General features: G+C 36.2%; 1 protein-coding gene and 3 long non-coding RNA genes across 5 annotated transcripts; 1 reads left to right on the top strand and 3 right to left on the bottom strand.

Annotated features, from left to right (window-relative positions):
• Window positions 1-35975: 35975 nt before the first annotated feature.
• Window positions 35976-38050, bottom strand: LOC136234953 (uncharacterized). Of its 2 annotated transcripts, XR_010691569.1 has the most exons (4): window positions 37804-38050; window positions 36684-36773; window positions 36398-36517; window positions 35976-36294 (listed from the first exon to the last, which is right to left on the bottom strand). It is a non-coding gene; the product is annotated as an uncharacterized lncRNA (long non-coding RNA). The 2 variants fall into 2 exon arrangements; XR_010691568.1 differs by lacking the exon at window positions 36398-36517.
• Window positions 38051-42828: 4778 nt separating this feature from the next.
• On the bottom strand, window positions 42829-50054 carry LOC136234906 (uncharacterized). Its single transcript, XR_010691525.1, has 4 exons — window positions 50011-50054; window positions 43637-43730; window positions 43299-43449; window positions 42829-43199 (listed from the first exon to the last, which is right to left on the bottom strand). It is a non-coding gene; the product is annotated as an uncharacterized lncRNA (long non-coding RNA).
• A 3882-nt stretch (window positions 50055-53936) lies between these two features.
• On the bottom strand, window positions 53937-54872 carry LOC136236027 (uncharacterized mitochondrial protein AtMg00810-like). The gene has a single exon (XM_066026146.1). It carries the CDS (start codon window positions 54870-54872, stop codon window positions 53937-53939), a length of 936 nt encoding a protein of 311 aa, XP_065882218.1.
• Window positions 54873-54934: 62 nt separating this feature from the next.
• On the top strand, window positions 54935-57032 carry LOC136201513 (uncharacterized). The gene is made up of 5 exons (XR_010673879.1): window positions 54935-55012; window positions 55956-56026; window positions 56116-56305; window positions 56392-56647; window positions 56801-57032. It is a non-coding gene; the product is annotated as an uncharacterized lncRNA (long non-coding RNA).
• Window positions 57033-72089: the final 15057 nt, after the last annotated feature.

Here is a 72089-nt window from a genome sequence, read left to right as displayed (position 1 = left end):
CAACAAGCAACAACTCACTCAGACCACTCTTGGAAAAGGAAAAACTTTCAGGGACTGATTTCCTTGACTGTCCTATAAACTCACAAAAGGTTTGTAGACACGAGTGGAAGGAATCTGTACTGACTGCTACCTTACCAGCCAATAAAGGGAACATACCTAAGGGAAAGGCCAAGTCCAAGTCCAAGGCGAACGCCCAAAAGGCCGAGTCAAAGACAAGGAAGGTGGCAGCTCCTAAAGGTAGGTTGGCCTCGACATATGATATCTGTCACGAGTGTAATGAGAAGGGACACTGGAAGAACGTGTGTCCAAAGCTAAGGGAGAAACAGAAGGCTAAAGCTTCTGGTTCTAGCGTTTATGTTGTTGAGATAAATCTGGCTATTTCTACATCTTGGGTTTTAGACACTGGATGTGGTACTCACATTTGTTCAAATGTGCAAGGACTGAGAAATAGGAGGTTGTTAGGATCTAGTGAAGTGGATCTTCGAGTCGGCAATGGTGCTCGTGTAGAGGCCTTGGAGATCGGAGATTACACTTTAGAGATGCCTACTAGTTTAGTTTTAGAACTTAGAGATTGTTGTTTTGTACCTGCAATGCGCAGGAACATTATCTCAGTTTCTATGTTGGATATTTCCGGTTTTAATTTTAATATTGGACGTGGTAGGATTTCTATACATCGTGGCAATATTGTTTATGGAACCGCATTTCTAGAAAATGGTTTGTATATCCTTGATCTAAAACGTAGTGAATCAATCTATAACATAAACGCTAAAAGGATTAAGACTAATGAACTGAATCCTACATATATCTGGCACTGTCGTCTTGGCCACATAAATGAGAAACGCATAACTAGGCTTCACTCTAGTGGAGCGCTAGGGTCATTTGACATGCAGTCTTATGACACGTGTGAATCCTGTTTAAGAGGGAAGATGACAAAGGCGCCTTTCACCAAAACTAGTGTAAGGGCCACAGAGCTATTGGAGCTGATACACTCAGATGTATGCGGTCCAATGAGCACCGGTGCTAGATCTGGTTTTCTGTACTTTGTTACCTTCACATATGACTATAGCCGATACGGGTATGTGTATCTGATGAAACATAAATCTGAAACTCTTCTGAGATTCAAAGATTTTAAAAATGAAGTAGAAAATCAACTTGGCAAGAAAGTAAAAGCGCTTCGGTCTGATAGAGGGGGCGAATACTTGAGCCAAGAGTTTGTCTCATTCTTGAGAGAGTGTGGGATTGTATCCCAACTCACTCCTCCTGGTACACCCCAATGGAATGGAGTGTCAGAAAGGAGGAACAGGACCCTGCTTGACATGGTCCGCTCAATGATGAGTCAAGCTTCTCTCCCTATCTCCTTTTGGGGATTTTCTTTGGAAACTACTGCTCATATAATTAATAATACACCGAGCAAGGCAGTTGAAGGAACACCATATGAATTATGGACGGGCCGAAAGCCCAACGTTTCCTTCATGAAGATTTGGGGCTGTGATGCACATGTCAAGAAATTGATGAGTGGCAAACTAGAGTCCAAATCTGTCAAATGCCAGTTCGTATTGCATTTGATGTGGTTTCCATTTTGTTGTTGAATGCAGAATAAATAAACCATAATAGAAGCCACATTTTTTAACTCTCGACATGTCTCGTCTAGTCTGACAATTGTTTGTACAATCATTCCTTGAAAGTAGAGGTGGAAAAATTACACGCGACACGAAATCGACAAGCAATTGTGTTTGATTTTAGCTTAGTTAGTAATGTGTCATTTTTTGTTGATACGAAACTGATAAGCAAATTTTTGGGTTAGGTTAGGGTTGATATGCTAATCAAAAAATGACACGAAATAACACGGATATCTAAAATTATTGTTATATTCTCTTGTGTTTTTATATGTCACTTTATTAATAAAGATAATAAAATTATAGTTATTACTTGCAAATATGATTCGAACCTCCTAAATTATTATAAACACAATACATGGCCGTCTATTATGATATTAGTGGATTTTTTGATGGTTAATATTAACATACTAATCTAAGACATAAAGGATATAAAATATTATCATATCTTCTTATATTTTTAAAAGTTATCATTAATATATGCATAATAAAATCACATGTAACCAAACAGATTTACACGATTGTGACACAAAAGTTTTTGGATTGGATTTAAGTTTACTCTTTTTAACACAAATCCAAAAATGACACGATACGAACACAACCGGAATACGAAATTGCAAGGTCTACTTGAAAGGACATCAGTAAGCTCACAGATACAATGAGTTCCCTAGAACACCAGAAGGTGAAAGAAAACTCTTTTTCTTTTGTTTCACACATTTAGTATGCTTTATTCCCAAAATACAGTTGCTTAAATTTCAGCATGGGACACAGCCATTAAGGTTTAAACCTTGGAATAGTAAATAATACTTGGAGAGGTTCAGAATTCATTTCCGAGAACTCTATCGATAAATTCAAAAATACTCTCGGAACAATCCAATTTATTATAATGATAAAATAGAGAGAAATCTCTTTAAAATTGTATTCATTCTCAACAACAGTAAAACATCCTCTACTATATTGAGAGCAGTGATTCTATAAACGAGGATTGAGAACAGCTCCAATAAAAAGAACAGTGCCGGAAGCCTCTTCTCTAATCATAAACAAAAACGGATGATTTGCTATAAAACTTCGTTGAGACGGCTCCGTAAAAGGCACTGTGATTCCATAACTCATTTCAAATACATTGACAACAGTTGCAATTGTGCCTTCCTCGTTTACTTCGATAGAACATTTCTGAACTCCGTTCGACACATAAAGTACTCCTAAAGTTTCAACCATCTCATCAATCTCAGCTTTCTCACTATCAAAAGGCAAATCCAATCCCAGTTTCATCATGCTCGCACAAGCATCCAATCCATATTCATACTTCAATTTCGGTAACAGCAGTTTATCAAGTTTGACTCCTCGAAGCTCGCGTTTCTCCAGTAAAAATCTTGGATCGGAGTGGAACTTCTCTACCAGTTCTCGTAGTCCATCATTCTTATCAGGAAAAAACATATGCATGGCGTAATTTTTTGCACCTAATTGGTCATTTTTGTATTGCATTTTGAGTAGCTTAAAACCGTCAAACGATCCATATAAGTGGTAACTATTCGAGCTCTCCATGAACGGAACTCTAACAGTTTGTCCATTAAGGAGATGAAAATCTTCCTCTCTAGTATCTGAGGGATTAAACTTTTGAAGCCATGTTCCTTTAAAGTAGAGTGCACTTACATGTACAAGTATTGCTAATTCAGTGAATAAATCTTCCCGAACAAGTTCATCGATGTGTCCTTTCGATACTTCTAATGCCCAAGAATTGATTTTATCCCTGATTTTCTCCTTCTGTGAAACCAAAACAATATTTAGTTTGTGAATCCTTTATCAACCTTACTGAATTGTAAGAAGAAAAAGAAAATTTAAACAAATTAGGGGAACAGCAATATAACATGACATGTTCGACACTATTATCAATATTATATATCATAAAATATATTTTAATTACATAACACACAAAAACCCAATTTAATACCCTAATTGAGAAATATATAAGTTCATGCCATAATATCAATATGATAATAGAAATATACAAATGCAGATTTAAAAACATTGGTTTTACTATTATTTTTTATTTTTTTTGTAGAATGGAGGGAATTAGGCCCGAAACCAGAAAACGAAAACGAAAAGCTAAGAACGGATCCGAGGATGGCCTATTCCACATAAATCTGAAAACAGAAATTCTTGGATGTCTGCAGGAGGCGTATCACACTCGTGAATACCCAAAGACAGATGTCCTGCGTAGTTTCTCATCCAATCCGCACCTTGGTTTCCTTCTCGGAGAATGTGCACAATTTTGACCTCCCAATGATACTCATTAACTAGCCAGGTTTTACTATTATTTAATAATCACTTTCAGATACAATTACAGCAAAACCTTTTAAAATAACTAAGCCTAAGTTAATCACAATTTTTTTTTTTTTTGTAAAACTGTCTAATTACTGTATTATTAATATAGTTAGGGATAAAGTGTAAAAATGCTCATAACGTTTACATTCAAGAGCAATTTTATTTCTAACATCTAAAATGGTGCAATTTTACCACTAATGTTGGCAGCCAAAAGAAATTTTAATAAAATTGCACCATTTTAAAAGTTATGAGTAAAATTGTTCCCGGTCCTAAATTTTAGGAGCATGTTTGCACCTTATCTTATATAGTTACAAATAAACAAATTGAAACAATGTGACATTTATATAACATAGTATGTAAGCACTTTCCATTAGGGCTAAATTTGATCTTTATAATATATTTTCTTAATATCATATGGAATTTGAATATTGTTTATACATACCTGGGGAGAACCAACAGAATCAGCTTTGGCTTTGTAAACATGTTGAGCCAACTGTTCGAAACGATGCTTTATAGAGAAATTGTGACCCACCCAAATGCCATTAACCAAAGAGATGATCGGTCCGTCGTAGCCACTGCTTGGATTTTGGTAAGAGGAAGAAGAAGATTCCCCGCGGCTGCTTGGATTTGGAAATGACGAAATAGGTACCGCAGCGATTACACGTCCCCCGGGGACGTTTGGATTTGGATATGACAGAAAAGGTACCCCGGGGATGGAAGGTCCGCCGAGGCTGTTGGGATGTAATGGAAAATGTAGCCAAGGGCTGAAAGGTCCCCTGGAGCTACTTGGATTTTGATAGGGCGGGGAAGATCCCCCAGTGCGGGTGCTAGGGTTTTCATGTAAGGAACAATTAGGAGACGGAAGAGGATGAGTACCGGCGGTGGAAAATTCCATAAAAAAGGAAGACAGAGCATGGAGATGAGTAGTAGAATCGGATTGAAGAAAGTGTAGCAACTGATATAAAGTCCGACGGGTTGAACCGGAAGCCAACATATTCAAAGCCATATGAAAAGATAAAGGAGATAATACCGGATTATTTTTGCTGCCATTGTTGATTTCTTTGAGAATGGAATCCGTAGCAATTCGTGTCCCAAAATCCATAGCAATCGATGAAGAAGAAGAAGAAGAAGATAATCAATCGATAAATGATTTTGAGAAAAACTTAATGAATTCAATCGTCAAATAAGTAGTGAATTCTCATCATCAGGAATATTTATAGTCAAGTAACCACTAATTGAATCGTAGTCAACTCATCATCAGGAATGTATATGCATTTATAGTAAGTAACCACTAATATTCCTAAATAACAAATATTAATGCATTTAATTTAAATATATTCTTTTTTGGGTTACAATTTAATTTAAATATATTCTAAATAGGCATAAAAAAATGGGTCAATTACATGAATATCATAATATAGTAGAAAATTACAACTAAGTCATACCACCAAACTTAATTTTTAATATGTCATTATTCTCTATATATTATGATTTTACACTATAATTTAAAAAATCTAGACTCCAATTCATAAATAGTAAACTTTAGAAAATATATTTTAGACTTCTAATTTGTAAATTCTAATCCTTAAAATATATTAAAAATACTAAGTTTACTAGTTTGACATAATCCAAAATTATGAATTTAAAAAAAAATGTAATGTCTTTTAAAAAAAATGTTACGTTTTTGTAACCAAAATTAATGTAAGGTATTTTTTTACAAATCATAAATATTTAAAATAAAGGCTTCAAAGCATTCAATCCAAATAAAATCTGTACAATCATTTAAAATCTCAAAATTTTAAATTAAGTTAGTCTAATTAAAAAGCAAAAAGAACAAAGTTATATGAATGACAACAATGTTAGAGATTATACTAAAAAATTTAGACCCGTTTTTATTCATATTAATGTTTAAAATTAAAAGATAAAAAACAAACCAATCACTTAGAATCCTAAGGTGTCGTGTGATAAAAAGTTTTTTTTTAACTATTTTAAAGGTTTTGACTATTCAAACTTCTAACAATAGTGTTTGGTGAAGAGATGTTTGAAAGTGGTTATTAAGTTTTAAAAACTAATTTTGAAAAAACTGGTTTCGTAAGATTTTTCAATTAGTTTTTTATTACATCTCTTTTGAATAATATTTTTACCCCTAATTGCTATCATTTAACCTCAAATAAATGTTTTACCATGTATTTATTTATCATTTTTTTTTGAAAGAATATGAAAACAACTATTAGTAATCAGCTAGCTTTTACCAAACAAGTTTACACAATCAACTAGTCAAATCGATAACAAAAAAAGGTAATCAACTAACAGCTAATAGCTAATTACCAAACAGGACCTGGACCCTCTTTGTTAAAGAGTTTTTGGGCTAAAATTAGAGGTTTGAGCCACTTTATAGGGTTTGACTAGTTAAACCTTTAATAGTGGTTTTTGGTGAAGAAATGTTTGAAAGAGCTTATTGAGTCCAAAAAACTAATTTTGAAAAAGTTCATTTTTGGAGTTTTTTCAATTAGCTTATTGCTTCATTTTTTAAGGGTATTGCTAAATACCGCCCCTAAATTCCGGTTCACCGCACTTTTTTGACCATTTTACCCTTGTCATTTTTTTCCCCAAAACCTTCAAAACTCTCTCTATTTTTCTCTCCCGAGCACAAATCCCGAATTTGACAAAAATGGATCAAAGCATTCCCAAAGACAATGAGTTCGAACACGAGGTAAGATTACGGTTATTAAAAACGTTATTTAGGTTTTTTTTTTTATTATTTTGGTTTTGACCTGGGCGGGTTGCGATTACCACCCGTTCCTTAGGCCGAACGGATGAACTACCCGTTCCATTGGAACGGGCAGTACGCGCTGCCCGTTCAGGCCAAAATGGGCAGAAATTGCCCCGAATTAATTTCGAACGGGAGAAATAGCCCTGAAGTATTTTTTTGTAATTTTAATGTCAATTTTTCGTATATTCAGGTACCGATAGAAGATTGGAACCCCGATAACATTGATTATAGTTCGCGTTTCATAACGGATACCGTTTTCCCCTCCGGTCAGGATGCTATTGATTGGGCAAAAAAGATAGCTATTCAGAATGGGTTTGAGATTGTAATATCTTCGCATAAAAATGGGGAAAAACAGAAGTTGTTGCGCTGTTCACGGGGTGAACGATATAGAGGTGTTGTGAAAAATGATGAAGATCCTGCAATTAGGAAAAGTAAAACTAAAGCGTGCCGCTGCAAATTTCAGATTAAAGCCTATCAACATGCAGACCTTTCGGGATGGGGGATAAAAGCTAAGGCTGGGTTAACTGGAATGCATAACCATACAATGCGTATGTATCCAGAGGGAAGTCGGCAAATGAGCGGACTCAGTATCGCATCTAAACAAATTGTGCGTGATATGACTTCAGCTCAAGCAAAGCCTTGTGCTATTTTAGCATCAGTTAAAGAAAAACACCCAGAGGACAACTCAGTAATTAAACACATATATAATTACAGGGACAAAATGAGGAGGGACGCGTTTGAAGGTAGAGACCTGGCTAGTCAATTCTACCATATTGCTGTGGAGAACAAATATGTCAATTACACACAGGCTGATTCAGGTGTGATAACGCATGTGTTCATGGCACATCCAGAGTCAGTTGATATGTTCAGGACTTACCACTGGTACATCGGCATTGATTCAACGTACAAAACAAACAAGTACAAAATGCCGTTTGTTGAGATTATTGGGATGACGCCATGCAATAATAACTTCAAGATAGCGTATGCTATTGTTAAAGACGAGACTGAAGGGAGCTACCGTTGGATTTTGCAAAGGCTGAAGATTTTGCTTGGGGATGATCTGAACCCGACCGTTGTTGTTAGTGACAGGGAGCTTGGGTTATTTAAGCCGATACAAGAAGTTTTTCCACAAGCAGCGCACTTGCTATGCACTTGGCATATAAATAAGGATGTGGAAGATCGTGTGTATAGAATCATTGGAGATAAAGGCCTTGCCTCTAAATTCAAGAATGGCAAATGGAGAACAATATTAGAATCATTAACCATTGAGGAGTACGAGACCAATCTTATGATGATGAAGGAAAAGATGAGCAGGTTCAAAGGAGTTATCTCGTATGTTGAGGAGACGTGGTTGGTGCATAAGGAGAAGTTTGTTGTTGCTTGGACAAAGGAGTTCCTACATTTTGGCAACACAACTACTTGTCGAGTGGAGAGCGAACATGCTAGTCTAAAGCAATGGCTCAATACGGCAACTGGGTCCCTTGACACGGTATGGCAGAAGGTTCACAAGCAGATTGAATCACAAGCAACCAATATAAGGTATTTCCAATTTCTTCTACTGCGATTTTGGAATTTGCATTTATGGTTGTATCATTTCACTAACTAATAATAATTTTGTCTTCGTATCAGGTACATGCTTGAACAGTCCCGGCTTCGTCAAGCAGTCACTTTCGCCGGACGCCCATTAAGCCAACTTGTATTCAAAGTCTCTCATTATTGTCTGCAGTTGTTGAATCAAGAGTTAGAGCGTATGAGAGGGTTGAGCCATGAAGTGTACGTGCGTTGCGGTTGTGTATTGAGAACATCGCATCAGATACCATGTGCATGTGAGCTGAAACGAGCTTGTGATCTGGAACAAATGATCAGTTCTGAGAGTGTTCACGTGTTTTGGAGAACACTTTTAATCAATCATGGTGACACTGATGAAAATGACGGGCGTAATGATTTGAACGAGGAGCAGCGATATTTTAAGTCCTTAGTGGACCAAGTCTCTAAAGCCAACCCATCCGTAATGCGTAATATTTCAATGTTTATCCACGATCAACTACACCCTGATCAAGCTCAGTACACCGAACCCGATGTCAAAATTAACGTGCGGGGATGACCTAAGGTGAGCAAATCCACAAAACGTATGCCGAGTTCTTGGGAATACAATGAAACTCGTCGTGGATGGGCTCGTTCTACTAGTTCATCTAGGAGTCGTGGTAGAAGTGGCAGAATTAGCTCGTCATCCTCGGTACATAATGCTGCCTCATCAGGTAATGTTTATCTGATAAACCTAACTTTTTTTATAACTGTTTTGCAATATAGAGTTGTTTTACACCAATATACATGAATGCAGATGGAAAAACGTATTATGGTTCTGAATTCGTACATTCCGATAAAATAGTTGGCATAATTAAACCATACGTCGAATCATACTACGACGTTGTAGGTGATGGAAATTGTGGTTTTCGTACGGTAGCAACTTACATTTTTGGTGACGAAGAAGCATGGCAGACAGTTAGGCATCACATTCGAAATGAAGTAATTGCTAACCGTTGTCTGTATCAAAGAGTGTTTGTTGATACTGTTGATGCAGCTCTTCGTAGAGTAAGTTGGGACGGTGCAGGTTGTACGCCAGATTATTGGATGATCGTTTGGGATGACTTGTGGCCGGTTGCTACAATGTACAATTCTGCTATCATGTTATTTGGCTTCTCAGGTGGGGACACATTAGCATTGTGTGGTACTATCTTACCATTGTATGCCGCATCCACTTCTACAAGACCATCACGTGAGATTTGTATAGCTCATTTAGGGAATCACTGCCAGCACTACATACGTTTAAATTTATCGCCTAACTTTCCGGTGCCCCCTATAGTACACTGGTGGTTTGTGCACCGAGGCCAAAGCGTTGTAGGATGGGAGCGCTTCTATCAGGATAGGGTGACACAGTGGACCAGATTGGCCCAACTTAGGGGATATTAGTATTTGATATTGTGTGTGGTTCTGTAATGTTATAGGTTGAATTCTGATTAATTATGTGTGGTTCTGTAATGTTACAGGTGAATTCTGATGAATTATGTATGGTTCTGTAATGTTACAGGTGAATTCTGATGAATTCTGTATGGTTCTATAATGTTACAGGTGAATTCTGTATGGTTCTGTAATGTTACAGGTGAATTCTGATGAATTCTGTATGGTTCTGTAATGTTACAGGTGAATTCTGTATGGTTCTGTAATGTTACAGGTGAATTCTGATGAATTCTGTATGGTTCTATAATGTTACAAGTGAATTCTGTATGGTTCTGTAATGTTACAGGTGAATTCTGATCAATTCTGATCAATTCTGATCAATTTTGATTAATATATTCGAACATGTGGTATTCCAACAGCTATATTCCAACGGCTATATTCTCCATCTATAAAATTAAACAATCTTTCTACTTCAGTTATCCACATTTACTCTTTAAATTCATTTCAACGAAAACTCTCAAACATAAATGGCTTCATCTGATTTTACCAATGAGTTCCCTAATTTTCCTCCCGAGAAAAGCATAGTATCAACTTTGAATAAGTCTGATTGCACGACGAAGATGCTTGATTACCAATACTACGCAATCCGTGTATATGGAGAGACATTTGTGAGTCCAACAATGTTCCATCCTGAAACTCCATTTATGTTTTGCTTCAAGCTTCCGTCTGCTGGTGAGTTTCCAATATACTCACTACACATGCTATGGTTCTTATGTTATATGTATTACATGCCTTTTGAATTTGCTCTAGAGGAATGGTTGAACACTTTGAATGAAGGAAATATTCCTAGTCATATTCAAACATTTCTGAAGTGGTTTATGCCTATTGATGACTGGAAAGCTATGTTCGCCAGACTACTGCGTGATAATCAGAGGGGAATTATCCCTAAAAAAAAATTCAACTCCATCATCTTTTTAAGATGGACAGAGTCTGAAATTTCTCATGAGCTTCATCGAACTTATCCTTACTCGATCGTGAAAAATTGGGATCGCTATAAATTAGAGGTTCGAGTACTACAGAGTATCAGCGCTTCAAAGAACGATTACCTGCCAGGACGAGCTTGGCCAAGAAATAGAGGAAATGCTCCATGGAACATTTTTCCTGTGGAATATGAGACGAATATTGCAGAGGAGAAAGAGATATACCTTGCAATACAGTCAGGTGTACCAGCGACATCTTCACCAAACATTGACGAGTACGAAGAAGATAGTGACTAATGTCTTTTTTTTCTGTTTATGTCGTTGTAATGTATTTTTTCAGTTTATGTCGTTGTAATGTATTTTTTCAGTTTATGCCGTTTATGTCGTTCTAATGTATTCTTAAATTTGCAATAATAACAAAACGTACCACAAAAAAAACCAAATTCTGTCATAATAGTACTAAAATATCAATCCACCAAATTCAGTCAAAACAGTACTAAAATACTTCAAAATACAGTCATAACTCACTTGGCCAAATGCCAAGCACCCATAATCTGCTCTAACGACTGCCTATATACAATCGCAGCATCCTCGTCCAGCTGACTCATGTGATCCAACATAGTTTCACCCCAGCCAGATAATCGACTAACCCACTGTAAAAAGTAAGGAACAAAAAACAAGGTTAATATCACTTCACATTTCAGTAAATATCATTTCACATTACTAGACCAGTAAAGAAAAACAAAAAATAACTTACAATCTCACTGTTCGAGCGAGTATAAACAGTCGGTCCGGGTGCAACAATCTCCGGAAGTAGACGAGGGTGTGAGTGACGGGTGTACCAATGCATGTACTGATCCTCACAATCTGATGGAGTATGTGTTGGAGTGAATACAGACAGTATAAGGACGGACGACTGGGGAAAAGAGTCCCAAATACCCTGCACCATCACAGCTGGCACCTCTACACGATACTTCAAACTGGTCCACGGGCGAACAACCTTAGAAGGCTGCAATATCGGTCTAGGAATGGTCTGCACATGTCCAAGCTCTCGAAGGCATCGCCCCGGCATGTACGGCTCGATCATATCCCGATAACGTATCCATCCAGAATATAGAGTCCTCGGGGTCTCAGTAATGGCATCAGGGCCATACGGCATCCACATGACCTACAGATGTATAAAATTACATTAACACATACAAGTATTTATAATTATATAGCAAGTATACCTCATCTGCTGTCAACACATCAAGCCGTGCACGAAATGCTCTCAGCCGCTCATCGCTTTTCTCCATCGATATAGATGGCCACAATGAAGCCCTAGGAAGATCCGGGTCAACTGTAACTGCCTCTCGATGTGGCCTGAAGCAAGGAAAATACTCGTAAATCCAGGACTGGAGCAATGTCATACAACCCATCATCTGCCCGCAATCTCCTCTGGTAGCAATACCAAGATGACGGTATAGATATGCTAGTGCAGCTGATCCCCAAGAAAGTCCAACGGCTCCAGCCGCCGAGTCCTGCACCTCTAACAGACAAGAAGGTCGGATGCGGTCACCACTCTTGTCTACGAACAAGGTGGAACCGAGCATCAGCCACGTCCAAGCTATAGCCTGGGTCTCAGGAATCCGATCACCTTCATAGTGCTCCATGACGGAAGCGGCTCGTATACCACCAGAAGCATAATGACGAGCATCTAACTGAACCCGAGTCATCCCAAACAAATCCATCACGCACTCCTTAAGCTCATCAACAGTCGCATCAGCAGTCACCATGGCACCATCTACGGGGATGCGCAATATCTCCCACACATCATGCATCAAAATGGTCATCTCGCCAAATGGCATGTGAAATGATGACGTGTCTGGCTGCCACCGCTCTACAAATGCCGTGATCAGAGCAGCATCTATGTGACTGTGCATAATACCAGGTAAATGGAACATGCCAGATGACTCGATACGCGACTGAATCGTCCTTGAAGAACCACTGTACCACAATCTCAACTTCGAGCAATACCCTGATCTGGTATGACACCTAAGGACGCCCCTATCCTGACCGGCCCAGATAGCACATGCAATATGTCCCAAAAAGCTCGGGATCACAGCACCATCAAATGGACCCCCGGGGACGGGGTCCTTCACAACCCAGTCATCCTCTACACCCCTCGATCGCTTGCTGCTACCTGAAATTACAGCAAACGGTTTACATTATATTTTTGGTATATTTTTCAATAATCACGATTAACACAAATACAAATAAACACATTTTTAAATTTCTCTTACCAGAAGAAGATGCTGCGGTAGAAGAAAATCGTCCGTCTCGACCCCTCGTCACGATCTATGGGGATAGTATTAGCACTAGGACGATGCATAGAAGCATCCCCGTCCATGTCTATATCAGCCGCCTCATCCTGTCCCTCAGCACGCTCCGCCTGTGCAGCATGTGCCCTCCGGACGTCCGCCATGAACCGCTGCTGCTCCGCCCGGTCCCGCCGAACAGATGCAGTAACAGGACGTGAAGACGTGCGTCTAGGGTCAGATCCCTCCTGATCCTGTAATATTATTTATTTAGTATATTCAATTTAACATAATTTTTTTTATATATGTTCGGGTCTACCTACGCCCGGTCCGTACAATTTTTTAAAAAAAAATCAAAATTTGCCCCTTTTTGGCCTGGGCGGGTGGCTTACACCACTTGCCCTATGGTCCAAACGGGTGCGGCGCACCAGTCGGCCTTAGGGTCGACCAGTGCGCCGCAAACGTTTGGCCCTTAGGCCAAACGGGTGGCGCATGCGCTCCACCATAAGGTGGAGCGCACGTCTTGTACGCGTTCCACCTTAGGTGGAACGCGTACGACGAGCGATCCACCGCATGGTGGAGCGCATGCGCCGCGCGTTCCACCTTACAGTGGAGCGCGTGCGCCGTGCGATCCACCATATGGTGGATCGCTCGTCCCGCACCATCTCCACCTACGGTGGAACGCATAGTTCATGCGTTCCACCGTAGGTGGAGATGGTGCGGGTCGCCCGCCTAGCTGAAATTCTGGGATTTTAATCCCGATTTTCAGCCCGATTTCTCACGAATTCGTTACATTTTTTTATGGAAATACTTACCGTAATACCCATGTATCCTTTGCCGATGCCTCCTCTTCGTGCCATCTCGTTTTAGGTCGGTTTTTTTGAGAATGGAAAATAAGTTGAGAGGATTTGGAATTTTCAAAACTTATGTTTGAAATAATGAGAAGGGCAAAAGGGTCAATACAGGGCGGTGAACCGGAATTTAAGGGCGGTATATAGTCGCCCACTTTTTTAAGGACATTTTTACCCTTAATTATTACTCTTTAACCCCAAATAAATGATTTATTATATCCTTATTTGTCATTTACCTAAACAGCTATTAACAATCAGCTAAGTTTTAGCAAACAAGTTTCGACTGATTCTTTAGTCAATTTGCGAGTTCGACTATATTGACTCAATGTTCAAATTTTTATGAAAGATTCAAGTGATTATTTTATCAAGAAACAATCAATTTCAATAATTTTTGTGCTATTGTGCAAATTATAGGCTTCTTGTTTTAACAATTATTAGATTTCTTTATTAATTTTGAAATTATACTTACATATTTATTTTTTAATTAATTTAAAGTATGTTATATTAATAATTTTACATATTAACAAAACAGCTAATCATAATTTTGTCCAAAAAAAATTAATAGTTGTTCGTCATCGTATTAAGATAGTCTGTGGCAGGGCTTGCCCTGGACACTGTTTTGTGGGGTGTCTCCCCAGTGTCCAAGAATTTAAGAAATACCAAATAAAATCACAGCAGCAGGTTTTATTAATATTATTTCTTTAACCCCACTAAATTTTAAAGTAACAACTCATCCTAATGGTATGTCATATTAGTTTCTTACTAATCCTACATGACACATAATTTGTTACAAACTTTATAATCTACCACTAAAGATGCTCTTACAAATTTACCATTTTTTTAGGCTTCTTTTACTTTTACGGGCTGTGCAATTTTCTCACTCTCTCTATTTTATTCCTCCTTCTCCGACTCCGAGTTGTTTTCTCTAGCTTTTCTCTCCGTTTTTCTTCCTCCTTCTCTGCTTGTTTGTGTTCTTTTGTCCTGCTGGTGTGATTTGGGTTTTTCTTCGATTTGGTAAGAAATCTCTTAACCTATTTATTTATGGATAGTTACACAATAATCACTTTTTAATAAATAAATACAAGTTTCAACAATTTGTAAAACTAATTTTTAGTTTGTCAGATCTCTCAAAAGTATACATTTCCTGTATTTTAATCTCAACTGTTTTTTTTTAACAAAAGCAAAATAAAAAGTTGATTATTTGATAAGAGTATGAATTTCTTGTGTTTATTGACAAAAAACCAAAAACACTTTACATAACTGTAAAATAATATTCAAACTTGAATTATCATGTAATTTTCTCATTTATTTATTTTGAATGTTAAATAACGGAATTACTCTATTAGAATTATTGTGTTCTTGTGCTGCTGTGATTTTGTTTTTTTTATTGCTATTTGGTGAGAAATCTTTTAAATATAGCAATTACTAATTTAGGGTTTTTTTAGCAATAACTAATTTGAGGTTTTTTTAATAGGAATCATAATTTATATTAACAGGTTCATAGCAATTACTGATTTGGGGTAATTAATAAAATTTATTTCATTAAGTTTTTCATATTATATAGGTCTAATACATAAATAACTCCTTGGACTTGTCCAAATATTGTAACTGCCTCCCCGAACTTTCAATTGTAATAACTTACCCTTCAAACTTATCCAATTGTAAAACATAACCCCTCAAACTTGTCCAATTGTAAAACATAACCCCAAATTGCTGACACTGACTGCAATTGAAGCAACATGTGAAATACAAAAGCTGCAACACTCGTGGAGTATGATAATCAGATCTTTGGCGTGATACGAATCCGGAAAAACGTTTTTACGGTTGCTTCAAGTACGGGTAAAAAAATTCCAAATTTGGGGTCGTGTTTTACAATTGGACAAGTTTAAGGGGTAAGTTATTACAATTGAAAGTTGGAGGGGGCAGTTGCAACATTTGGACAAGTTCAGGAGGTTATTTGTGTATTAAGTCTATTATATATTGCTAAGTATTTCAATTCAAATATTTATAGTATTTTATTTCATCCTAAGTCATATTTCCTCAAGTATTTCAATTTAATTCAAATCTTTATAAATTATTAGTTTTACTCTTCATTTACAATTACATGTTATAATATAATTGAAAACTGACTAAAGTTGTGTTTGACTCTTTCGTGGGAAATTACTGGCGTGCCAGAGAATTATAGTATTCTCGAACTATGGAGTGAAATTGAGCGCGCTTTCTAACTTCTACGTAACAAATGATTGTAAGAATTAAAAAGACCGAAAATTCATAAAAGATTCGATTATCAATACGATACCGACCTTACAGAAAATGATGAAACAACAATTAAAATAAAATTGTGCTGGAAAAGATAAATGAACTTTGGATTTGAAAATTGAAACTAAGGGAATGACTAAGAAAATTAAATGCTGAAGTCTAGAGATAATTTGCTAGAGTTTTGCTTGGGTGTCTTGGATTGTTGAGTCGGGTTGTTGTCATCGTGATTTCTTCCTTTTATAGACATTGGAGGTAACTTAAAGTTTCTTTCCACTAATCCACGTTCTCCACCACATTGAGTAACCGCTCCATTTTAACTTCCACGATGGATTGATTTTCACGCTTTCTATTTTTCATGTTTTTCAATTGGCTCATAAAAAAACACGTTAAAATTGTTAGAAAATGATTAAACCAAAAACAAATAAACACAAAAAGAAACATGAAGAGTAAATAATAAATTAAAAAGGAAAAAGTTTAGACAAATCTGAGGACTGTATTAGCAGTTTCCTTAAGATAGATGTTGTCGCTATTGACAATCGTCTCCTAGGATACAACAGATTACGCAAGCGAACTCTTACCGAGTGTATAATAGCTATCACCGGAGTAGAACAAAACAACAGGTACAGATAGCAGAAATTTTTCAGAGAATAATATTTCAAAGTATATCAATCTGACAGTTCCATCATGTATATATAGAACTTGAATGGACATGTCTGTTCTCTAATGAACACGACTATTCATGAACGAACAAGACTGTTCATGAACTGACACGACTAATCATGAATGAACACAACTGTTCATGAACACAACTGTTCATGAACAAGGATGACTATTGGAATTTATACTAATTTCATTTATATATAAATTTTCCAACAATCCCCCACATAAATGAAATTGGAAACGAGACGATTAGGATGTGGTGATAACTTTCTACAGCTGATATCTGCATAGGATAGGTAGCTAATGTGCCTTGAACCTTCCCTTGTGAAAGTATATTTATTTTACTGGCTGACTAGTAGACGCGATTCTTTGAACTATTCTGCCGTTTGTGTAAACGATGATATACCCCACACAGATACCAACATAACCCGGTATAGGTTCTCATGGTTATGTTTGTTATGGTCATGAACATCGCCTGGTTCTGCGAGAGTTTAAGATAACTAGGCCCCACTAGTCTCCATCGAAGCGACCCTACTTCACTCTAACATAGGTGATTTTATTTGCTCAGAATTTCTGACGCACAATGTATCATTAAAAGCATATAGCTTAACCTTTTTCCGTTGGTGTCACTATTTACATCTAGGAATGGACTAGGGTTTAACCCCCTACAGTGAACGCGCAAGGTTTATGCAATTAGGTTGTCCCTTTGAACCTAGATCTTGGGATCTCCAGTCAACTAGATAGGGTTTCCTTCACATAATGCCTCTTCTCCATGGGCTTTAGTCCCATTCCTTTCAATGATTTTTCAACTTGATCTCTATTTAACCCTTTGATTAGCGGATCCGCTGTGTTATCCTTTGATCCAATAAAATCAACAGGAAATAACACTTGTTGAGATCAGTTGTCTAACGGACTTATATCGACGATGCATGTGTCGAGGTTTATCGTTATATATCCCATTTTATGCTCTCTTAATCGTTGCTTGATTATCACAATGTATACAAATTGTGGGCACAGGTTTGGGCCACATAGGAACATCCTCCAAGAAGTTTCATAGCCACTCGGCTTCTTCTCCTGCTTTATCTAAAGCTACAAACTCAGACTCCATAGTGGATCTTGTTATAATTGTTTACCTTGAGGATTTCCAGGATACTGCTCCTCCTGCTAGAGTAAACACATATCCACTCGTGCCTTTGGAATCTTTTATATCAGATATCCAACTTGCATCAGAGAATCCTTCTAACACAACAGGTTCTCTCGTATAGTGCAATCCATAATCACGAGTATATCTTAAATACCGAAGTATTCTTACAATGGCTTTCCAGTGGATTTCTCCTGGATTACTCGTGTATCTACTTAAACTGCTGACAGTAAAAGCAATATCAGGCCTTGTACAACTCATAAGATACATTAGATTGCCTATAACTCTTGCGTATTCTACTTGGTCAATGCTTTCACCTTTATTTTTGCATAAATGTTGGCTAGTGTCGATTGGAGTTATGGCGATACCAGAATCATTCTTACTAAACTTGCTAAGAATCTTATCCCCATAGTGTGACTGAGTCAAGATGATACTGTTAGGTGAACATTTGATTTGGATGCCCAAAATCACATCTGTGAGCCCCATATCTTTCATATTAGCAGTTTCCTTAAGACATATGTTGTCTCTATTAACAATCGTCTCCCAGGATACAACAGATTACGCAAGCGAACTCTTACCGAGTGTATAATAGCTATCACCGGAGTAAAACAAAACAACAGGTACAGATAGTAGAAATGTTTCAGAGAATAATATTTCAAAGTATATCAATCTGACAGTTCCATCATGTATATATAGAACTTGAATGGACATGTCTGTTCTCTAATGAACACGACTATTCATGAACGAACAAGACTGTTCATGAACTGACACGACTAATCATGAACGAACACAATTGTTCATGAAAAAGGATGACTATTGGAATTTATAATAATTTCATTTATATATAAATTTTCCAACAAAAATATTAACTGGCTCTTGGTTCCCCTAAGTTTACTTCAAGTCTCCCCTGATGTCCACTTTAGAAAAATATACTTAGACGTAGCCAATTAATATATTAAAAATAATTAAAAGCCAAAAAATTATTTATGGTGCAAACAATTAGCCCCGCAAGCATGGATTTGACAAACGAAAATTTATGCTTGGTTGCTAACAAATTTTTTAGACTCCGTAAAATTGGAAATGCATAAAGTTAAAAATAAAATAAAATAAGACAAAATTAAAATATTTAATTGAAATAAAAGACTAAGTATTTAATCTTACACATGAATTAGAAACCGTAAAAGAAAAGCTAATCCTAATTACAATTTTAAAAAATTTAATTTGATTAGAAATAATAAGAGCTAGTCTTTCATTTTTATTAAACAACAAAAAGATAATACCAAGACCCAAAAATTATTTAGTAAATAAGAGTTTCAATTGTGAATAGGAGTTGAAAATAACTAACTAAATAAATAAATATAAATAGGATGAATTCAAAACTAAACAAACAACTGGTTAATCAGATAAAAACAAAAACTAACATATAAAATATTCTAACCTTTGTATCATCTGTTTATCTGGATCAGATCCCAGAAGCTTGTCGAAGCAACTGAAGTTGCAGACCATTTGATCGAACTAGAGCCGAATGAGGATGATGGCCATTATTTAAAACCTCAAATGTTCAGTTATAACTACCTCGGTATAGAGGTTCTCTTTAATCCAAAGGCCCCTTTTCATAATTCGCAATCGCGTATCCCGCAACCACAGATTGCTTCGATTTCACAGGATCCTTTGAGAAAGCCTAATTTGGCGGTGCAGGGCAGGTCATTTGCGAAGGTCCTTGCTGGGAATCTGGATCCGACTCCTTGCTCGTCTGCTGTGATTTCTGATATTGGCGGTCTTCGGTCGGTTAGAATTTCTCAATCTGCCTATGATAGGCGTGCGACCCTTTGCTCCTCATCTCTGATGGGCAGGTTAATCTTAAACAAAGAAGATGCCCCATGGAAGGTTCTTTCTCTTAAGGAAACTTTAACAAAGGTTTGGGGTTTGAAGGATTCTTGGCGACTGATATCTATCGGGAGAGGCTTTTTTCATGTGGTTTTGGGATCCCAGGAGATCAAGAATCAATTGCTAGCGCGGGGCATTATCAATACTAAGCCAGGTACTTTCTATTTGCAACCATGGGTTCCGGACTTTGACCCCTATGCTGAGAAGTCTACAAATGCTCAGGTTTGGGTTAGATTATATTCTCTTCCATGGGAGTATTGGGATCCTCAAATTCTTTCAGATATTTCAAAGGGTATTGGAGGGCTTATACGATTTGATAATACCACTCTTGAAGGTGAGTTTGGTCATTATGATAGAATGTTAATTGATGTGGATTTGATGAATGAGCTTCCTATTAAAATGGGTATTGAGAGAGAAGGAAAACAAATTTGGATTGATGTGGTGTATGAGAGATTACCAAGCTTCTGTAAAGTTTGTTCAAACATTGGCCACATGGCTTATGACTACAGGAAAAATAAAAAACCATTGGAAAAGGTTCTAGAGGCTCCGGTTATTGAAAAAAAACGTACAATGGTTTCACAGGAGAGGAAGTTTGTGAAAAAGCCTAATGCAATTCAGACCGAGGTGCCTGTTCAACATGCCACTTCATGGATTATTTCTGAGCTTAGGCCTCCAACTGATACTGGTTGTGTGGTGGAGGTTGTTCTACCTGGCAGCCCGCAACTTAGGAAGGAGGATGAATTTAGTTGTGATAAAACTGATAGGCCGGATTCACCTGGAATGGACAATATTCTCACTAGATATGAGGGAGCTGATTCAGCATCTGAATCATCATCCCGTACTAAATCTTGGGCTAATATGGCAGAGGAGGATGACAATAGCTGGAACACAGTTAGCACTAAGAAAGTAAGGCGGAGGGAAAAAAATTATGACAACAATGGAGAATTTGCCAGCTCGAAACAAACGAGCCAGTAAACCTCCGGTCCGTTTTAAATGATCTTTCTTTACTGGAATTGTAGGGGTATTCTAAATAGGGATACTCAGGGTTACTTGCATCATTTGTGTTCTCTTCATAAACCAGATTTTCTTTGTTTAGCTGAGCCTATGGTGGAGTTCTGTTCTGTTAATGAGGCCTTCTGGAGAAGGCTTGGTTTGTCTTTAATTGCTCTAAACAATAAGGAGCTTCCAACTCTATGGGTTTTTGCAAATATTAATTCTTCCATGGTTACTAATATTTGTTTCAGACATGAACAATTTGTTATTCTGAGTTTGTCTAATTTAAATACTTTTGTCTGCTTTGTTTACGGGAGCATTTGGGCAAATAGACGTGTCACTATGTTTGATGATATTTTGGCTCATCAAAATAGGTTGAATGGGCATTGGGTGCTTCTTGGAGATTTTAATTATGTCCTTGGATCTCATGAGAAATCGGGACAGGCTCCTGCTTTGCGTCCTTGTAGGGAGTTTCGTGATTTTATTGATTCTGGTTCTTTTGTTGATGGTCCTACTCATGGGGCCTTCTTACTTGGTCTAATGGTAGGTCTGGCTCTGCGCGGGTTGAATGTCGGCTGGATAGAGTTTTATTATCTGCTTTATTCTCGGACTTCTGGGAATCAATTTGCAGTTTGGCTTTGCCGCGACATCACTCTGACCATTGCCCTTTGATGTTTAGCTGCTCCAAAGGGAATCGCCCTATCTCTAGATTCAGATTTCAGTCTATGTGGATTCTGCATCCGGGGATTAGGGAGGTGATTGCTGATTTTTGGAATGGGCTGCATCCTAGCTTACCTCATATGCAAGCTTTATGTGATAAACTCAGGCGACTTCAGCCGGTGCTCCGTCACTGGAATAAAGTGGTTTTTGGTAACATTGATATGTGTCTCACTGATGCTGAGACGGATCTGGCCCGTGTGCAGGCAGAAATCTCTGAGAATGGGTTTACTCCTGAACTACATCATGAGGAGATGAATGCTCATGCACACTTGGATAATATTTTGCATAGAAAGGAGGTTTTTTTTGCGTGACAAGAGCAGAGTTAGATTGCTTAAGGAGGGAGATCGAAATACCAGCTTCTTCCATCGTATGGCATCTATTCGAGCTGCTGCCTCTGGGATTTCGGTTCTTCAAATTGAGGATGAGCTGGTCTTTAATCTGAATCAAATTGGGACACATATTGCTGAATTTTATTCAAATCTTTTTAAAAATGACGAGGTCTTACCGCAGAATTATGATCTAGTTTATGAGGTTGTTCCACATCTTGTCTCTGACTTGGATAATGATTTGCTTACTCATTGTCCGGATATGAATGAAGTTCGTATGGCAGTCTTTGCAATGGATAGCAGTAGTTCTCCTGGACCTGATGGGTTTTCTAGGGTCTTTTTTCAGTCTTTTTAGGATATTGTTGGTGCTGATGTGTTTGCTGTTGTCAAAAGCTTCTTTATGAGTGGCATGATACATCCTGGCCTGTGCTCCAGTATTATGGTCCTTATCCCGAAGGTGGAGGGTGCGATATCTCTTGATCAGTATAGGCCTATTGCAATGAGCAACTTTAGTTATAAAATAATTGCAAAAATTTTGGCTGATAGACTCGCTTCTATTGCATCTCGCATTGTTTCTCAGAATCAATTTGGATTTATTCCTGGACGAAGTATTCACCAATGCATTTCACTTGCTTCTGAAGGCACTAATATGCTTCGTAAAAAGTTTTTTGGAGGGAACTTAGCCTTGAAGGTTGACATCAGGGAAGCTCTTGACACTTTAATTTGGAATTTTTTACTTGCCGTGATGGACGCTTTTGGTTTCTCTATTCAATTCAGAGACTGGATTCTGAATGTTTTATCTGCATCTCAGATTTCAATTTTGAACAATGGAGCCATTAGTGGATATTTCAGATGTTCAAGAGGGGTTCGACAAGGCGATCCACTGTCTCCTATATTGTTTGGTATTGCCGAGGACTTTCTTAGTCGTTGGTTGCTTCACCTCGTGGATACTGGGCGACTTGCTCCAATGCAATATACTTCTGCAAAGGTGTTTCCGACTTATTTATTTTATGCTGATGACATTCTTCTCTTCTGCAGGGCCTCTTCGGGTAATCTAGCTGTTATTAAAGGTGTATTTGAGTTGTATGGATCTATCTCGGGTCAGTGTGTTAGTTGGAACAAATCTGAATTATTTCTGGGCTCCTTTGTTTCTTCTGGACGTGGTAATCGTCTTGCTGATATTATTGGTATTCGTCAAGGGTCTGTTCCATTTCGCTATCTTGGAGTCCCTTTGTTTTTTGGTTTACCAAAGACACGACATCTGACTAGTTTGATGGATAGGGTGCTTACTCACTTTGCTAAATGGAAAGGGCATTGTTTGTCTATGGCTGGGAGAGTGGCTCTGGTAAATTCTGTAATTACTGGTAGCTTTATTCACTCTTTTAGCATTTATAAGTGGCCCTCTGCGCTGCTTACACGTATGACTAGGCATATGAGGAATTTTATTTGGTCTGGGTCCATTAATTGCAAGAAGCTTGTCACTGTCCCTTGGAAAATTTGTTGTCAAAACTTCAAGGATTGAGGTCTTGGAATCAAGAATCTATCTATTCTAAACAAAGCGTTGAATGGAAAGATGGCTTGGGGTCTTCTTCAAGAAAAGTCTCTCTGCTTTAACTTACTTAGTACTCGTTTTCTCAATAAAGCGGGACAATCACGACATTATATCATGAATTCTTCTATTTGGGGCTTGATAAAATCCATTTATTCTGAAGTTGAGCATCACTGTTTTTAGTGGATTGGTCAGCACTCTGAACTTAATTTTTGGAATGGGGCCTGGATGCGTCCTTCACTGGCTGCACAGGTTGGCTTATCTGCTAGTCAACAGCGTTGTTGTTTTGATTTGGTGGAGGATTATTTGGATGGTAATAATTGGCACAATCTGCCCGTGTTACCTGCGGATGTGGAGAATAGATTGCGGAATATTAGGCGGGGTAGGGACGATGTTGATATTTGTGTTTGGAAGCCTACTACGAGTGGGGTTTTAACTGTTAAGCTCTTATACGCTTGGCTTAGATCTCCTCCTACTCAACAGCCTTGGAGTCGTTTTTTAAGGTGCCAGAGTGTTCCTCCTGCACACTCGCTTATTGGATGGCGGGCTTATCTTGGGTATTTGCCAACACATGATCTGCTTCAGTTGCGCGGCTGTCAAGTTGTTTCTCATTGCAGTTTGTGCTTGTTAGATTCTGAAATGTTGGACCACCTTTTTGTCTCCTGTCGGTTTTCCAAATTTATTTGGCATGGTGTTAGCTCATTGTTTGGAAGACGAATTAACACAGACTCGACTCTTAAGAATCTAGTTGATCATGCTGTTATTCAACGTTTCAGTACTCAAATCGCTGATTTATGGGCGGCTGCAATTGTTAATACAATTTGGGCTCTATGGCTTGCTCGTAATAGGTCCATTTTTGAGGATGAGAGGGTTGATACTTCCATCACGCTGAGACGGATTTGGGGAGCTGTTCGTGAATCTGCTCACACTGGACGGGGCTCCGTTTGGAATTCGAAAGTTGAACTTCAAATCTTAGGTGAGCTCGGGATTGAAAAGCGTCTTGCTAAGGATCCGCATATTACTCCGATTTTTTGGCAACCACCTCCGAGGGATTGGATTAAGATCAATACTGATGCGTCTGTCATGGGTGCTCCTGGTCCTGCGGGTTGCGGAGGTATTTATCGCTCGCATACTGGCATGTGCCTTGGTGCTTTTGCCTTTCCGATTGAAAGTTCCTTTGCTTATCTTGCTGAACTATCTGCTGCTATTTACGCCATTGACATGGCTATCAGCAAAGGTTGGCGGAAAATTTGGCTTGAAAGCGACTCAATGTATGTTGTGCAGATGTTCAAATCTAAATCTTGTTCGGTCCCTTGGTTGCTTAGACAAAAATGGTTCAATTGTTTAAATCAGGTCGATTCTTTGGCTTTTGTGGTGTCTCATATTTTTCGTGAAGGAAATCATGTTGCGGATTCGCTTGCAAATTATGGACGGACGGCAACAGCTTCGACTTGGTGGGATGTTGTCCCAGATTTTTATGGATCGGTCTTTTTTCATGATCGTGTAGGACGTTGCGTTTATCGCTTTTCCTAATTCTTTTGCTTCATTTTATTCTTTTTTCTTTTTGTATTATGACATATATTTACTCTTTTAATAAATTTGGTTCGGGGCTTTTTTGGGTCTATGGTGGGGGTGCCAGCATAGCTGGGATGTCCGCCGCTTACCCTTCCTCGCTAACCAATCTTTAATAAAAAAACCTGCTAGAAAGATTTTTGAGTGATGCTTTTTTCCAGAAATATCCTTTTGGTGTTGAAGGCTATCATATGGAATGACGGGTTCTGAATTAGGATATGCATTGAATGATGTGATGAAAAGAATAGAATCAGCAATGGATAAATGTAAGGAAGAGAAGGAGTCTGATGGAGGAGAAATATTTCGATGCTTTGAAGGTTTGTGAAGAATTGATGAAGGAGGAGCTAAGGAATTTTAGGTCTTATGTATTTCAAGGAATTATTTACACTTTGATGAGAGAGAAAAGGCTTGAGCATTTCAGGAAGCTTGTCCCGAAGAATCATCCACACAAACGGCTGAAATTTCAATCATCAACAATATTGTTTTTTTTTACAAATTGCAGGTTGTTCCCTCTCAATTGCAGACTGCTGATTTTTGATGAAGTCGTCCTTGGGGCTGTTGTATATATTATTACATACAGTCCCTATTATGACGGAAAAGCTTGCTAGTATCCGAAATTAGAGGACGGATCAATCATTGATCGGGTTCCTTTAATCACGGTGCTAACAAGTTGTACATGCATCACCAACTCCTGTTAACCAAGTTTCCATCATTCGGCTTGCTTATACGTTGTATTAGAGCTCTTGAACATAAGTCCATAACCAGTCCCTGTTCTCACGAAGGGTTTGTCGGTGCCAATAAGTAGAGGCCTCTGAACATAAGTACACAACCATTACCTATTCTGACAAAAGGTTTCCCAATGGGAAGGATTAAAGGTCAGATCAATCATTGATCGGTTTCCTTTAATCAAGGTGCCCACAAGTTGCTTTTGAGTGCATCACTAATTCAAGTTGTCAATAAAGTTGTTGTGGACATCGGTGCACTACCAATCCTTATTCTAACAATGGGTTTTCCGGTGCCAAGGAGCAGAAGCCGAATCAATCAATTCAATGGAGAAAATCAACATGATTCCAACAATGGGAAGGTAAATTCTCCTCAAAGAGTTTTATTTGTTAGATAGACTTGATAGACATTGCTTGATGAATAAATTGCGGCCTTGTGGCCTGCTATTATTTTATTGCAAACAGAATAGCGGCTATAAGCCAGCTTTATAATTTTCAAATTAAAATTGCTTTGTGTTACATCAAATACATATTGCTTATATCCTATGGCTGATGCTCCCTCAGTTCCCAAAGGATGGGATAGAATTTCTTGAGGTACTTTCCATTGAGGAACCCTCTTATATGGCTCCCCTTGCAAGTTGGCTAACCAATAAGAGTTTCCTTTTAGAACTTGGAAGACTTTGAATGGTCCTTCCCAATTTGGAGACCATTTTCCATATGCTCTATCTTTACTCCCAGCTGGTAAGATGAGTTTCCAAACCATGTCCCCTTCTACAAAGGTCTTTTTCTTCACTCTCTTATTGTATGCTCTAGTTACTTTCTTTTTCTGGGAGATCATTCGATCAAGTGCTTGCATTCTGGTTTCATCAGACTCTTCAAGTTCCATCATCATATAGCTTCTGTGTATTCTACTAGAGTGAGTTCATTTTGTCTGGCTACTCTGAAGGACGGCACTACTACCTCCAAAGGAAGCATGACATCATGTCCATATGTTAACGAGAAAGGACTGACGCCTGTGGCACTATTTTTTATGTTCTGTGTGCCCATAAAGTTACTGAAAGTAAGACATGCCATTCCCTGGGATTATCTTCGATCATCTTTTCAAGGATGTTGATGAGAACTTTGTTGGAAGCCTTGGCTTGACCATTAGCTTGTGGATAATGAGGGGTAGAGTGCAACAACTTGATTCCATAATCTTCCATGAAGTCCTTCATCTCTTCTCTAGTGAACATGGTTCCTTGGTCTGTAGTAATTGACTGAGGATCCCATACATGTGAATGATGTTCTCCTTGATGAACTTCACAACATCTATCTAGTCCACTTTCTTCATTGGTAAGGCCTCCACCCATTTTGTGAAGTAGTCTATTGTCACGATCATAAAGCTGTGCCCTTTTGATGATGCGGGATAAATTTTCCCTATCAAATCAATTGCCCATCCTCTGAAGGGTCATGGCTTGACGACTGCGTGCATCTCATCTGCATGGACTCTTTGAATCTACCCATATCTTTGATATTGGCGGCATCCTTTTGCATAAGACATATAATCCTTCAACATAAATGGCCAGAAGTATCCATGTCTCCTTATGAGCCACTTCATCTTGATGCCTGCCTGATGAGCTCCACATACTCCTTTATGGACTTGTTTCATAACTTCCATGTTGTCTGGAAATCCTAAGCATTTCAGCAAAAGTCCATCTACATTTTTGCGGTACAAGTCACCTTCCATCAATAAGAAGTTCAATGCTCTAATCTTGAAGGAATAAGGTACTTGTCTTCCTGGGTTCAACAGATACTCCATGATTTTTCCCTTCGCAGACTTCTTGTAATTCGTTTTTGCGAAGTAAAATCGTCACATTACTCCTTGCAGACTTCGCGAAATCCTCTTTTCGCGAAGCAAAATCATCATCTTCCTTGCACATTTCTATTCGCAGACTTCGCAAAATCATCTTTTCGCGAAGCCAAAACGTCTTTTATTTTCCTAACACGATTAAATTTTTCTGAAGGTGGTTGAATACATAACATCCCTTTCAGGAAAGCGGTGTACTAAGATGTAGAGGAGATAACTTTCCTTCTGATACAGGGAGAAATTCCCATCAAAATTCGTCACATTTACTTTGAAATGATTTGTTAGGAGTTTATTGTGGCAATCTTGCTGTAAATTTTGATAATGTTATGATTTTAATGTTGTTATTGTGGCATTGTTGTAAATTTTGATAATGTTACGATTTTAATGTTAGAATCTCTTGTTGTTATGCCTTTTTTTTGTTATTTAGCACTTCGCATATTTTGTAATATGCGAAGATAAAAATGCTTAAAAACACATCTTTTATCTTCGCAGACTTCGCATATTGCGAAATCTGCGAATTAAAATCATCTAGTAAATCAAACATTATCTTCGTAGACATCGCATATTGCGAAATCTGCGAAGTCGGACGAGAGGGAGAAAGACGAAAGCCTAAAAAATTTATAAGTGTTATATATATTAAAGGTATTTTGGGAAGGTCACACAAAATCAGTCTAGATATGTACTAGGTTGAGTAAATATGTTAAATATGTGAAAGTAATCTCATATATGAATTTTGTCACTTAAAGGAATGGTGGTATTTCATACTATTAGAATGTACTCCAAGAGGTATACATTCTTGTGGAAGCATAAGGACATATATGATGTTTGTTTGACTTTTGGCCACCATATGCACACACACGACCAATCTATCCGGCCCAAATTGGTTTGAGCATAAATATTTTTTTAGAATTTTTTTATTTAATTCAATAATTAATTTAATTAATTAATTTTAATTATTTAATTAACTAGGTCCTCCATCTTTCTTTCCTTACCAAAAGACTTCTTATTGAATAATATATTCCTTAGTCAAATTCCCACAATAGTACTGGTCAACAAATTTAAGTAATAGTAATTACATGAATATTCCTGAGACGGATACAAATTCAAGTAATTTCACTCGCTAATACAAATTGTAACTTTTCTTAGAAGTAGTTTTCCTAGCTTATAAGAAACGTAATTTTGTATTTACAAATTCTTTTCCTCTTCTAAAAACTTCTTCCAATTAAATATTTTCGTTTCTCTTTCGTTAATTATATATTTATAAATTCACCATCCTTATTCATCATTGATAAATATCATAGAAGAGAAGAAGGGAGGCGTAAAGAACCTTTCTCGGGCCTTCGAAATGCGTAAAACAACTTGTAACCCTTAGACATGGGATTATCTACTATGTTGCTTTAGGAATGGACTCATTGAACACTATATTACCGTAATGTACAAGCTAGCTGCAAAAACTATATCACGTTTTCCATTTTGTTGTAGAATGTAGAATAAATAACCCATAATAGAAGCCGCATGTTTTAACTCTCGACATGTCTCGTCTAGTTTGACAATGGTTTGTACAATCATTCCTTGAAACTAGAGGTGGTAAAATTACACGTGACATTAAATCGACAAGCAACTTGTGTTTGATTTTAGCTTAGTTAGTAATGTGTCATTTTTTGTTGAACGAAACTGACACGCAAATTTTTGGATTGGGTTAAGGTTGATATGCTAACCAAAAAACGATACGAAATGACACGAATTTCTAAAATTATTGTTATATTCTCTCGTGTTTTTATATATTACTTTATTAATAAATATAATAAAATTGTAATTATTACTTGCAAACATGATTCGAACCTCTTAAATTGTTATAAACACAAGACATTACTCTCTAATATAATATTAGTGGATTTTTCTATGGTTATTTTTAACATATAACATACTAATTTAAAAATGAAATATTATCATATATTCTTATATTTTTAAAAGTTATCATTAATATATATGCATAACAAAATCACATGTAACCCGAACAGATTAACACGAATGTAACATAAAAGTTTTTGGATTGGATTTGGGTTTACTCTTTTTAACATAAACCCGAAATGACACAACACAAACACAACGGCCGGGAATACGAAATTGCAAGGTCTACTTGAAGAGATATCAGTAAGCTCACAGATACAAGCAAATGAAGTTCCCTAGAACACCGGGAGGTGAAAGAAAACTCTTTTTCTTTTGTTTCACACATTTAGTCCTTAATGATGATTCTTTTATTTGTACATCGAGTCCTCAATTTTTATGCAATAAACCCTTTTTCCTCTCAATATGTAAATCTATATAAGTGGTCAAAAGGCTTAATGTATCATAATAAAAGAATAAAAACATCAAATTGGTTTAAACCTTGGAATAGTAAATAATACTCGGAGAGATTTGGAATTCATTTTTGAGAACTCTATCGATAAATTCTAAAATACTCTCGGAACAATAAAATGATAAAATAGAGAGAAATCTCTTTAAAATTGTACTCAATCTCAACAACAGTAAAAAATCCTAAAATTCAGAAAAAATTTATAATCTTAAAATTCAGTGATTCTATAAACGAGGATTTAGAGCAGCTCCAATAAAAAGAACAGTGCCAGAACCCTCTTCTCTGATCATAAACAAAAACGGATGATTTGCAATAAAACTTCATTGAGACGGCTCCGTAAAAGGCACTGTGTCTCCATAACTCATTTCAAATACATTGACGGCAGTTGCAATTGTGCTTTCCTCGTTTACTTCGATAGAACATTTCTGAAATCCGTTCGATAGAACATTTCTGAAATCCGTTCGACACATAAAGTACTCCTAAAGTTTCAATCATCTCATCAATCTCAGCTTTCTCGCTATCAAAAGGCAAATCCAATCCGAGTTTCATCATGCTCGCACGATGCTTGTCTCCAATATGCTGATGTCTCACATAAAATATGCTTGTGCGAGCATCATGAAACTCGGATTGGATTTGCCTTTTGATAGCGAGAAAGCTGAGATTGATGAGATGATTGAAACTTTAGGAGTACTTTATGTGTCGAACGGATTTCAGAAATGTTCTATCGAAGTAAACGAGGAAGGCACAATTGCAATTGCCGTCAATGTATTTGAAATGAGTTATGGAGACACAGTGCCTTTTACGGAGCCGTCTCAACGAAGTTTTATAGCAAATCATCCGTTTATGTTTATGATCAGAGAAGAGGCTTCCAGCACTGTTCTTTTTATTGAAGTTGCTCTAAATCCTCGTTTATAGAATCACTGAATTTTAAGATTATAAATTTTTTCTGAATTTTAGGATTTTTTACTGTTGTTGAGATTGAGTACAATTTTAAAGAGATTTCTCTCAATTTTATCTAGGGGTGTCAATATGGGTTTGCGGGTTGTAAACGTGTCGTGTCGACTTACTCAGGTGACCCATTTATCCCAACCCATTTAATAAATGGGTCGACTCGGCACGATTCGTTTAAAAAGCGGGTTGAACATGTCAACCTAGCTAACCCAATTAATTTTGCAACTTCATACTAAAAAAATATTCAACTAAACAAAATGAAAAAGAAAATAAAAACATGCATAACTGCATATGAAAAAATAAAATCCAATACAAACTAACAAAACAAATTCAACAAGATAACATCAAAAGTCTAAAATCCAAAACTTACAAACAAAATAAAAAAATTCAATTCCAAATAACAAATAAATTAAAACATTCAATTCAACTTAAACAACAATAGAATTAGTATCTTGTTCATTAGTCTTTGATTTAAAATAATTTAAAGACCATAATTAACCTGGTTTAGATTGATAGCCTATTATTTATTATTTTATATACCAAAGGAATAAAGCATATTAAAAGCAACTACATGAGTTCTAGATTAAAGGAAAGCATCACTATCCTAGAAAAAAGAACTACTAACAGTCTACCAGAGTACAAAAGCCGTCGAATCTCATGGTCTCTCAAAATCAATACCTAATTTCCTAGAATTTCTTAGGCTCGCAGTTTCGGATAAATGAGTGTAACCGACTGAAGCTGAATCTCATGGACAGGAAAAAGAGGCAAAAGGACAATTTAAGTGGAAAATTAAATCAACAAAAGACTTGTGGCTGGAGACTGAAGCATTCACCGGATGTCAGTGAAGAGAGGCAGGCATCACAAATTGTTAGGGAAAGAAAGTTGGAAACCTAACGTGTTCTGTAATCTACTAATATGTATATATATATATATATATATATATATATATATATATATATATATATATATATATGAGTGAGATCCAGCGTGACCAGGGTTTAAGTTGTGACAATGAACTTATTGTGTGACATAACAAAACTACGTAGTTTTGATGATAATTAAAAAGGGGAAGGTGACAAATTGGTAAATAAAATGAAAGAGATGGTAGAGAAAATTGTTTTATTTATTTTCTTTAAAATACATTTTTCCGACATCTCTAACATCGTTTTTCAAAAATTTTTATACTATTAGACTCGTCTAAATTAGACGATTATTTTAAGATCCCTGAAGCTCAATTAAAAAAATTTCCGGTGAATGGAATCCCAGTGGGCGTTTTCCGGCGAGAAAAAAATACCCAGAAAATTCTAAAAACATTCCAGAAAATGTAAAACATTATTCTAAGAAACTTTAATTCTTGGGTCGAAACAGGATTTATTACGGTTTAGTCCCAATAAAACTTTTTCCTTAATTTTATCCATTTTACATGCTTCAACAATTTGTTGGGACTATACCGTAAGAAATCCCGCTTCGACCCAAGAATTAAAGTTTCTTAGAATAATGTTTTACATTTTCTGAAAGTTTTTGAGAATTTTCTGAGCACTTTATTTCTCGCCAAAAAACGCCCACCCGGATTCCGTTCACCGGAATTTTTTTTACTTGAACTTCAGGGATCTTAAAATGACCGTCTAATTTAGACGTCTAATAGTATAAAATTTTTCGAAAAACAAAGTTAGAAATGTCAGAAAAATATATTTTAAAGAAAAGAAATAAAACATTTTTCTGTTGGAACAATACAAGTATTATGTTGGAACAAATGGTACACTGATTTGGAACAAATGGTACACTGATTTGGAACAATGTAAGTAGGAAAAAAAACGTACCCAAAAAATTATCAAAAAAGTCGAAAACATGTAAACCATCATTTTAAGAAACTTTAATTCTTGGCTCAAAGCGAAATTCCTTACAGTTTTGACCCAATAAATTGTTGAAGCGTGTAAAATGGATAAAATTAAGGAACAAATTTTATTGGGACTAAACCGTAAGAAATCCCGCTTCGACCCAAGTATTAAAGTTTCTTAGAATAATGTTTTACGTTTTTTGGAATTTTTTTAGAATTTTCAGGGCACTTTTTTCCTTGCCAGAAAACGCCAACTCGGATTTCGTTCACCAGAATTTTTTTTACTTGAGCTTCAGGGATCTTAAAATGACTGTCTAATTTAGACGAGTCTAATAGTATCAAATTTTTCGAAAAACGAGGTTAGAAATGTCAGAAAAATGTGTTTTAAATAAAAGAAATAAAACAATTTTCTGTTGGAACAATATAATTATTATGTTGGAACAAATGGTACATTGATTTGGAACAACGTAAGTAGGACAAAAAACGTGTTAAGAAAATTATCAAAAAATTCCAAAACATGTAAAACATTATTTTAAGAAACTTTAATTCTTGTCTTAAAGCGAGATTACTTACAGTTTTTACCCAATAAATTTTTGAAGCATGTAAAATGGATAAAATTAAGGAAAAAGTTTTATTGGGACTAAACCGTAAGAAATATTGCTTCGACCCAAGAATTAAAGTTTCTTAGAATAATGTTTTACATTTTCTGGAATTTTTTGAGAATTTTCTGGACACTTTTTTGTTTGCCGGAAAACGCCCACCGGGATTTCGTTCACCGGAATTTTTTTTACTTCAGCTTCATGGATCTTAAAATGACCGTTTAGTTAAGACGAGTCCAACAGTATAAATTTTTTTGAAAAAGGAGGTTGGAAAAGTCGGGAAAATGCATTTTAAAGAAAAAAAATAAAACAATTTTCTCTTTCCTTTTATTTACAAATTTGCCACCTTCTTTTGGTTAATTATAAAATTGGTCCTTGTCACACAATAAGGCTCGTCACACTATAAGAAATGTGTCACACATGATCTCTCCTATATATATATATATATATATAGGAGAGATCATGTGTGACACATCTCTTATGGTGTGACGAGCCTTATTGTGTGACAAGGACCAATTTTGTAATTAACTAGGAGAATGTAGCAAATTTGTAAATAAAATGAAAGAGAAAATTGTTTTATTTCTTTTCTTTAAAATTAATTTTCCCGACTTTTCCAACCTCGTTTTTCAAAAACTTTTATACCGTTGGACACGTCTTAATTAGCCGGTCATTTTAAGATCCCAGAAGCTCAAGTAAAAAAATTCTGGTGAATAGAATCTGGCGATTTGTTTTTCTATGAGAAAAAAATGCCCAGAAAATTTTCAAAAAATTCCAAAAAATGTAAAACATTTTTTTGAGAAACTTTAATTCTTCACTCAAAGTGAGATTCCTTACGGTTTAGTCCTAAATCAACGGAATCCGGCGATCAGGTGAGCGTTTTCCGGCGAGAAAACAGAAAGTTCCCAGTAAATTCTCAACAAATTCCAAAAAATGTAAAACATTATTTTAAGAAACTTTAATTCTTGGGTCGAAGTAGGATTTCTTACGGCTTAGTCCCAATAAAACAATTTCCTTAATTTTATCCATTTTACATGTTTCAACAATTTATTGGATCAAAACCGTAAGAAATCTCATTTTGAGCCAAGAATTAAAGTTTCTTAAAATGATGTTTTACATATTTCAGAATTTTTTGATAATTTTCTGGGCACTTTTTGGTCTTACCTTTCAGCACTATGTGTTGCAATATTTTGTTGGAACAATATAAGTATTCTGTTGAAACAATATGACTATTCTGTTGGAATAATATAATTATTCTGTTGGAAGAATATAAAAATTAGAATTATTTTCTAAATAATATAACTAATATAAATTTGAAGATATTATATTAAATACTAAGAAACAAAAATGAAATCGAAGATATAGATAATAAAATTGATTTGGAACAATTGTTAAAGTGATTTATATTATGTTGGAACAATATATGTATTATGCTGGAATAATAGAACTATTTTGTTAGAAAAAATGGTACGCTGATTTATTTTGTTGGAACAATATAAGTATTATGTTGGAACAAATGATACACTGATTTGGAACAATTTCGTACGCTGTCGGAACAACGTAAGTATAACAAAAAAATGTGCCCAGAAAATTATCAAAAAATTTCAAAACATGTAAAACATGATTTTAAGAAACTTTAATTCTTGGCGCAAAATGAGATTCCTTACGGTTTTGACTCTACAAATTGTTGAAGCATGTAAAATGGATAAAATTAAGGAACAAGTTTTATTGGGACTAAACCGTAAGAAATCTCGCATCGTTCCAAGAATTAAAGTTTCTCAGAATAATGTTTTACATTTTCTGGAACTGTTTGCAAATTTTCTGGACACTTTTTTTTCGCAAGAAAACGCCCACCCGGATTCCGTTCACCGGAATTTTTTTTAGTTGAGCTTCATGGATCTTAAAATGACCGTCTAATTTAGACGAGTCTAATAGTATAAAACTTTTCGAAAAACGAGGTTAGAAATGTCGGGAAAATGTATTTTAAAGAAAAGAAATAAAACAATTTTCTCTATCCTCACTTTTCTTTTATTTACAAATTTGCCACATTGCCTTTTTCAATTATCATGAAAACTACGTAGTTTTGTTATGTCACACAATAAGCTCATTGTCACAACCCTAACTCCTTGTCACACTGGATCTCACCCATATATATATATATATATATATATTAAGGTTAAAAATTAAAATTACTTTAATATCCATAAAAAAATTTATATTTACATGATATATGGGTTAGATGGGTTATATGAGTCGGGTTATATGGGTTCGCTGGTTAGATTGACACGACCCATAGACTCGTCTAAATTATACGGGTTACAACGAATTCGCGAGTCAACCCGCGAACCGACCCGCTTATTTTACGGGTTAGGCATGTCGACCCATTTATGACACAAACCCATTTATCTCAACCCTAATTCGTTTAATTTCCGTGTTACGTGAATCGTGTTATCGTGTTGTAATCCATATTGACAGCCCTAATTTTATCATTATAAATTGTATTATTCCGAGAGTATTTTAGAATTTATCCATACAGTTCTCGAAAATGAATTCCGAATCTCTCCGAGTGTTATTTACTATTCCAGGGTTTAAACCAATTTGATGTTTTTACATATTGAGTTTTTATAAGGTCTTTTTTATAAATAGCAATATCCATATTTTATGCATTGAATCCAAATAAAATCTGTAAAATCATTTAAAATCTCAAAATTTAAAAATAAGCTAGTGTGGTGAAGCTCTTAGCCTAGTGGTTGAGAGTTTACCTATGCCTTGGGAGGTCATGGGTTCGAATCACATCCGGGTCTGGTGGGGATTTTTCTTTATTCTTTAATGTAAGCGCATTGCGCGCAAATTTTTTTTTTAAAAAAAAAAAAAATCTAGTCTAATTAAAAAGAAAAAAGTATGAATGACAACAATGTTAGAGATCTCTGTATACACAACCAACTGTTTGCGACGAGACAATTCATAAGCATACCCGTTTTGCAATGAAATGCATAACTTGAGCCTCTGTAAGGTTGCTTCTTACTTTCCTCACTACATACGCCATGGGAATTTGTCCTGCTTCATCATCAGGGCGTACCTGCAACCATATAATGCAAATTAATATATATCCACCTCTTGTTGTTTATTAGAATACAGATACCTTGATGACAAAGTTATGGAAATTGTCTATATTAATTTACCAAAACAGTCGGATCCTATGGATAGCTTTGCTTCATCTCTGGAAAATTTAAGAGATGACAGTACGATCGGTCTATATTGCTCAAGAACAGGTTCTACTGAAGCCTTTATCAACTCAGACACTGCTTACAAACATCAAAATTTCGAGACACACATATAGTCCTATCGAAATAATAACACAAACAGTAACTTCAAAATACCAAACTTAGAAATCATTTAATTTCCTATACCTAGAGCTGCATACATCCAATTAAAAGACCGAAAAATGGGATCCAAAACAGTTCTTACCTCATTGAAATAGGGCCAGATCTTTGTAAGATGTTGATTGAGCCAATTCTTACCTCAATGAGTAAGGTGTATCTTTGCTCTATTCCAAACCTTATCAAAACAGAGGAGACATAATGATAAGTCTCTATTTCAGCGATAAAATATCCACTTGTTATGCTATTTGTTAGCCGCTTTGATTGTTATCACGGGTTTATTACTTGTTTTGTGTATTATGCTCCTACAGGGACTTATTATGAAGAAAGGAGCTGGATTGGGATTATTTGGAGCTAATTTGGTTAAAGATAAAATCTGGAGCTGTTTTAAAGATCTGAAGTCGAAACTGGAAGTTAGTCTTGCGCAAGACTAAGAAGCAGACGGGCAGAAATCCAGATAAATCAAGTGCGAATCTGTTCAATTCCATCGCGTTTTCAGATGTCTATTCAAGAGTTTTAAGCCTATAAATCAGGAAGGAAGAAGCCAAGTAGTATTAGGAAGTTAGAATATTTATTTTTTTATAATTAGTTAGGATTTATCTCCTAATTAGGGTTGGAGAACTCCTATAAATAGGAGAGGATCTATCTCTAATAAAAAAATTCCGTTTTATAATCAAAATTCAATTTTAATTCAATTTTCATTCCGTTTTTAGTTTTTAGGTTTAGCTTTTATTTTTATTTTGTTCTCTCTTTCACAAGAGAGAAAGGTTTTTCTCCATGGCTATTCATAGCTAAACTTGTATTTTCAATTAAGGGTTAATTCAAAGAAGGTTTTCTTCATTATTGTGAGACTGTTGTGCTTTAATTCTTATCTTACCGCTTATTTGTTCATTGCATTTTAGGGATTTATTCTCAATTGATTATTCATTCTTCGAATGATAACTGCAGGTCGTTCTTTGAATTGGATTGTCATACGGCTCAATTGGTAAAGTTAGAGTTTTACCTAAACGAACCAATCATAGTAGCAATCGATAATATAAATTAAGTTAGTTTTGTATTTGAAAGAATAGATTCAGATTTGACAACCTAAGGGCTGTGAAGTTATATTTATCTTTGTAGGTTTCGACGCCAATCACATAAGCACTCACATAAAAGTTCTTAAGTAAGCATATGAGATTAGACCAGACAACAGAGATTTAAAGAAATACCTTAATGATTTGAAGACAACAGAGCTTAGATTAGATTCCAGAGGACGAAATCAGTTGATGGACACCGATGGAATATCAGAGAGAGAGAGAGAGAACTTGGGGTGATCTTCTTCCGCCTCACATAGCAATGGCCTTTGTTGCCGTCACAGAGAGAGAACGAAAGGAAAATTAGGGAGCGACTAGGAAGAAGCTAATTTAGGGATTTAGGGTTTCCTCACACCAGATTAGCAAAACAGAGGAGATCGGCGGAGGCGTTCACGAGAAAGAGAGAAGAGGCAAGGTAGGGTCAGTAAATTAAAAATAAATAAAAAACAAATTAATGTTTGGCAAACAGGTAAAGAATTGTGTTTGTAAGGGTAAAAACAAAATTAAGAGTTAAATTTTCGATAACAATAAATATTTTGATTTTTTGTAGTGACACTTTTTAAAAGTGTATTTAAAAAAGCGTTGATATAGGGGTTATTTTTTGTAGTGAGATTATACTAAAAGAATTAGTACATGTTTTATTCATATCTAAAATTCACTTCGTTCATGTTCATATTCTTTTCTAAAATTAGAACACAACCAATCATGTTTGGCAAATAGTTTTTTTTTTAATTAAAGGTTTGAACTATTTTAGAGATTTTAACTAGTCAAAATTTTAATAGTGATGTTTATCGAGAAAATTGTTGAAAGAGTTTATTAGATTCAAAAAAACTAATTTTAAAAAAGCTTAAGAGTTCTTTCAATTAGTTTATTATTGCATGTCTTTTGAATAATATTTTTACCTCTAACTACTACACTTTAACTTCAAATCAAAATTTTATATGTGTCATTATATAAAGAAAATTATTAGTAATCAGCTAAGTTTTACTAAACAAATAAGCAGTTAATCAAATCAGTTAACTAATAATTAATTGCCAAACAGTGCCTTAAAATCATACTAATCGATTAATAGTGGAAAGTACTGCAATGTACTTCTCAATTCGGCCCAATGATTTTGGGTCAATCCTAAAAATCTACAATATCGTTTTTCTTTCGAATAATCATAATAATTTCCACTGATTCTTTAGTCAATTTTGCGAGGTGGACTATATTGACTCGATGTTCAAATTTTTATGAAAGATTCAAGTGATTATTTTATCAAGAAACAATCAATTTCAATAATTTTTGTGCTATTGTGAAAATTAGGCTTCTTGTTTTAACAATAATTATATTAATTATTAGATTTCTTTATTAATTTTGAAATTGTACTTATATATTTATTTATTAATTAATTTAAAATATATTAGTATAGTTCTTAAAAAAAATATATTAATATATCAATAGTTTTACCTATTAACAAAACAGAATCATAATTTTATCAAAAAATTAATAATGGTTCCTCATCGTATTAAGATGGTTTGTGGTAGGGCCGGTCCTGGACATTGTTTCGTGAGCATCTGTCTAGTGTCCAAGAAATTAAGAAACCAAAAAAATATTTTTTACATAGTATATATATAAATAAAATCACAGCAGGAGGGTTTTATTACTATGATTTGGTTTTTCTTGTCCTGCTGTGATTTGTTTTTTTTTCGATTTGGTAAGAAATCTCTTAAAAGGTCATGGGTTCGAGTTTTAGGAGCAGCCTCTTGCCAAATAAATTGGCAGGAGAAAGCCTGCCCCTAGTACACCCTTGTGGTGGGACCCCTCCTCGGACCCTCGCTCAGCGGGGACGCGTAGTGCGACCGGGCTGCCCCTTTGGTAAGAAATCTCTGAACCTAATTTTTATTTTCAATGTTAAATATTTGAAATCTTGTATTCTTCTACTGCTGTGATTTGGGTTTTTTTATTGCTATTTGGTAAGAAATATTTTAACATATAGCAATTACTAATTTAGGGTTTTTTTTAGCAAATAACTTATTTGAGGTTTTTTTAATAGGAATCATAATTTATATTAACAGGTTTTTTAATAGGAATTATAATTTATATTAACAGGTTCATAGCAATTACTGATTTGGGTAATTAATAAAATTTATTTTATTAAGTTTTTCATATTATACTGTTAGCTGCTTTCAAATTTTTTATATTTCCTCAAGTATTTCAATTCAAATATTTATAGTATTTTATATTAGTGTTAGCAGGTTCTAAGTTTTTAATATTTCCTCAAGTATTTCAATTTAATTCAAATCTTTATAGATTATTAATTTTACTCTTCATTTACAATTAAAGGTTATAATATAATTGAAAACTGACTAAAGTTGGCATAATCCAAGTGCTATAATTCCTTTGATATTTTGATTGATTGAGTGATTATTAACTTTTATTTGTAGTTATTATTGTTATTTATAAATTATGATATGCCCTCTAAAATACATTTGTCTGGAAGTGGAAAAAAGAAATAAGAGAATCTGATTTAGAAAATGAAGAAAGTCAATATAGAAAGAGATCCCGAGTGATTTAGAGTAATTTTGATTTTTTTAGCATCTTTTGACGTTGTATTCTTAACTGTTTTGATTTTTTTCATTGCCTATTAATAAAACCGGGCTTAGAAATCGAGGGTTTGTATAATAATAAAAAAAAACAATGAATTGTCTTGGTTGTGACTGTTGGCTTTGAAATTGCTATATTAAGAATAATGTATATTATTGTCCATTGAAAAAGAAAGAATAATGTGTATATTGTGGTGCCAATGAATGCAATAGAATTTTATATTTGAAGGACAGCTCGGGCGAGCTGGCTCACCCAGCTCGGCGAGCTGACCTGCGGGAATCAGTCAAAAAACTGATTCCCGGCCCCACGATGCCACGATCAAGTCTCATGCTTCCCACCTGCAAAAGGAAACGAATTAGGTCAGATACGGGGTCCGAACTACAACTATAAATAGAACTTTTATCTCGTAAATTAGACATCCTTTCATTCTTGTAAAAACTCTAGCTTTCCCCTTGAAGATGATAAGATATTATTAGTTGTACATATTTTTTAGTTATTGTTTTGAATTAGTCTCAGATATTTTGTATTTCAAAATACCTACAACTGCAACTTCTTATCTCTTTGTAACTATATATACACGATCCATCTAATGAGAATATCATTAAGAGTCAAATACTTTTCGTGGTATCAGAGCCTAAGTGGTTTTACAACTCTGTTTCTCTCGCATCGTTCTTTCCCCTTTTTTTCTCCTTTTCTCTATATTTGACTCTTAATCAGCTTTCATGGCAACCAACGGTACCACTGTTGCCAACTCAAGCTTCGCCTCCACCATTATTTCTGCTGCTCCTTCCGTCAATTTATCTCATCAGCTATCCCTAAAATTGATTCCAACAAATTTTGTGCTATGGAAAACTCAAATTATGCCTATTCTCCATGGCCACAATCTCACTGATCATATCGATTCCACCATTCCTTTACCATCTGCAACACTTGTTGGCGGTGCCCATAATCCCGATTACAAAGATTGGTATCAAAAAGATCAGTTGGTTCTCAGCTCGATAATCTCATCTGTATTTGTGGGTGTATTACCTCAATTAGTTGGTGCTAAAACTGCTTGTGATGCCTATCAAAAACTTGTCAAAGCCTACTCGGTTGGCTCCCGGTCTCAAATACGAGATCTGAAATACCAGCTCGATAATCTCATCTGTATTTGTGGGTGTATTATCTCTTCTTATCTCCAGAATGCTAAGCATATCAGCGATGAACTTGCTGCTCTCTGTCACCCGATCTCTGATGAACACTTGGTTAAAGCTGTGCTCAATGGCCTAGGGCCTGCGTATAGACCTTTTGTTCGTGCATTAGAAGCATGTTTGGAAACTATTTATTATGATGACCTTGTTGGATTACTACTCAACGAAGAGCGACAATTGGCTCGTGAAAATGTTCCTCTCTCTTTTTCACCTACTGTAAACTACTCTGCTAGAGGTTCTATGCGTGGTCATGGACGTGGGTGAGGCAATTATTCTGGCACATCCGCTCGGTCACCTCAGACAGTATCTGCACCCTTGGATATAGCTACCGTGACTTGTCACAATTATAGGGGAGCAGGTCATATATCTCGACAATGTCCCTCTCCTAAATTTAACCGGAACACTCGCAACAATCTTAAGCCTTCTTCCAATCTTGCTGCAACATCAACCCCAACCAAAACGGACTGGCTTGTTGATTCAGGAGCTACTCACCATCTAACTGCTGATCTTGAAAATCTCCATGTTCACAGTGAATATGACAGACCAGAGGAAGTTACTGTAGCTAATGGTTACACAATCCCCATATCTCATGTTGGTACTTCTAAGTTCACTGTTTCTAATTCTCCTCTCAAATTTCAAGATGTCCTTTGTGTTTCGAATACAGTGCACAATCTCTTATCTGTTTCTTCTTTAACTCGTTCAAATCCTATATCTGTTGAGTTTTTTGCTAACTATTTTATTTTGAAGGATTTGAAGACACAGAAGGAAATTCATCGAGGCACAATTAGCAATAGCCGTTACACTTTGTCCCTTCCACCAAGAGCTCTGCATCATGCACAAGCATTTAATATTTCTTTACCATTGTGGCATGCTCGTCTTGGACATGCTAACTTTCCAACTGTTAGAAAAACTTTATCCATAAATAAAATTGCTTACAATAAAAGGTAACATTTTTTCATCAACAAAGCAACACGTTTAATACTAACAATATGTTGCTTTTGTTAACTAATGACAACATTTTGTAGTTGAATGCAACACTTATATTCAAACAAATGCAACACACTTTTAAAGTAAATGCAACACTTTCTAAGCAATAAGCAACACAATACTTTTATACCTTAGCAACGTTTGCTTTCAGTAAAGGCAACATTTAGTGACCTATAGCAACACTCTATTTTTTACAAATGCAATGATTTTAGCAAATGTAACATTTTTTTTACTAAAGCGTTATCTTTTACAAAAGCAACGATATTTTACTGTAAAGGCAACATTTTTTATTAGTAGCAACACTTATCTACTAACAAATGCAATATTTTGTAACATAAAAACAATATTGTTTGATTTCAAAGGAACGATTTCAAATCTGTAAAACAACACTTAATAATCGAAAAGGCAACCGTTTAAATACAAAGCAACATAACATTTGTTTATGTAAAGAGGAAAAAAGTAAATACGTTGCCACATAAATTACTTTAGGCGTAACGTATTCTAAGATGAATGAAGTACAAAAAAAAAATTGTCCGTCAAAAGTACCGAACATTATAATTCAAAAGTATCTAAGCATCACAAACATAAATAAAACATTCTTCATTCATCAACATGTATTTGGAGAAAGAGACTCGATGGTTCAATTTGTAGTTCTCATTGTTGAATACTTGAGCAAGGTATTTACTCCTAGCACTGCAAACCATATCCACAGCTAACATGAGTATTATACGCTCATTTCATCAGGTATACCAAGTCGCTTAAACTTTCCTACAAATCAAATGCAGAAGCAAAATATATTATATATAGGTGAAAAAAAGCAACAAATGTCAGTCATAGATAAATTGGAAAAGAAACTCAAGTGATTACCTGGTAAGTCAGATAGTTCACACTACAAACACAGCGCCATGTCAATGCCATTTATCAGAAATATTATGCCAACATGGCATTACATTTTTGTCGTAAACCATCCTAGTCAGCACCCAGGAATTGAAATAGCGGAAAAAAATCCCTAAAGTGACTTCATTGAAACAAAATAAAACTTCAGTTATTTTATTGGTACAAAGTTTTAGTGCCCATTAAAATATTAGACAAAGCTGAGTGACTGTATAAGCTTTTAACTCTAATTACAAATTATATATATATAAATATATATATAATTTACTTAATTAATATTAAGAAAGTAGCATAGCAGGTAGAGTAAATACCTGATTCGGCAGGTGTTATACGGCCACCAGGAAGCTTAAAGATGGAATTTTTGGATTGCAAAAGCAACAGATGAGGGTGTTTGAACAACTCTACCTGTTTTTTAATTAATTATTATCTTTCAATCTGATATCTGAAGAACATAATAATAATTAATTAAAAAAGTATGATGATAAAAGCAGGAAACAGGCCAGGAGAACAACCTCCACATAAGCTCTCAACCCATGAGCTTGATAACTAATTAATTCCAGAATAATAATTAACATTAACTTAGAATATATAGATCGATTGGGCAATTAATCCAATTAAAAAAAGGGATAAGTAAAAAAAAATGCATGTCGTATACCGGATTTGCGAACTGGGACCTGTGGTTTTTTTTTTACAAACGGAGGTCTGTGATAAACGCCGTTAGCAAAGAACGGATTTTTTCACTCACTCCGTCATTTATGCTTACGTGGCACTTTGACCCAAATGTTAACCAGGGGAAAAACAAGGATTAAATGAAATATTGTATATATAAACCCAAAAAACACAGACCCCAATATCGCACCTCTTCATATTCCAACCTTCGAACTTCAACAGTACCAGGCACCACAAACCACTGAAAAACCTCACCTTTAAGTCGGAATTTGGAGGGGAAAAGTTGAAATTCATCATCTCTTGCATCATACGGTTCGTTTCCAACCTATTTTCCAAGAAAACGGAAAATCATAAGAAAGTATGAAGGAGCAGAAGTAAGGGTGAAGACCACTATTTGAGGGTGTAAAAGCTTGGAAATCAAGGTACACACACTGTTCGCACAGCCCTCTAATCTCGATTTCGTTACGTTCTGTTTCTTTTAGTTAGGGTTTTTGCGATAGGATTTCGTATATACGATTTTTCTTGTACGATGTTGCGAATTTGTGGTCGTTGTTGTTAAGGTTGCATGTTAGTGTTAATGACGTTTGTTGATTTGGGTTGCCTTTAATTTGATGTCTTGTTAGTTCAGAGTTGTTTTTATAATGATCGTGAGATCAGAGTTGTCTTTAAGTTGATGCTATTTCTTGTATGATGTACAATGATAATGGGACAAATGAATGTTTATACTTAGACGTTGTTGGTGTGAATGAATATTATTGATTTGGACTGTCTTTATTTCGATGGCATATGAGTTTAGAGTTGTACTTTAGTTCAATGTCATGTTGATTTGTTCTGTCATTAGTTCGATGTCATGTGAATGAATATTGTTGAATGAATAGTGTGAATGAAAATTGTTGATATGCTATTACTTGTTTGATGTACAGCAATCATGGCTACAATGCATACGTTGATTATTCATTACGGTGGTAAATGGGTAGACATGGACAAACAACTATACGTTGGAGGTAAAACGAGGATGGTGAAAATGGATATTGACTACATGAGCTACTTTGAGCTAGCGGATATTGGGAAGGATGTAGGGTACAAACACTCAGTACAAATGTGGTACAAGATCGCTGGGTTATCTGGATCAGAAGGAATTGAGGAGATTGTTAACGATAAGAGTGTTCGAGACTTCATTGACTTTAATGCAGGGTATCCGCATATAGACATTTACTACATGGAGATAAAGCCATTACAAGTGATTGATGACAATAGGTGTGACATAAACGATATCCCAAGCACAAATGTTTACCCTTCCTCTAATGGTGAGAATGATTGGAGTTTTGATATTGGTGCGAATGATGAGAATGTTGAGGTTGATGCCAGTAATGAGAGTGTTGCGGTTGGTGCCAATGATGGGGTTGGTGCCAATGAGGGGAGTGTGGAGGTTGGTGCCAATGCTTTGAGTTTTGAGATTGGTGCCAATGAGGATAATTTGGAGGATATGGGTGCCAATGAGGATAATTTGGAGGATATGGGTGCCAATGTGGATAATTTGGAGGATATGGGTGCCAATGAGGATAATTTGGAGGATATGGGTGCCAATGTGGATAATTTGGAGGATATGGGTGCCAATGTGGATAATTTGGAGGATATGGGTGCCAATGTGGATAATTTGGAGGATATGGGTGCCAATATGGATAATTTGGAGGAAATGGGTGCCAATGATGATACTGGTATCAATGTTGACACTAATGAGGGAGGGTCTGCTTATGACGACAGTGATGACACTAATGAAGGAGGGCCTGATTCTGATGACAGTGATGTCAGTGATACGGAGGATGAGGATGTTCACACTCCTAACAATGATGACATGGGGTCTGATTCTGAAGACAGTACTTATGTTCCAAATGGTGGTATCAATGAGGAGGATAGTGAGTCAGAATCACTAGAGGAAGAAGTAGAGCCGATTGGAGATATCCCAAGGACATATGCAAGTGGCAATGATTTGGAGGATAATGATATGGACGAATTTAATGAGAGAGGATATGATAGTGATGAGTTGCGTAGTTTTAAGGGCTCTGATGATGAAGGTCCACACTATACGGACTTCAATGAGAATAGTGGTTCTTCCATTCCCGAACTATGTGTAGGTATGAGGTTTACTAATGTGCGTGTGTTTAGGAAGGCTCTGAAGGATTGGTCTATTCATAATGGCTATGACTACATCTTCGTGAATAACAATCAACAGAAGGTGACAGTTAGGTGCAAGCATAAATGTGGATTCAAAGTGCATGCTTCTAAGCTACGTCAGTATGACACATTTCAAGTGAAGACATTTCAGCCAGTCCATCAGTGTCCTAGGGATAACAGAAACAGGCTTATAGGTTCTTCTTACATTGCAGAGAAATATCTAGAGGATTTGAGGGACAATCCCAGTTATGATGTTGATGCGCTAGGTAATAAGGTCCAAAGGGAATTGGGATCTGAGGTGTCTGCAGCAAAGTGTTACAGAGCAAGAAATCTTGCAAAGAAGTTGGTTGATGGAGCTGCAAAGGAGCAATGCAGGAGATTGTTTGATTATGGTGCAACAATAGAGAAACAGATGCCCGGTAGCAGAGTCAGATTTAAAACTGAGCTTGAGTTGGAAAGGGTTGAGGTGCCTAGAGAAGGAGAGCTTACAAGGCTACCCAAAGAGATAGTTACTTTCCAATATATGTATGTGAGGTTCAATGCACAGTTAGAAGGTTTTCAGTCTGGCTTGAGACCAATAATAGGGCTTGATGGGTGCTTTCTAAAAACACCATTAGGTGGCCAGATTTTGTCTGACGTGGCAAGAGATGGAAACGAGCAAATGTATCCATTGGCTATGGCAATGGTAGACAGTGAATGCAAAGCATCATGGGAGTGGTTCTTGGAGAATCTATTCAATGATTTTGGGAATCCCAGGGCAACAAAGTGGATTTTTATGTCTGATAAGCAAAAGGTAACAATACTTTTGTTCCTTATTAAATTTGATCTAATTATTATGGAATTGGATAGATTTTTATAATTGTTTATGTATTTGCACAGGGTTTGGTTGAAGCTATGGAGAAGTTGATTCCTGGGGTAGAGCATAGGTTCTGTGTGAAGCACATGTATGACAACATGAAGCTCATATTCAAAGGACTAGAGTACAAGAAGGTGTTGTGGGATGCTGCTAAGGCTGGGACTGTTAGGCTGCGGGAACACTATATGGACAAGCTTAAGGCATTTGATGGAGCAGCATGGACATGGGTGATGGAGAAAGATCCCAAGACATGAGCTAGGTGCTATTTCTCTATTGAAACAAAATCCGATGCTGTGCAAAACAATATGAGTGAGTGCTTCAATGCTTATATTAAGAAGAGTAGGGATAAACCTGTGGTTAGTTGCTTTGAGTGGATTAGGAAGAAAATGATGAAGAGAATTCATGTGAATACTGAAGGTATGAAGAAATATAGGGGTGATATTTGTCCTTACTATCAAGAGAAGCTGGAGAAGCTCAAATTGAGTGCTAGAGGTTGTATCGCGACTCCCGCTGGGCAAAAGCTTTATTCTGTTGATTGTGGGGATTACACCAGCGTTGTTAATTTGCAAGATAGGACATGTAACTGTAGGATGTGGGATATAAGTGGTATCCCTTGCAAACATGCAATATCCGCTATTTTCAAGAATAGGGAGCTGCCTGAGGCATATGTGCATGAGTACTTCTCCAAAGTTGTTTACTTAAGTGTATACAGTCATATAATGGCACCAATACCAAGCAAGGAGGAATGGGAGAAAACAGATCTTCCAGACATCCACCCATGGGTTGTGAAAAAACCTGCAGGAAGGCCTAAGAAGAAAAGAACTAGGCGGTCCGATGAACCGAGAAATCCATACAAGGTAACAAGAGCAGGAGGAATTCTCGTATGTGGTAATTGCAAGAAAGAAGGGCATAATGTTAGAGGTTGTACCGCGTTTGTTACAGGCGAAACCGGCTGGCAAAGGAGGATGAGGAGAGCCAAAAACAAAGAATTGAATGTCCAGGTAAGGTTATATCTAATGAGAAATGGTCATTTGTTTACATTATCTAATTTTTTGTGCATAATGATTTAGTTTTCATGTTTTTTTATAGTCCTCACCCCCTAGACGGGCTGGAAGACCAAAGAAGAACGCTCGTACATCTGCACCATCATCTGCACCATCATCTCGGCCTTCATCATCTGCATTGCCAAGTAGGCGTGTAAGAACACCATTATCACAGCCACAACCAGCATCAACTCCACTCTCTGCAAGAATACCTGCAGTTTCAAGTTCGCAGCCCCAACCAATGACGAGTTCACAGCGCCAAACTATGGCGAGTTCACAGCCTCCAAGTGCAAGCAAGACGACACTCGAAGATATCTTACGGAGGCTGAAAAAATGAGCTTGGGATTAGATGTTTTTTTGGATGCTTACAGCATATTAGATGTTTTTTTGGATGCTTATAGCATGTTAGATGTTTTTTTGTGGGTCTGAAGTACCCAGAGCAGTACTCTGTTTATGTGGCTATCGGGTCTGAAGTACCCTGTTTTTAGATGCTTTGTAGTAAAATTTCTGTGTCTAGCGGGTGTGAAGTACCCTGTTTTTTGTGTATGTTATTACAGGTTTAGTTAAGACGATTGAACGATGTTGACTTAACTGCTTTTGTAATGCATCTTCGATGTTTTGGGATTAAATTACAGGTCTATACAATGCTTACAATTATGTGTCAATTACAGTTTCAAGAGCTTACAATTAAGTGTCCATTTCTTTTCAATTACAGGTCTCTACAATACAGTTGTGTGTCAAGTAAGTGTCAATTTTTTTGTCAATTACAGGCTTCATTGCAAATACATAATGAATATGCTTGCTAATGTCGCCAATATCAACCTTAATCCATACCTAAATAACCTACTCCAGTTTACCCAATACCTTTACATAATTCTAACCAATTCCCATTTTGTGTCAACAAGAAAAACATGAAACTTAAGCAATTCATATCATAGAATTCCAATACTAATTCATAACACTAAGTAACATTTCATACAAAATCCAATTTCATGCCCAATTGGTATCACAGAATACCAAATACATACCAAAAAATCCAAGAACAATTCAAGAACAATTCAAGGTGCCAAAGAATTCCTATAATTGTTCCCTAAATCCAACCAATACATCTCTAACCCTATTATGACAATAACCAAGCAAACTACATTTCCTATACAGCAGTTCCATGTCCATCTTCTTCCCTGCCTCTCACTCTGCCCAACGATTTCTTTTTCTGCCACCATCTTTTTAGCCAAACTCAACTCCACCTCCAACTCTTCAATCCTTTTCTGAGCAATTGCAATACCTTTCTCTCATCCTTCAATGCTAATAACACCATCTTTCCCCTCCTGCATGGCAATTCATCAATCCATTCAAAGAAATTACAGCCATTCACCTCCTTAAAACACCCACAACCAAAAAACCGCCTGCCCATGTTCCCCGGCGTCTTAGCTGTTCGTAGTGGTGAAATGAATCCGCAATTGCATCTCACAGGTCCTGCCCATTCTTCTTGACTTCCCTGCACCCACGAATTTAAGGATGTTCGACTCATCCTACTTGAAACGCGTTCGGGATTACAATAGGGTGGACGTAGAGTTACAATTCGTGCCAGAACGGGTGTGTTGGGTATCCAATTAAGGAATTAGGGTTTGCAATTTGGGAGAGGGAAATCGAATTAGGGAAAGGGGAGAAGAAGAAGGGGTGCGATATTGGGGATTTGTGTTTTTTGGGTTTATATATAAAATATTTCATTTAATCCCTGTTTTGCCCCTGGTCAACATTTGGGTCAAAGTGCCACGTAAGCATAAATGACGGAGTGAGTGAAAAAATCCGTTCTTTGCTAACGGCGTTTATCACAGACCTCCGTTTGTAAAAAAAAAACACAGGTCCCAGTTCGCAAATCCGGTATACCACAGGCATTTTTTTTTGTACTTATCCCTTAAAAAAAAGGAGAAGAAAGTACCTAGATTTGATCCTCTGAAGACGATCAGCTAAGGTTTCATCCCTGCAAGGAAGAGGATCTTTTATCCGAAAATAATAGCTAAAGTAAAATCAAATCAAATCTGTCCTGTTCTGGATTTGATTTGCAAGAAAATTAAAGATAAAACTAATATGTCCTGTTCAGCCTCCTCATCCCACTTCTCACCCCTGATTCTAGATTGCTCACCAGCCTTTGTTGTGTAGAGAACCAATCAAACATATCAAACTTGTAAGAATGCAACCCGTTTTGTATTTGCAAGACTTGGACAAAAAGATATTGTGCGATAAAATAGATTTCTGAATTCTGAGGGTTTCCAAACAACTTCAAACTATGTAGTAAGATCACAGAAATTAGTACATTATGCCCCTGAAATTATATTCTTAACTCCAAAATGACTTTTCTGGTCAATTTTGACATGAAATTTTGTATTGCTTGACAAACTACAAGAATGGCATGTATGCACATTCAACCAATGGACAATGACATGTATTCAAATTGGGCAAATTGTTTAGTCGAACTCAATACAAGTTCAGGAGAAAATTATTCTGTTATCCATAAGATTACAGAAGAAAACATCTATAAAAGCATACATTCTCTATTGTCTCCATAGATGTTATCTCATATCACAGTATAGCCTAAGACTGGCACTGCCAAGTGCCAATCATATATTATAGAAACTAATAATATATTGTCACCTGCTTCTTCTGAATCTTTGGCTGTAGAAACCAATAAGAGAGGCTCTGCAAAAGTAGGCCAAAAGCAACCTGTTCATAGGAAGTCTATTGACACATTTGGCCAAAGAACTTCACAGTATAGAGGCGTTACCAGGTTTGAAATTTGAACTAAACCCACTTTAATTTGATTTTAAATCTTGCATCTTATTATGTTTTCAACAGACATAGGTGGACGGGTAGACATGTTAAATATTAGTAGGTTCTGTTTCTATTTGTTTGTCGGTGATTAAATACTTTTTATCCTCAGGAAATTGTCTATGTATAGCTGATTTCTGGTGAATTCCAAGGAAATATAAGCATGGGAAAATCAGATGAAGGCATGGAGAATAAAAAACTTCCAATAAGTAGCAAATAACACAAGCATTGAAGGATAGAAATTAGATCCATGATCCCCTCTTTTGATTCGAAGTATAAAAAAAATCACTATACAGAATGAAATTAACTGATATCACTGGTACATTTTGACTGTTGTACAAGCATTGGTTGGGCCACTATGTGCAAAAATGCCTTATGTAGCAAAACTGAAGAACAGCACACCTCATGAGTACAACAGAAAATTGAATTTACTAACTTGTTGACAGATTACCAAATTGTTATCTATTACACTAGCTTTTGAAACAAGGACAAAAGAGAAGCATTTAATTCACAAATAATCTTCTTGAACCTCGTCAAATCAAAGGAAATCACAAAGCAGTTTTCTACAAATCGCCATTGCGAAATACAAGCAACTAAAGAGTGCAAAATTGATTTCCTAAATCAGGTGAAGAGTAAGTAAAATTACCAACTGTGGTGATATTACAGAGGACAAGATCAAGCGAGAAGCTTTCTTAGCACGCCTAGAAGGTCTTAAACATGCTCTGGAAAATAAACAAGACCCAAATCACAAATTCATAACATCTCTTCCAAAATACATGGATAATTTTGGAAGACTGATTAAGCTTAAAATTAAATTTTCATCTCAAAAGATGAAGCACAAGGGCTCATATATGGAGAATTGTTATAGGAGAAGAGAACAATCTTAGTATCTTACCATGTAGAATATGAAAAAATAAGAGTTTGTGAGAGCAATGATCTACTGAGATTCAGAAAGTAGAATTAGTAGAAACTAGATCAGATATATTACAATCTGGAGCTAAAAGCAGTTGTGAATCAATCCTTACTTGGAGACAATACCCTTAGAATCACTACATTATTCAGAATGTACAAATAATAACATAGCAGTTGTATCATGGTACTTCGCCATATGCTAAAAATCTATTACTCTCTTTCTTCAGTGGAATACTTTGCAAATTGCAACCATATAAGGAAGCTTTAGAGTAAAATTCAAGTCCCTCTTTTACATTGTCAGCTACTAGATAACACATTTTCCAGAGAGGTGTTGGAAGAAAACTAAAAGGAATGAACCGCAGGGTTGCTGATCACATCAAAGGATGATTCTAAAAAATGAAACATTAATTAATTCCTAAGAATGGAGAACCAGTTGTTGCCCATGAGTGTATATCTGCAAACAAAACCATTTGTGAACAACTAACATCTTCATCCATTACAAGAAATATGTGGCACCTCATTTTCTAAACCAAAATAACATCCAAAAATAGACATGTCAACTTCTAACACATTCGTATATTACCATTTTACCTTAATTCAATTGTCAATAAGAAAATAAATTTCAAAGCTTAGAAAGTAAAAGCACCAATAACTAATGGGCATGCTCAATGAAACCTTTTTGAGTTTCCAAAGCTAATATTCAAGGATAAAGGTCATTTTGTTATTTCAACTTAACAAAAATGGTACTACATAACATAATGAAGTCTTGAGTTAATGAATTTAGAAGTTTCTTAAACATACTTCATTGTTACTCTTTATCACTCTTAATTTCCAAATTGTATGTTGCAAGGAAAACAACAAGAGGCTCGTTTACATACAAATGATGAGAAAATGATGTCACTTAGGACTAGCTAATAGGTTAAACCAACAAAAGATCTCAAATGTTATTTCACAGAACAATTAATTCAGAGATCAGTTAGCAACTTAGCATCTTACCTGACCTTAATCAAATAATAACATAAGAAACAGAATGAAATAGTTCCTATTTTACATGACCTTTTGATTACATCTTCATTATCACAGAACAGACAAAATCAATTAGTTAAACTTTTGGACTGTTTCAGCCCAATATCTGAAAATTATTAACAAAAAAATTCAATCTGAAAATAAAGAACAGACTGAATATAGCACAGCAAGGCAAGGCAATACACTAAAATTTGAAGCAAAACGAGATGAATTTAACTTCAAAATTAGGCGCAAAACCAATAATTTTAAATCAAACGCTAGTAAAATTTGGGAAACAGGAATGGGAGGGAGACTTAAAATTTCCACAAATATTCATGGCAAAGCTGACCTTCAATAATAAAAAAAATCATATAAATTTATTTAAAATTTTGTAAAACATTAAGCTTAAATTCGTATTATTTTGTAAATGTGAAGTCTATCTTGATCAGCAGCGGAAATCAGCAGCGGAATTATTTTCGCTGCTGATCACCGGCGGAACAGCAGCGGAAGCAGTTTCCGCTGGTGATCTACAGTGAAATAGCAGCCATATTTATTCCGCTACTGATTAGGGACGAAAATTATAATATACCAGTGAAATTTCGCTGGAGATAAAAAAATAATTAAAAAAAACTAAATTGTAAATAGAAAGTCAAATAATAAGCAAAAGGTTTTTTGAACTGGGAAACGAAATAGAAGCCGGAAAGTTTTTAATTCTTCCCCCCTTTTTCTTATATTGTTTTGATATACCCTATTTCTCTCTGATCTTTGTCCCTCTAATTTCTTTCATTCTGGATCTCAGCTATGTCCATCTCTGTCCCTCACCCCTTTCTTTTACGCACCCAATCTTTTTCCTAACCTTTCACCCCTCCATCCAATCCTCTTTAACTAAAATAACTCTCAACTTTGCAGGTCTTCTTTTTTTATATGAAAAAGATGTTGGATTGTGAATCCTTTGATTTTCTATTAATCATGAAAGGGGTATTTATACAATAGTATGATTCCTATAATTATGCTAGAGGAAATTATAATAGGAAATACAATACAATTATGGTATAATTCCTATAATTATGCTTTATAATAGGAAATACAATAAAGAGAGAATATTAACATATATAACAATATCTAACACACCCCCGTAGTCGAAACAGGAGGAGGACGCACGTTGAGACTAGCCCGAAAATCATCAAACAATACAGAAGGAAGGCCTTTGGTGAAGATGTCCGCAAGTTGATGTCGAGAAGGAACATGAAGAACTCGAACCTCGCCTTTGGCGACTTTTTCCCGTACAAAATGTATATCCATCTCGACATGTTTGGTCCGCTGGTGCTGAACAGGATTCTCGGACAAATAAACGGCACTGACATTATCACAATAAACCAAAGTGGACTTCCGAATGGGACAGTGAAGTTCGAGTAGGAGATTTCGAATCCAACAAGTTTCGGAGACAACATTTGCGACGCCCCTATACTCGGCTTCGTCACTCGAGCGAGAGAGGGTTGGTTGCCTCTTGGCGGACCAGGAGATGAGATTGTCCCCAAGAAAAACACAATAACCAGAGGTGGAACGTCGGGTATCCGGACAACCTCCCCAATCGACGTCAGTGTAAGAGACCAATGAACCAAGAGATGATGGAGTGAGAGTAAGACCGAGATTCAATGTACCTTTGATATACCGAAGAATGCGCTTTATGGCTGCCATATGCTGTGTTTTTGGATCATGCATGAATAAACACACTTGCTGAACCGCATAGGATATATCGGGACGAGCTGAGACCGGAGTGGCACAAGGATTCGAAGAGCTGAGACCAGCTTTCTCTATAATTTCTGAAGCATATTTCTTTTGAGAAAGGAAGAGAGAGCCAGGTGAGCGAGTGACAGAGATCCCTAGGAAGTAGTTCAACGGCCCTAAATCTTTCATGGCAAATTCATTACCCAATTTAGTGATGTTGGAGGAACGCAATTTATCAGATGAGGCCGTTAGAACAATATCATCAACATAAAGAAGCAAATAAGCAATCTCCGTGCATTGGCGAAACACAAAAAGTGAGTGATCAGACATACTATGAGCAAAACCCAAAGTAGAGAGAAAGGTTGCAAACCGTTGATACCAAGCCCGAGGGGCCAGTTACACGAACAGTTTGTATTTGGATTCCAACAGCTGCGTTTGAACTCTCTCCGTCATCAAACACATGATTTAAGGTGACTTAACTTCTCAATTTTGAATGGGTTTGTTTAATTTTGAATGGGTAAGCTTTGATTTTGAATGGATTTGGAGATTTTCCCTCTTATTTGTGATCTAGGGTGTAGAAGTGCGCAGTTTAGAGTATTTAGGGCTTACTGAATTTGTGTTGCTTTTGCTTTTTGAATAAGTATTGATTTTGATCCGCACCTAATCAATTTCAAATTTTAATTGATCAATTCTTTCTCTCTATATGTAACAAGAATAAAGAAATGTAGTGCTTGTTTTGTCTATAATGCAGCGAGTGGTGTCTGATGTAAAAAAACAATAATGACAATAATAATATGCATATTTACAGTTTTGAACTAATTACATACCAAACCATATTATATTCCCAATTAGATTAATTTGATTAGGAAATAAATTTCACAGGCATAAAGTTGAGTGAATTCTAGTTTCTGATCTAGTGAAATTAGCAATCCTTTCATCTTCTATTTTCATGTTTTTTCCCTTTGCTAGTGTTTTTCTTCTTTCTTTCTGCAACTATGTTGTTGTTTGGGCGTTCAGGAACTTGGTTTTCAATTATCCGACAGATAGAAATTCTTGTTGAAATTATAGTGAAATGTAGTGTGAAACAAGTTTATAATTGATGTGAACTTTCTGATGAGAGACGAGCAGATTCACTTAATAGACACAAGGCTTCTTAATGCTCTTTAACATGATTCATTTTTCTAATTCATTCCATAAAACGGCCAGTTAGCACAAAACAGAAGCTTATGCACAAGATAATTGATTTAACATATTTTTTATGGCCCATGCTTCTGGTTTATGTTGTAAGAACATGACTTGAATTTTATTTCCCCGCTTTTAGATGTTTGACTTCTTTACTTATCTCTGCTTTTAACTTTTTTATTTCCCCACTTTTAGATGCTTGACTTCTATTTTGGGTTGATGAAATTGCAGAGGCATGTGCTGCAAATGGAAATATCACTATCAAGTGGGATGTAATAAGTTGGACTCCAGACGGCTATGTAGTATGCAAATTAAATCAATTTTAGAATTGCATTTGGTTTTGAAACTCAATTTGGTTTGCATAATATAATATGTTGTTATGTTTTGACAGGCAATTGTTATGATGTATAATTACCAGAAACATCGCAAAATAGAAAAACCAGGTCGGACATGGGCAAAAAAAGAAGTCATCTGGAGCATGGTTGGTGCATAAACCACTGAGCAAGGAGATTGCTCTAAATTTAAAGGAAATATCCCACATTCTTGCAAGAAGGATCCAATTGTTGTGGATTTATTGCCAGGTAGGTACTAGTTTCTTTTCTTTTTGATAGTTTATCCGATTCGAACTCGAGATCTCTAGTTTGGCTCGCTTAATTGGTCCATCCAGGTACTGCATACAACCAGCAGATAGCGAATTGCTGCAAAGGGGGAGTGATGAGTGCATGGGAAGAGGACCCTGCTAATGCTGTGAGCGCCTTCCAAAGTTACAATGGGTATTGCTGGAAACTCGAACAAGACGGTTAAATTTCCAAACAAGTTCAGGTTGAAAGCACCGAAGTCTGGATACACTTGTGGCCCAACAAAGATTGTGAGGCCAACCAGATTTATTTCACCAGATAAAAGAAGAGTCACTCAAGCTTTGAGTAAGTTTATAATAACATTCTTAATTTATATATTTTTCATTGTGGTTTTCTAACATTTGATTTTATGCATGCAGTGAATTTTATTTCCCTATATTATTTTCTATCTTTTATAACCAAACACCTTTTCTATTTTGTGTCTCCTCTACATGGCAGGGTATGTAAAGGGAAATTGTAGAAGCAGTTACTGAAGTTTGAGCAACGGATGCAGGAGGTGGAGAGGATTGTTCAACCCATGTATACCGAAAAGGAAAACTCTGAGGGCATCACACCTCGTGCACAACCTTCATCGTCCAACCAGGTTGAGTCCGTAGATGAAGATGAGAATGATGTATCATAGGATATATGGTTTATCTAGATCAATAGCTATCCTATAGTTTTATCTAGGTCCGATAGAATATATAGTTTTATATACACTTTATCTTGGATCTTATAGGATATTATATGGTTTATATAGATAGGATAGTTGGTATATATACTTTATCTTGTATCGGATACGATATTGTACTAATTATTACTAAATATTATTTAATAATAATATATATCTTTTTGTTTAACTATTTCATCCAAATAAATAATATTAATCTAGAATTTAAGCTATCTTAGTTTATAAAATATCATCTCCGGCCGATATATAATCTGTAATATAATTTTGATAAAATACAAAAATATAAAATTTCCGACGGAATGCGCTGGTGAATATTCGTTGGAAATTATATTCACCAGCGAAATTCCGCTGGAAATAATCGGTCGGTGTGTAAATTCACTGGCGAAATTCTCCGTCCCCATATGGGTCGGAATAAATTTCCGACGGATACAAAATATGGTCGGTATGCGGGAGCAGCGGCCCTTTTACCGGCGGAATGAGTCCGCTGGTAATCCGCTGGAAATTCGAGTTTCCGACGGATTTTTATACATTACCGACGGATATTTCCGCTGGTAATTCGTGATTTTCTTGTAGTGATTGTAAACGTTAAGCCTCAATTGATATTATGTCGTAAAAGTTAAGTCTATGTTAGTGTTATTTTGTACGTGATGCCTAAGTTAATGCTATATTGTAAACGTTAAGTCTAATTGATATTATGTTGTAAACGGTAAGTCTATATTGGTGTTATTTTGAACGTTGAGCCTAAATTGGCACTTCCCCAAAAACCTTATGCCTATTTTGTTATCTTATCCCTAAAAATAAACTTTGTAATTAGATTGATTTTAAAACTGTTGGGCTTGGCCCAAATATAATTTGTGAAATAAGCCCACACATGTGTCTTCTTGTGTCTTTGAGTTTTTCAAGTGGAAAAACATCCCACATTGCTTTCAAAGCACTTAGTGGAGATGTATATAAAGAAGGTTCTCACATGCTTGGGGTGTGCCCCAAGGGGTACCCACTTTTGTGAAAGGGTGAGAACCTATCTTCATGGTTGACCACCACACACGCGCGCCGTCCGACCGAACCGGGCCGAGCTATTTTTTATTATTATTTTTTATTAATTCAGAAATCAATTTTTATTTAATTATTTATACTCGTGTCTTCAGTCTCCTCCACCTTCCTGATTTTTCTCCCCTTTCTCCATGAAATCAGAGCTCAAACAGCTCTTTTTTCTTGTATAAATAGGTGATGTGAGACTGCCTTTGAAATACAATTTCATTTTCATTCATTCTGTATTTTTTCGAAACTGCCCATTTAATTTTGTTCGGTCTGTTCCTATTTTTTGAGTTCGAGCTTCAACAATTTTAAGACGATTTCTATTACTGCTGATGGCTACCGAACAATCAAATGGGATTGCTGAGATCAACAAACCATTCCAGTTTGAAGGAGCTCATTTCCGAAGATGGAGATAGAAGATGATGTTCTACCTCACAACAAAGAAGGTAGCTTCTGTTCTGACTTCTAAAAAACCAATTGTTCCTGAAGATGGTGACGATGCAGATGTTCGTGCTGCTGAGAGATGGACAGAAAATGATTTTCTGTGTAAAAATTATATACTCAATGGACTGACTGACGATCTGTATGATTACTATACTGCTGAAGAAAAAACAGCAAAAGAAATTTGGGAAGTTCTGCAGAGGAAGTATGACACTGAGGAGGCCGGATCGAAAAAACACGTTGTAAGCCGCTACCTCAAATTCCAGATGACTGATGACAAGTCAGTGGAAATTCAATCTCATGAATTACAAAAGATAGCACATGAAATTATTTCAGAAGGTATGCCTTTAAACGATCAATTTCAAGTTGTTGTCCTAATTGAGAAATTGCCTCCTTCGTGGAAAGATTTTAAAAATATTTTGAGGCATAAAACAAAAGAATTTTCGATGGAAAGTTTGATTACTCGCCTCCGAATTGAGGAGGAAGCTCGAAAACAAGATTTAAAAGAGGAAGTGCTTATTGTTTCTAATAGCACTAAAAGGTCCACTGCGGTTCTGAAACCCACTCAAAAGAATTTTAAGAATCAGAACCGCAAACCAATCCAAAACCACAACACTCGAGTTAATTTGAATTGGAACCTTCAAAGGAACCAAAATAGTGTTGGGGTTTGGTGTCCTATAGTCAATTGTTGCAGGATACAAACTTAATATAAATGAATTGTTCTTTATATCATTTGTTTTAATGAGATATATGTTTTATAACTATATAAAGGCAATCCCTTTTAAGCACTATATAAAGTCTAATAAAAGGAAATCCGTAAGTTTGTTTAAAGTGATTATAAAGTGTTCATACAAGCATCAAGTGAGACAAAACTTTATAATAAACTAATAAACTTAAAACCACCCCAAGTCAAGTGATATTTAGGATTGATATATCACTGTTGAGACTTGTATATAACAATGTCTTCTGTCCGACAGAAAGCTGATCTCACAAGCTTCATATATATAGATATCTGGACAGTTACATAGATCTGATGAAACGTCGTTCATTAGGATTGGGGATCCGATTTGAGATAACAGGATGGGTGGATTCATCCTTGTCACCTGTTCATCTCATTGGTATTAATAGGTATAAGTAATTCTCAGACTCAAAGGAATGTTAATTGGTCATCCTGAATTACTGAATGTGAGACTTTGATCCTGTGGTCCCACGATCCGTAACAGAGATGACTCTGGGGTGTGAACTGCAAAGGTTGGATATCACAGGAGGTAATGTCAGGGTAGTTATACATTGGATTGAGCATTTATCACTCCCGATTAATGGGAGATATATCCAAGGATCGCTTGTGGAAGACTCGACTCTAAATCCTTGCAAGGTGATAGCTTAAGAGTAGAAATACAGATTTCACTTAACCTATCTATTTGAGTTGACTCGGCATGTACAAGTAAAACGAACGTCTCGCTATATGTGACTTGACATCACCCATAGTCATAAGATTCAGTTCAAGGATATAGTTGATAAAGGATCGAATTATACTGTAACTAATACGGAAGGGTTAACGACAGAATCAACCTGTCTTCTTAACGGACTCTGGGGGAATGATTACAGACTTGCCTATAACATACTCAGTACATCATTCCGTTATGCAAGGATTAAATATAATTCTTGAAGAAATTAATTTAATAGTTGCATACGGCCAGAAGTAGTAAGAACCTAATGGATCACACATAAGACTTGGAACCAAAAGAGAGATGGATATGATTAATAGATGGAAGCCCAATTGAGCCCAGTAAGGCCCATTTATATAGAGGGGGCCGAAATTTATATATAGTAAATAAGGAATTATTTTAATTCCATTAATCCTAATTTGATTAGGTTTGTGAATTAAATTAATTAAGAGATAATTAACTTATGAGTTTTAATTAGATTAATATACTCCTATTATTATCCAAATAGGTTATTTATTATTATCCTAAATGTATTTGATATATTATAAGATAATAATTAGGAATCCTATTCCGAATGGAATTCCTATTAAGTAACCTATTCCTATCTAACTAGGGTTTAGATACAAGCGACTATATATACCCCCTCCCTATGAGAATTTCGACCAAGCTAATCCCATCCCCTTATTGTGATTTTCGAAACGTACATTAAGTAAGAGAGAGTGAATTCGCATCCCCTAGTTCGTGGACAAGAATTCATACGGCTTCCGTCAATTGATTAATCTCATCCATCTCCTTTTCTCTTTGATCTTATGTTGGTTAATTAGAGACAATCTAATTTGGTTGCATCTCATAAGGGTTGATTCCATCTTAACCTCACCGTATTATACTTTGTGGTTGGAATCTCGGAGAAGATTAGTGGACGCTTCTTTAACAACGGTAGATTGTTCATCGAAAGGTATTCCTTCTTATCCCTCTTTATATGAAATAACGATTAACGGATCCTATGGTTAAAAGGAAGTAGGCTAAAAAATTTATATTTCCGCTGCTATATCTTAGCCTTAATTTCCTTCAGTGGTATCAGAGCCATCGTTAAATCCGTTATTTCATATATGAAAATTTAGAAGTTTTCAATAGGATTGAATAAATATTTATGGTTAGGATTAATTAACAAATTGTTTGATTAATTAATTCTAAAGATAAATAAATTTTAGTTAATTGTTAATTAAAATTAATTATACGTATGTTCCTAATTATTTCGGTTGATAATCATTATAACAAAATCTATTAGTTTTATAGTTAGGTTAATAAAATTAGTTTTATTAATTTAAATGATAAAAAGGAAATCTATTGTAGTTTTTCCTATTTCTGAAAATCGTTTTTAAAACCGTTTTAAAATCTGATATATATATATATATATATATATATATTATAAAAAAAAAAAAAAAAAAAAAATAAATACGACAGCGGCTAGGGTCGCGCCTCACGGCGCGACCAGCCGCTGTCGCGCGGCTGCTGCCAAACGGCAGCAGCCCAGTTTCGGGCCCCGGTCCGAATCCCACTTGATTTTAGTTGATAAAATCGGCTTGAATATAATTTATATATATATATATATATATATATATGTTTCGGAAATTAATAGTTTTCTGTTTTGATTATCGAATGAAAAATTCGTTTAAAAGTTTGTTTTTACCAAGTTGTAAATCAAAGTGTTAAATGAATTGAAATCAAAATAATTGGGACATGCATAATCGACGTTTTATATGGTTATATTAATCTAAGGATTAATATAAAGATACAAAACGATTAGAAGTAAAATTGGATGAAAGTTAATTTGACGAGTTAATGTGATTAACCTAAATATTACATAAGTCGGTTATGTAATCAACCAATTAAATTTATTTAATTGAGTCTATGCATGTTTGGAGTTATGGACATATTTGGACCCTCTTTTAGTCTTTTGGTATTTTTGAAATAGGGTCTGCGCGTCCTGCCTTTCTACTATCTATTGTAATTTCTCCTCTCATCTGATTCCCTTCAATTCAATTGAAGTTTTCTTATAGTAGTATAGAAATTAATATGTAATTTCAAGGCGCCATGGAGAAGACGGAGGACCTAAAGAGAAATATGTAATAGTTGGTATTTCCTTAGGTTTGGCCTTTTATTCCGTCTCTGGCTCGACGGAATAATTTAGATGATATGTCCATAACGCCAATGTATGTGAATGTATGTATGTCTGATGTATGCTAAAGCAAATCAAGACTAAGTTAGATTATGAGACTTAAATAAAATCCCTCGTTAAAAAGTTAAGTAAATAAGCAAGTTATTAAAATCAGTTGCCCCTCCCTAATATTATAATTCAGCCGGCAGTACTGGGGGCCTTTGGGTGGTTGAGCAAACTCAAGCTCAGGGTCTTATGGTAACACCTGAATTATCGAAAGTTATTTTTCATGAATATGGGGTAATACTTAAATTAGATTATGATAATTGGATGAGCAAACTCATGTTGTCATAAACTAATGGGCAATATGGTTGGGATTAATGTGAATAACATGTTAGTTACTAATGTGGTTAGTAACCCAATAACCTAGGAGTCACATTCGAGATGTGATTGATTACATGAATCTACCTAACAAATGAGACTAGCTTGTTGAGCAAACTCAAGGCGAAATCTCAGGAGTTAGGATCTTAGCTCACTAAAGGATTTGTGAAATTCTTCGAATTAATATGGAGGGCTATTAATTTGGCAAAATAGTGGGAGCAATCTGAAATAAATTAAAAGGCCTATAATTTTAGATTGTTATACTTTAAAGCAAATGAATGACATACGTTTACTCTTTCTCACTCTCAGGTTTTGTTTAAACACACACTCTTAAAATCATGACTAACACCGATATGCGTTACATCCTTACCGATAACAAATTGAATGGTTCAAACTTCACCAACTGGTTTCGTAACCTCAAAATTGTTTTGAAGTTCGAAAGGAAAGGGTATGTACTTGATACACCGATACCCCCTTACCCAATGGATGATGCTCCCTACCAAGAGGTTTATGCTTACTTGAAGCATAAAGCTGATGACGATCAAGTAGGGGACATCATACTTGCATCATTGACACCGGAGGTTAAAAGGCAACTACATTCAGATATGGATGCCTCTTCCATGGTCAAGCACCTTAAATAGCTATTTATGATAGAAACTCGGTGCGAGCGCTTCGAAATAACGAAAGAGTTATATAAAAGCAAGATGCAGGAGGGCACATCTGTGATGGTACATTGTGCCAAGATGATCAGCCTCATAACCAAGTTTTCTAGTATTGGAGATGCGATGGACCATGAACTAAGTGAAAACTTACTTCTACAGTCCCTCCCTGAGAGCTACTCACAGTTTGTCATGAACTATCAGATGAGTGGCTTGCAAACCTCTCTCATAGAGCTTGCACATATGCTCGAGTCAGTCGAGCCCATTATAAAAGAAAACAAGGAAATGTTGGCCCTTGCTATTGAAGGATCGAGAAAAAGGAAAGGGGTCACTCCCGATCCAAACCATCTTGATAAATGCAAGGGGGATGTGCTCACCGAAACAAAGGGAAAGGAACAAAAGAAGCCCAAAGGAAAGTGCTACTATTGTGGTGACTTAGGGCATTGGAAGAGGGATTGCATGGAGTACCTAACCTTCCACGAGAAGGAATATAACGGTGCTTCAGCATCTGGTATGTTTTATATTGAAATAAATACAGTTTCATTGTCTGAATCTTGGGTACTTGATACCGGATGTGGATCTCATATTTGTACAAATATGCAGGAGCTAAAACAGACTAAGGAACTAAAGAAAGGAAGCATAAACTTGCGAGTTGGAAATGGAGCAAGAGTTGCCGCTCTCGCAATTGGAGATTATGCTTTACCTTTGCCCTCTGGGCTTGTAATAGAATTAAGGAATTGTTTATACATTCCTGAGATGTCTCGTAACATTATTTCTATTAGCCGTCTTGTTGACGACGGTTTTCATATTTCAATAAAGAACAATAGTTGCAATTTTTATAAAGATTCGATCTTTTATTTCTCAGGAATATCACAAAATGGGATTTATGTGTTAGATGATAAAACTCCTGTTTTTGCAATTGATACCAAAAGACATAAGATAGATAATTCAACTTACTTGTGGCATTGTCGTTTAGGCCATATAAACAAGAGATGCATGCTAAAGCTACATTCAGATGGGCTTATAGATCCAATCGATTCCGAATCATTGGAAACATGCGAATCATGTTTAAAAGGTAAAATGACAAAGACACCCTTTAGCAATAAAGGTGAGCGTGTATCAGACACTCTAGGACTCATTCATTCATATGTATGTGGTCCTATGTCAGTCCAAGCAAGAGGAGGATTCAGATACTTCATTAGCTTCATAGATGACCATACTCGATATGGCTATATCTACTTGATGAGGCACAAATCAGAAGCCTTTGACAAGTTCAAATGCTTCAAGAATGAAGTGGAAAATCAATTAGGAAAGAAAATAAAGACGCTTCGATCTGATCGAGGTGGCGAATATCTTTATGATGATTTTCTGAATTATCTAACTGAATGTGGGATATGCTCACAATGGACACCTCCTTATACACCACAACACAATGGTGTATCTGAGAGGAGAAACCGTACCCTATTAGATATGGTACGATCCATAATGAGCATGGCCTTACTTCCAAAGACGTTCTGGGGCTATGCCTTAGAAACTGCCCTCTTCACCCTGAATTGAGTACCAACTAAATCCGCTAGTTCCTCACCATATGAATTGTTCGTTGGTAGGAAACCCGTGTTCTCGTTTATGCGAGTATGGGGTTGTTCAGCGTATGTCAAACACATTGCGTCCGACAAACTAGATTCTAAATCTGATAAATGTTTCTTCATTGGATATCCCAGGGAAACCATAGGGTATTACTTCTATCATCCAGATGATCAGAAAGTGATAGTATCCAAGCACGCAACCTTCTTAGAGAAAGAGTTTCTCGAAGAAACACAAAAGGGAAGCATGATTGAACTCGATGAAGTTCAAGAGGAAGAAACACCGACTGAAACAATAGAGGCGGTTGAGGTACCCGAAGAAGTCCCATTAGATGAGACTCCAGTGGCACCTATTCGTAGATCACGAAGAGTTTGTGAACTCCCAGTTAGATATGGTTTTCTAGTGGGAGATGATAACGAGGTTCCCGTATTAGACAACGAACCCGAAAACTACGAAGAGGCTCTTACTAGTCCAGATGCTAAAGCATGGCTTGAGGCCATGGATTCTGAAATGGATTCCATGTATACTAACCAAGTGTGGACTTTGGTTGATCCACCCGAAGGGATAATTCCCATTGGGTGCAGGTGGATCTTCAAAAAGAAGACTGACATGGATGGAAAGGTTAGCACCTACAAGGCCAGGTTGGTAGCGAAAGGATATCGTCAGAAACAAGGTGTTGATTATGACGAAACCTTCTCTCCTGTTGCTATGTCCAAATCAATCAGAATCATGCTTGCAATTGCCGCTCATTTTGATTATGAGATTTGACAAATGGATGTGAATACAGCTTTCCTAAATGGAAATCTGCTTGAGGATGTATACATGATGCAGCCTGAAGGTTTCATATCAAAGGGTGCAAATAAAGTTTGCAAACTTCAGAGATCCATTTATGGACTCAAGCAAGCATCTAGAAGCTGGAACAAGCATTTTGACGAAACCATAAAACAATTTGGTTTCGAACAAAATTGCGAAGAAGCTTGCATTTACAAGAAAGCAAGTGGGAGCTCTATAGCATTTCTCATACTATATGTGGACGATATACTATTAATGGGAAATGTCATTACTCTATTACAATCGGTGAAAGTATGGTTATCCGATAACTTCTCAATGAAAGACCTTGGTGAAGCAGCTTATATACTTGGTATAAAGATCTACAGGGATAGATCGCGTAGACTGCTTGGTCTTTCATAGGCTACATACATTGAAAAGGTGCTAAATCGGTTTAGCATGCTTGAATCGAAACGAGGTAACTTACCCATGGTACATGGAGTAAAGTTAAACAATCATCAATGTCCTAAAACTGATGATGACAAACGACGCATGGCTGTAGTCCTGTACGCCAGCGCGATCGGTTCGATTATGTATGCTATGCTATGCACTAGACCTGATGTAGCGTTCACGTTATCTGTAACGAGTCGTTACCAAGGGAATCCGGGAGACGAGCATTAGATTGCCGTCAAGAACATTCTTAAGTACTTGAGAAGGACTAAAGATATGTTCTTAGTGTACAGAGAAGGAGATCTGAAAATTGAAGGATTTTCAGACGCTAGTCATCTCACAGATGAGAATGATTTTAAATCCCAATCAGGATACCTGTTTATCTTGAATGGGGGCGCGGTCAGTTGGAAAAGTTCCAAGAAGGGAAGCGTAGCTTTCTCTACGACTGAGTCAGAGTACATCGCTGACGCGGAAGCAGCAAAGGAAGCAGTTTGGATTAGAAAGTTCATTACAGAACTAGGAGTGGTGCCTGACATTGTCAATCCCATTACTCTGTACTGTGATAACAATGGAGCCATTGCGCAAGCAAAGGAACCACGGTCTCATAATGCATCCAATCACTACCTAAAGCGATACCACATCATAAGAGAGATTGTGGCTAGAGGAGATGTGAGAATAGAAAGAGTACCTACAGAGGACAACGTTGCAGATCCGTTGACAAAGCCTTTAACCCAGAAAGTACATGATCGTCATTTAACTTCTACTGGGATAAGTTTGAGAAACAATTGGCTTTAGTCCAAGTGGGAGTATGTTGGGGTTTGGTGTCCTATAGTCAATTGTTGTAGGATACAAACTTAATGTAAATGAATTGTTCTTTATATCATTTGTTTTAATGAGATATATGTTTTATAACTATATAAAGGCAATCCCTTTTAAGCACTATATAAAGTCTAATAAAAGGAAATCCGTAAGTTTGTTTAAAGTGATTATAAAGTGTTCATACAAGCATCAAGTGAGACAAAACTTTATAATAAACTAATAAACTTAAAACCACCCCAAGTCAAGTGATATGTTTAGGATTGATATATCACTGTTGAGACTTGTATGTAACAATGTCTTCTGTCCGACAGAAAGCTGATCTCACAAGCTTCATATATATAGATATCTGGACAGTTACATAGATCCGATGAAACGTCGTTCATTAGGATTGGGGATCCGATTTGAGATAACAGGATGGGTGGATTCATCCTTGTCACCTGTTCATCTCATTGGTATTAATAGGTATAAGTAATCCTCAGACTCAAAGGAATGTTAATTGGTCATCCTGAATTACTGAATGTGAGACTTTGATCCTGTGGTCCCACGATCCTTAACAGAGATGACTCTGGGGTGTGAACTGCAAAGGTTGGGTGTCACAGGAGGTAATGTCAGGGTAGTTATACATTGGATTGAGCATTTATCACTCCCGATTAATGGGAGATATATCCAAGGATCGCTTGTGGAAGACTCGACTCTAAATCCTTGCAAGGTGATAGCTTAAGAGTAGAAATACAGATTTCACTTAACCTATCTATTTGAGTTGACTCGGCCTGTACAAGTAAAACGAACGTCTCGCTATATGTGACTTGACATCACCCATAGTCATAAGATTCAGTTCAAGGATATAGTTGATAAATGATCGAATTATACTGTAACTAATACGGAAGGGTTAATGACAGAATCAACCTGTCTTCTTAACGGACTCTGGGGGAATGATTACAGACTTGCCTATAACATACTCAGTACATCATTCCGTTATGCAAGGATTAAATATAATTCTTGAAGAAATTAATTTAATAGTTGCATACGGCCAGAAGTAGTAAGAACCTAATGGATCACACATAAGACTTGGAACCAAAAGAGAGATGGATATGATTAATAGATGGAAGCCCAATTGAGCCCAGTAAGGCCCATTTATATAGAGGGGGCCGAAATTTATATATAGTAAATAAGGAATTATTTTAATTCCATTAATCCTAATTTGATTAGGTTTGTGAATTAAATTAATTAAGAGATAATTAACTTAGGAGTTTTAATTAGATTAATATACTCCTATTATTATCCAATTAGGTTATTTATTATTATCCTAAATGTATTTGATATATTATAAGATAATAATTTGGAATCCTATTCCGAATGGAATTCCTATTAAGTAACCTATTCCTATCTAACTAGGGTTTAGATACAAGCGACTATATATACCCCTTCCCTATGAGAATTTCGACCAAGCTAATCCTCTCCCCTTATTGTGATTTTCGAAACCTACATTAAGTAAGAGAGAGTGAATTCGCATCCCCTAGTTCGTGGATAAGAATTCATACGGCTTCCGTCAATTGATTAATCTCATCCATCTCCTTTTCTCTTTGATCTTGTGTTGGTTAATTAGAGGCAATCTAATTTGGTTGCATCTCATAAGGGTTGATTCCATCTTAACCTCACCGTGTTATACTTTGTGGTTGGAATCTCGGAGAAGATTAGTGGGCGCTTCTTTAACAACGGTAGATTGTTCATCGAAAGGTATTCCTTCTTATCCCTCTTTATATGAAATAACGATTAACGGATCCTATGGTTAAAAGGAAGTAGGCTAAAATTTTTATATTTCCGCTGCTATATCTTAGCCTTAATTTCCTTCAAATAGGCCACAGCAACAACCACCTAGAAATGATGCTGCTTTCCTATGCTTTAACCGTGGGAAACCAGGTCATATGGCACGTAAGTGCAGGAACAGGCCAAACACTACTCCTAGTGTTAATCTGACAGAAGAGCAACATAACTTTGTTGCTATGATTTCTGAGATCAACCTCATAGGTGGATCAGATGGGTGGTGGGTAGACACTAGTGCTTCTCGCCATGTTTGCTATAATAGAAGTATGTTCAAAAAATACAGTGCTATGACCGAAGATAAGAAAGTGTTATTGGGTGATTCCCATACCACTATTGTTGCTGGAATTGGTAGTGTGGAATTGAACTTCACATCTGGAAAAACCTTAACTTTGAAAGATGTGATGCATACTCCAGAAATGAGGAAAAATTTGGTTTTGGGCTATCTTCTCAACAAGGCCGGTTTTACTCAGACTATAGGAGCAGATTTATTTACTTTGACTAAGAACAATGTATTTGTAGGAAAAGGTTATGCTACTGAAGGCATGTTTAAGTTGAATGTTGAGATTAATAAAGTGAATGCTTCTGTTTACTCCTTGTGTACTTTTAATGTTTGGCATGCTCATTTTTGTCATGTTAATAAGCGTATCATTAAAAATATGAGTAACTTAGGATTAATTCCAAAATTGAATTTGAATGAATTTCTTAAATGTGATTATTGTAGTCAGGCAAAAATCACAAAAACACCTCATAAATCTGTTGTTAGGGATTCTGAACCTCTAGATTTATTCATTCAGATATATGTGAATTAGATGGAAAGTTGACTAGAAATGACAAACGGTACTTTATAACCTTTATTGATGATTGTTCTGACTTTACTTTTGTTTATCTTATGAAAAATAAAAGTGAAGCGTTTGACATGTTTAAGTTGTTCATAGTTGAAATAGAAAATCAATACAATAGGAAAGTCAAGAGACTTCGTAGCGATGGAGGCACAGAATATGGTTCTAGCCTGTTTATTGATTTCTATAAAACACATGGCATTATACATGAAACCACATCACCTTACTCACTATAAATGAACGGAAAGGCTGAAAGGAAAAATAGTACACTTACCGAATCTGTAGTAGCTATTATGCTTAGTTCAGGTGCTGCCTCACATTGGTGGGGAGAAATCATTTTGACTGTTTGCTATGTGCTAAATAGGGTCCCTAAATCCAGAAGTAAAATCTCTCCTTATGAGATCTTGAAAAATAAAGCACCTAATCTATCATATTTTAGAACTTGGGGTTGTTTGGCTTATGTTAGGATTCCTGACCCTAAGAGAGTCAAACTTGCTAGTAGGGCTTATGAATGTGTGTTTATTGGATATGCTGTGAATAGCAAAGCATATAGGTTCTATGATTTGAATGCAAAAGTAATCTTGGAGTCAAATGATGCTGACTTTTATGAAGATAGGTTTCCTTTTAAATTAAGAAATAGTGGGGGTGCATCATCGAGTAGCATACCTGCTACTAGACCTATAGTACAAAAAGAGATTGAGGAATCTGAACCTAGGAGAAGTAAGAGACCTAGAGTATCTAAAGACTTTGGTTCTGACTTTTACGCTTTCACAGTAGAAGAGGATCCACTTACTATACAAGAAGCCTTAACCTCATGAGATGCTGATTTATGGCAAGAAGCCATTAATGATGAAATGGACTCACTTGAGTCAAACCAAACTTGGCACTTAGTAGACTTACCACCAGGTTGTAAACCAATAGGTTGTAAATGGATCCTTAAGAAGAAACTGAAACCTGATGGTTCAGTAGATAAGTTTAAGGCTTGCCTTGTAGCTAAAGGCTTTAGACAAAAAGAAAATGTTGATTTCTTTGATACTTATTCACCTGTCACTAGGATTACGTCTATACGTGTTTTGATTGCTATTGCTTCTGTGCACAATCTAGTGGAAGGCAGCCCTCTCGAACGGATGGATCCGCTGATAAGTGCGAAAAAACAAATGAAGGAGGCATGGAAGTAAGTCTTTTAATAACATAATAAGGGCTGCACCCAGAGCATAGTCCCTTACCGTGGAAACAGAAGTAAATAAACCTTTTCGACAGTCCCATGATTTGAACTGATGGGATCCTAAATAATCTGATGAAGAGATATTGCATATGGATAACCCACAAAACAGGATACCTGACAAGAATGGCAAGCTCAACACCAAAGGGTTAGGCTTTACAGGTAAGGAAGAGGTCGACCTATAAACTGGAATAGAGATTCTTACCCTATATATGACTATTGATTGTGCTCAACAATTCGAATGAATCCTATGTTTCAGACACAAAGGACGATGAAATCCCAGCATGCTACATTTTAGTTATGCCTACACTAGAAAAGTAAGAGGAAGGATACCCAAGACCACGATTGACAAGCTATAAAACATCTGGGCACTGAAAGTAATCCAGAGCTCACATACCTCATCAAGGAACTCACTTCTGAGGAAAGAGAACCGTATATTTAACTATTGGTATGGAACAAAGATTGTTTTTTGTTTAGAACTGCAAGCAGATGCTCGGGTTGGACCCTAAGAGCCGGTCATCTTTGGCAGAGTAAGACCTCCCCATCATGTAGGATCGGATAAGCAAGCTTCCCTCTATGGATAAGTGTTAATTCCTCTAGAGCCAATCACAATCTTTCCTTTACTTTACCAATGCATAATAGAACTAGGAAAAATAGTAAAAAACTAAAATACTCAAAGACTTCAAGTGTTATTGCTATCACTAATAGCAATCTCCTTCCAAGCGAGCTTGCATTGCAGGCCATGTGCTTGTCTTGGTTCTCCTTTCCTAATGCTTGCGAAAGAGAAAACAATTCGAGAGAAAATACCCAACTATTGTCAGTCAGCTTTCCAATGAAAGATGAATGTTCACTATTAAAAGAAACTAAAATATGTATGAATTGTAGTATCTTCACATAGAGAAAGTGTACCTTGTTTATTAGTTAAACATCACAAGATCTTCCATAGGTCAATTCTACTAAAGCTGGAATCATCTACACCGATAATTCTTTCTAGATTCCTTCAGAGAATTTCACTATTACCCTGGAAAAACAACTAATTAGAACCTAAAATAAACTTAAAACCCATCTTCTATAACACACGATTCAGCCATTGAAATCACACGCAACAAAGCATCAGAACAAAAAAAAATCAAAAATAAAAATAAAAGGATACTAGCAGAACAAGTATATTCTTAGGTTCAGGTTCTCTACACCAGTATATGCTTAGTCAGGTAGCGGTCCTCCAAGGACTCGGTCCCCATATAGAATCCCCAATATTCAGAGGGTAAATGTTCTATTATTAAAACAGTAGCTAATAAAGAATGTGAATCTTACTTTGTTCAATGAAGGGTGTTCGAATAGATCAAGTAATAGAGAAATTACCAGGTCGAGGCAATTCATTTGAGCATTCATCAAGCCAACTACCACAAGCGAGAACCCAATCGAAGAC

This window comes from Euphorbia lathyris, chromosome 7 (genome assembly GCF_963576675.1).
Source record: "Euphorbia lathyris chromosome 7, ddEupLath1.1, whole genome shotgun sequence".
Lineage (NCBI taxonomy): Eukaryota > Viridiplantae > Streptophyta > Magnoliopsida > Malpighiales > Euphorbiaceae > Euphorbia > Euphorbia lathyris.
This window is presented reverse-complemented; position numbering and strand designations above follow the sequence as displayed.

Excerpts from the sequence above, each read along its gene's own strand:
- LOC136236027 (XM_066026146.1), bottom strand. The coding sequence starts at position 54,872 with ATGTCTGATCACTCACTTTTTGTGTTTCGCCAATGCACGGAGATTGCT.